This window comes from Sorex fumeus, unplaced genomic scaffold (genome assembly GCF_029834395.1).
Source record: "Sorex fumeus unplaced genomic scaffold, SorFum_2.1 ptg000047l, whole genome shotgun sequence".
NCBI classification, from domain to species: Eukaryota; Metazoa; Chordata; class Mammalia; order Eulipotyphla; family Soricidae; genus Sorex; species Sorex fumeus.
The window spans coordinates 712,455-784,543 of NW_026606104.1; the positions used below are offsets into that span (position 1 = coordinate 712,455).

At 40.2% G+C, this 72,089-nt stretch overlaps 1 protein-coding gene across 3 annotated transcripts; it reads right to left on the bottom strand.

The window, feature by feature from the left end:
- Positions 1-20,380: 20,380 nt before the first annotated feature.
- KCNA3 (potassium voltage-gated channel subfamily A member 3) lies at positions 20,381-56,612 on the bottom strand. Of its 3 annotated transcripts, none has more exons than XM_056123010.1 (3): positions 53,214-56,612; positions 26,375-26,652; positions 20,381-20,470 (listed from the first exon to the last, which is right to left on the bottom strand). In XM_056123010.1, the coding sequence occupies exon 1, from the start codon at positions 56,507-56,509 to the stop codon at positions 54,830-54,832; it is 1,680 nt and encodes a 559-aa protein (XP_055978985.1). In that variant the 5' UTR covers positions 56,510-56,612; the 3' UTR covers positions 20,381-20,470; positions 26,375-26,652; positions 53,214-54,829. The 3 variants fall into 3 exon arrangements, with proteins under 3 accessions (XP_055978985.1, XP_055978984.1, XP_055978986.1); XM_056123011.1 differs by lacking the exon at positions 20,381-20,470 and adding an exon at positions 49,525-49,637 and having other exon boundaries at positions 26,638-26,652; XM_056123009.1 differs by lacking the exon at positions 20,381-20,470 and having other exon boundaries at positions 25,430-26,652.
- Positions 56,613-72,089: the final 15,477 nt, after the last annotated feature.

Consider the following 72,089-nt stretch of genomic DNA (forward strand, 5'->3'; position numbering starts at 1 on the left):
TCAAAGGTTTAGGGCTATCTTTAAAACTATTAAAATTCATGAATTCATGAATGATTAAAACAAAGGACTTGATGGTTTAATTTAGGGTTAGTCTGGAAGGAAACTTGAGCAATATGAAAGAACATGCCAGTCATACCCACCGGCTTGGGAGGCTGCTCCGTGCTCCACATCAATTCAGTGTTCCTGGCTTCAGCAGCCTGCGGGGTGGAGGCATGTTCTTGCCACTTCTTTTTCTACAGGGTGACCTTATATTCACTAGTAGGATTTCTTTTCTTTTCTTTTTAAAAATTTTTTATTAGTGAAACACCATGAGATGCAGTTGTGGACATTACAAGTTTTTGTGCTTGGGTTTCAGTTATACAATGATCGAGTACCCATCCTTCCACCAGTGCCCATTCGCCACCACCAATGATCCCAGTATTCCTCCTAACCCCCACATCCCCCCAATCCCATCCCACCTCTGTGGCAGGGCATTCCCTTTTGTTCTCTCTCTCCTATTGGTTGCTGAGGTTTGCAAAAGAGGCATTGAATGGCAGTCATGTTCCGTCTATAGTCTACTTTCAGCATGCATCTCCCATCCTGGAAGGATCCTCACAATACCCTTTACTTGGTGTTTGTTCCCTTTTCTATCTGAGCTGCCCTTTCCCCTAGCATGTGTGGTTGGCCTTCAAGCCATGGAGTGAACCTCCTGGTACTTATCTAGACTATTCTTGGATGCTAGTCTCCTATATTATTACTTTATCTTCCCCAGATGAATGCAATCTTTCTATGTCTGTCCCTCTCTTTCTGACTCATTTCACTTAGCATAATATTTTCCATTTAGTACCACTTGTATGTAAATTTCATGACTTCATCTTTTCTAACAACTGCATAGTACTCCATTGTATAGATGTACCAAAGTTTCTTTAACCAATCATCTGTTCTTGGGCACTCGGGTTTTTTCCTCACTAGCAGGATTTCCTCCCTTCACAGATATATTGCATTCATCACTCAGCTTTGCAGATGAGGCGGCCCCTATGGTAGCTGAACCCATGCCCATGCAGGACTGGGTACTAATATGTTGGAGCATAGACCCTGCACCGCCTCCCTCCGCCCCTGAGTAGATCTTGGATGGGATGGGTGCCCTTCAGGTGGTCTGGATCCAGCATGCTGAGTGAGGCTTTGGGGGCTGGTTCCCACTGGGTCTTGGGAAAGTTCCCTGCTGGGGCAACACCTTGTGACAGAGAGATTAGGTCTGTATTCATGACCCTAGGCATTTCCTGCCTCTGCAAATTGAGTCTGATGTATGCTCTTGGGGTGCTGAGCAGAGAGCAGATACGTTCTTTGCAAGCTGGCTCTTGGAGGAGAGAATATGGAATCTATGGCTTTGAGCACAGAACATAAGGAAAGAGGTCCAGGGGGTATAAGACATGCTTGGTGAGAAGCTTGAAAGAGAAATCACCAGGTGTGCAGGCTGCATGAGTCAGAGTATTGGCTACAAGGACAAGGATCCAAGGGCAGGGAGTGAAATAGGGTGACTTGAGCTGACTCCATTTCTGAATGAGCTAAGGAATTTTTTCTGGGAAGTTCCATCCATCCCTCCTTGTTTCTGTACTCCTTTCTTCTCCTCCTCTCTTTGGCATTCATGGTGGCTCTAAATATTGCTACCAAAAGCACATGCCAGCACCCTGCCCACTTGCCTCAGCTCCTGGTGGTATTCTCTCCTGCCATCAGCCCTCGAGTTGGTTTGAAGAGAGAGGCAGAGCAGGAGGCAAAGCTGTTCCAGAGACTGGGTTTCTGCAGAATTGTTAGGCGAAGCCTGACCTGCAACCTAACTTACTCAGATGTCAGGCTATGCTTGGGTTTCTGTCCTTAAGATAATTTGTCTCTTTGGAAAACTTCTCAGTCTCTGGCCTCTGGACAACCATCCCTGGTGAATAGTCTTTCATCAGCCCTGCTCCTTTGCTTTGGGTCCCTATGGCTCTTGAGTTTGTCTTCCCAAGCTATGTGTGGTGACCTCTGGCCGCGGATCTGAGAAGCTGGAAAGTGAGACAGTAGAGTCTAAGTTCAATATTATACCTGAGAGCATTTTCGATACTTCTCAGCCCAATCTCACTGGGATAGCTGCTGTTCTCTTGGTTCTCCCAAATTAATAATTGCGTAAAATCCTGTTTTGACATGCAGAGCTGATTTGCTTCCATTCCACTGAATTGCGCCTGCTTTGGAGAGAGTGGGTGTGTGTCAGGAGGCTGAGAGACGTGAAGGAAGACAAGGGAAGCTTTCAAGGAGAGGCAGAGCTTGGGCGCTGACTATACGTGAAAATGTAATTCAGCCATCAAATTGTGGGCCTGGCTTAGATTCAGGTGACAGAGTAAAGTCATAAGTGTACTGTCTTCTTTTAGGCAGTTTAGGACACTTCATATTGGGGAAAGAGTAGGAAATACACTGACACTGGCTAAGGGACAGAATGCAAAGGCACAATCACTCATTCATTTCACTCCAGGCAGATATGCCTCCCATTGAGAGATGTTTCTGCATCTGTATACATGTCTCACATGCGAAGACCTCCCAACCCCCGCATTTTGTGAGTGTTGAGATTTTTTTTCTGTCAGAGCCTACAAGTAAAATTTCCCCAATTTCTTGATGACATTGTGGCTGGAGAAGTTATTCTGGGGGTGGAGGGTATGGCTGCGAATCTGGTTTTCTCCATATAAGCTGTCTGAACTTAGGCAATTTATCCTACTGGGGCTTTGGTTTCCTCATCTGAAATGATGGCATGGCAGTGCCTACTTCACTGAGTTGCTGATTGAGATTTTTAAAAATTTCTAAATATTTTTTATTGAGTCACCATGAGATAGACAATTACAAAGTTGTTCACGATTGGGTTTCAGTCAGTCATATAATGTTCCATCACCCATCCTGTCATCAGTATACATTTCCTTACAATTCCTACCATCAGTGTCCACAGTTTTTGTTCTGCATGGCCCCGGCCTGCCCCTGGCTCTATGGCAGATACTTTCTCTCTCTCTCTCTCTCTCTCTCTCTCTCTCTCTCTCTCTCTCTCTCTCTCTCTCTGCTGATTGAGATCTTTAAATAAGTTTAGACATGTCTGGCTTTGGGCTGTGCCTGTCATGTGGGCAGTGCTCAGTAGCTATGGCATCATTTCAAAGAACTGCTGCTGACAGGGGCAAATGGTGAATTCTCAGGTATTTTTGTAAAGTGGGGGCAAATAAGATCGTTTTTGTTTAGTTTGAGGAGAAGAGAGGATCAGGTCACTAGATTCTTTCCATACAGCTGCTGAACCCCAACTCAGTTCTATCCATCAAGCACAAATTGAGGATCTTCCATGTCCAGGTTATGACTGTGTTGCAAGAGAGTAGAGATGTTTGGGGCATTGAGTTCATAGTGTACACAAATAGGTGGATGGGAACAAAGAGGAGGGGGTTCAGATGTGATTCGACTAATAATAAGGCCAGGGCAGAAGTGGCAAGTCATGGTTCCCAGTTTCTTCAATATTGTAAAGAATGAAGGTACTGGGGCTGGAGTGATAGTTTAGCAGACGAGCATTTGTTGTGCATGAAACCAGCCCATATACTATCTCTGACATCCCATATGGTTCCCTGAGCACTGCCAGGAGTAATTCTTGAGCATCACAAACAGACAAACAAAAAGAATGAAGATATTGAGTAATAAAGATACTCAGATAAAGTGAGACAATAGAAAAGTTTATAAGAAAGTAGAAGAGAAAGGGAAAGAAATTCCCCATGAGGGGAAAAACGTATTATAGGGCTAAGTTAATTATGGCTCATTTTGTGGGCTTTTTATTGGAAAACTTGGTCTTTGTGTTACTCGTTACTTTACATTCTCTGTAACCTTTACATTCTCTGTAACCTTTTTGTTAAGTAGGTTAACAAAAAGGTTACAGAGAATGTAAAGTTCATACAGAGTGGCATGGCTGGTTTAGGCCATTTGGGTTATCTGCTTGACCATTTGCCTTAGGTGTTGTCCATTATCTCTTAGTCTCTGGTGAACCTAAGTGGGACAGATTGTGTAGTCTTGGGACGTTAACAACTTCCCTTCTGTATAAAGAGCCCAGAATTGTCAGGAATGTTTAAATGTTTAAAGTGTGGGATGGAGATAGGTACAAATGGAGCTGCTTCCAACGGGAAACAGGCTTCCTCTCTCCGTAGGAGCACATGTCTAGCATGTGTGAATCCCTGGATTCCCTCCCAAGCATTACATTCCTCCCTCTCTCCAGCAATATGAAGTGTGGCCTTGGTGGCTCACACAATTATATAAAAGCAAAACCAAAGATAATAAAATAAATATCACCCAAACTCAGTAAGACTCTTCAATGTGGGGTAGGGAATTCCAGAAAGATCTCATGTGTTTTGGTTAGAAGTTTTTGAGGAATCAGGAATAGTATAAATAATGGCAGGGTGGAGGCAGGTAAATCTTGGAATATATTTAGGTAAAGGACAGAGACTATTTTGGTTGCAGCAAACTCTGGGAAGAAGTGGTGGTTTGAGTTCCCAACAAAGAGATGAAATACAAAGACAGGATGAGAGCTGGAGCTCCATCCATAGTCATCGGGGATGACCGGACATTTTTGAAGAGGGTAACAGCAAGAGGTTTCAGAGCTAGACTATTTTTATATTTCAAGACTACAGTGGGTGTAGAAGATAGAGGAATGAATTATAATTTCCTGTCTGGGTGACTGAAATCATGATGGTATTTTCCAGAAGTCATAAGAGAAGGTTGGCTTAGTGAAAGAAACTCTTGCCCCGGTAAGATAAATGCAGATGAAATAGAAGCAAAAGAGTCTGTATGGCTAAATAGAAAAGGAAAGAGAAAGGAGAGGTTTGAAAAATTAGCAGAAGTACATGTATGAGTTTGTGTGTGTATCTCTGTATGGGAAGAGACTATGATAAGACTAGATAGAAGGAAGCATTCTCAGGCTGGTAGAAAAGGATTCTACTGCACCATCGCATGCTTGACTTAACTACAGGAAAACCACCAACCTGTGGCTTATAGTTTGAAGTTGTGAATAAGTGGTGTCCTTCATTAACTACTTTAACTGAACCTGCAGATGTTTTCAAGAGTCACAGTCACGGTCACGGTCCTCCTGTTGTTCATCAATTTGCTTGAGCAGGCCCAGTAACGTCTCCATCGTGAGACTTGTTACTGTGTTTGGCATATCGAATACATCACGGGTAGCTTGCCAGGCTTTGCCGTGCAGGCAAGGTACTCTTGGTAGCTTGCCAGGCTCTCCGAGAGGGGCGAAGGAATCGAACCCAGCTTGGCTGGGCTGGCTGTGCACAAGGCAAACGCCCTACCGCTGTGCTATAGCTCCAGCACAGTATCAATATTTTTTAAAATTTTATTTTCATAAAGTTGTTCACAATGATGGATTATATTCAATGGTCCCACCACCATTACACCTTCCCACCACCATTATTTTTAATTTTTCTGCCACCACTCAAACCTGCGGAACAGGCAGATGCTAGATAATTTATTTTGCATTGCTTGTTATGAATAGCATAAGATGTCATGTGACTGCAAGAGCAGTCACGCATTCCTAGAATTCTAAAATTTTAGATAATTAGGGTCTGGAGAAATCTCTGTTATGAGCTGCTCAGTTCCAAGATTCTTTTGTGTGTCTCTGGGTCATGGTCTTTAATGAGCTTACATAGCAGCTGGGGGCAGTTTGTGGGCGTGACATCCAGGGTCCCATGGGGTGGAGAGATGGGAAGGGGCTGGCCCATCTCCTACACCTTGAGGACTGATGTTTGCAAAATCACTGATTCCATGTACCTGCACTTCTCTTTGGGTTCTGGAAGTTGGCAGCTGGTGCGATTCCTAGGGGACAAGTGGAGGGACAACACTTGCTCCCATCTGAGGCATCCTGGTGAAATTGGTCTGGGGCAAATTCTGGAGGCGTCTCTGCAGCGAGCTGCTCAGTTCTTTTGTGAGATTCTTTTGTGTGTCTCAAGAGTATCAATATTCTAAGACTCTGATACTCGACTAGGAGAGTTGGTGCCTGTTTAAATCCACCTTTCTGAGTCTGTTGCTCCTTTGTGAGGATGGCCTTCTCTGTACCATTTTTAATTTCCATGGCCTTACTCAACATACATCCCCATGTGTTGTTGAGGTGAGTATTCTTTAGAGAGAACAATATGGGCTATAGTGATCACATGGGTTCTGGTGCAATGACCTCATCCAGAATATTTTTTTCTGTTTTGTATCCTGTTTTTCCAATTGGCGAGACTGCTTTGAGCTACATGGCGAGGTAACTTCTCTGACAATGCTCCTCTCAGGGCCAGAGAGATAGTAGAGCATGTAAGGTGCTTCCCTTGCACCTGACCAACCCAAATTTGATCCCTGGTACCACATATGGTCTCCCAAGCCCTGGCAGGTGTGACCATTAAGCGCAGAGATAAGAGTAAGCCCTGACTACAGCTAGGTATGGCTCAAAGAGAAAAAGAAAAACAAAACTCAAATGAACAAAATTGCTCCTCTCTCAGCCACAAGGTCAGCTTGTTTGTGCCTCTCTGTGGGCAAGAGTACTGAGAAGTGGAGAGGCACCCCTAATTTATGTGTCATGGCTCCCACTCTGGTAAGGTAATCTGCAGATTATCAGTATTTAGTTCAAGCCTGTGTGTCCCTTGTGATCTCTTTCAGAGTGAGTGGGAGCCAAGGTAATTTCATTTAAAAACCACCTCAAACATCTGCTACTAGAAGCCTCCTCTACCACTATGTTTCATTCATCACAAAGTCATAGAAATGACTTTGGGGGATAAGGAGATAGCTCTGGAGCTATTGTATATACGCAGCATATGCGAGGCTCTGAGTTCAATCTCCAGCTGTTGGGGTGTGATCCTGGTCACTGTGCAGCACCATAAGCACCACTGGTGCTCACTGGGCCAAGATGTGATGTGACCCAGGGCTTCAAACGTTGCTGGTGTGACCCTATTAAAATGGCGTTTGGAGTGCATTTTGTTACTCTCTAGCATTGCTCCTTGCCATTAGCAGTAATGATTTGGAGCTAGTTGCTTTTGTGTATATCTACATAAACTTTTTGTTTCTCTCTCACCTCCCTGTACACACACACACACACACACACACACACACACACACACACATACACACACACACCCCTCACACATAAAACTGGAGTGTTAATTAATGTGGATAAGTACACTGTTCAAGCTGCCACAGTTTGTGGTGGAGACAGACGAAAATTGCATAAAGCATCAGGATCAATTCCGTTCTCCCAGAGAGATGGGAAATTCTTGCTGGGATTTTAATTAATTTTAGTCTAAGTTGCACACCAACCTTCATGGGCTACTGTGGATCTGAGTAATTCCAGACTGCTGAGGTCATGGCTATGCATCAAAGGAGACAAAATGTAGATAGTCTGGAAAGGTCTGGACTCTCCTTTCATCCTGGCTTCCCTTAATAATATATTTTGGATTTCTTATGTGTCCAGAGCTCATGTTTTATGATGGTGTGGAGTTCTGTATGACTCTGATCTTTCTTATTGTACCCAGATCAATCAACCATTGCTAAAAAAGAGATCAGCTGCAGAACAAAAATTCCAGAACACAAACTTAGAAATAGACTCAGAGGTCATGGAAGACAGATCCCAGGGAGGTGTCAGGACAATTTCTGCTTCTTGTGAGAGACAGTCATTTGTCCACAAATCACTTGTCCAGGACCCCTTTGTCGGGGAATATCTGTGTCTGAGCCATGAATATGGCTGAGAGCAAAGATGGCCGGGCTCCCTGGTCTCTGAGGAAGGTCTTCCCTCGGTAGACCCTCCCTCTGCTGAGCTCATCCCTCCTTTTGGAATTAGTTTGTCCTAGTTGTCTCATTCCGTGTGTGATCACGTGTCATCCTGAACTGCCTTTATTCCGTTTTCTTTATTTACTATTCTTTAGTCTTCCCTGCTCTTTGAAAACAGAAGGAAAGATTTAGTTGCCATGGCAACTCCACCCCCATCTCCTTTACGTTCCTCAACAATTTTTCTACATTTTAATAAAATTACTATTTATAGTGCACAAGGCTCTACTGCAGCTCTGTCAGGGCGGTTTCCTGTCTGACCAGAATACTAATGACTCAAACATGGCTTTCTAGGCAGGCAGCAAGGAAGACCTCCAGAGCCAGCACTTTGTCAAATATGTGTTCAGGACGAGGGTTCCATCTGAATTTCTGAAGCATCACAGTTTATGGGGCTGAAAAACTCAGCCTTGTAAAACAAACTATAAATAAAATATGAATGTGGCTGGATTTGGCTGAAGAGAAGAAGGTGGAAGTAAGTTCTTATCCTTGTCCCACTGACAAGGATACTCAGTCTCACCAACTGAGATGTTGTAGACAGCCTGCAAGAAACACCTAAGATTCGCAACAGCAAAGGAGTCAGGAATTGTGGGGAAAATAGGTGTAATCGTTTATCAGCTGTTAGATCTCAGTTTTTTCACCTGTACACCATTGAAATTGTAGAATGATCTGTAGACTTATTACAGATCAGTCATTTGGTGGTCATGGGGCTTTCGGGCTAAGTGTCTGGATTCTGGCATTGGTTTATGAGCCCATCTCTGCCACAGTTAAGTTTTATGACTTAAAACTCATTACCGAGGTGTTCATCATGTATATATTTATATATATCACTTAATATCACTGTATCCTGTCATCCCATTGTTCATCGACTTACCCGAGTGGGCATCAATAATGTCTCCATTAGTTCCAGTCCTGAGATTTTAGCAGCTTCTCCTTACTCGTCTTTCCCAACAACTGTATTGGAGGCTCTTTCAGGATCAGGGAAATGAAGCCCATTATTGTTACTGTTTTTGGCATATCAAAACAAGCTCTGCCGTAAGGGCAGCATACTCTCAGTAGCTTGCCACGCTCTCTGAGAGGTATATCACTGACACTGTCCTCCCGTTGTTCATCGATTTTCTCGAGTGGGCCCAGTAATGCATCCATGGTGACCATTGTTACTGTGTTTGACATATCGAATACATCACGGGTAGCTTGCCAAGCTTTGCCGTGCGGGCGAGATACTCTTGGTATCTTGCCAGGCTCTCTGAGAAGGGACGAGGAATCGAACTCAAGTTGGCCATGTTGGCTGCTAGCAAGGCAAACGCCCTACCCGCTGTACTATCGCTCCAGCCCCTGAGAGGTATATATTTTTTCCCTGTATGATTTGCCTACTGTCTGAACCCCATCAAATATGGAAATATGGTGTGGTAATATTATCACTTAATCACTTAATCACTTAACTTCCCGTTAGTCGTCGATTTGCTCGAGCGGGCGCCAGTAACGTCTCCATTTGTCCCTGTCGCGTGCTAGTGTAGCCCAATGGCATCTGTTCGCTCCAGGAACATGAAGGGCCTCAAACCGATCGTTCATGATCTTGACGAAGAAGTCTGACCATCTGGTAGGTGGGCGGCCACGCGGTCTTTTGACATCCCATGGAATCCAATCAGTAACAGCTCTAGTCCAACGGTCGTCTTTAAATCTCATTACGTGACCAGCCCATCTGATTTTCGACACCTTGGCAAATGAGACAGCGTCCCTGATCCTTGATCGTCGACGGATGTCAGAACTCCGGATTCGTTCTCTCATTTGAGTGAAACGTGATATTCCAAGCATAGCTCTTTCTATTCTTCTTTGGGAGACCTGAATGAGACCAGTTGTAGTTACTGGTTTTGGCATATCGAATACACAGCGGATAGCTTGCCAGGCTCTTCCGTAATATTATATTATATCATATATTACGTATATCAACTTCCCCATCTCTAAAATGGAGGTGATAATATAAAACTTATAGGGTTATTTTGAGGATCCAATAAGCTAAAATGGTAAAGATTTAGAGCAGTCCTTATTAAAATGCATTGTCATTGGTAACCAGCATTTGATAAATAAGAATAATTATGTTGCCAGTTCATCAACATCTATGAAGACTGGTTCAAAGCTGAGTTCATGCCTATTGAAGGGGAGACTTGGTAGAAGAATTTGGTTTGGATCATTTGGTTAGAGGAATGGGAATGAAGTACTGAGGCTATATTTAAAAGTAGAATATAATTTTATTTTAACTTAAATTTATTTTAAAGCACTATTTACAATAGCCAGAAACTGTAAAATACCCAAGTGCCCGAGAATAGATGACTGGCTAAAGAAACTTTGGTACATCTACACAATGGAATACTATGCAGCTGTTAGAAAAGATGGACGTCATGAAATTTGCATATTAGTGGATTACCATGGAGAGTATCATGGTGAATGAAATGAGTCAGAAAGAAAGGGACAGACATAGGAAGACTGCATTCATTTGTGGATTATAAAGTAACAAAATGGGAGACTAACAACCAAGATTAGAAGAGATAAGGACCAGGAGGATTGCTCCACGGTTTGGAAGACAGCACCAAGTAAAGGGTGTTTAGAGGGCCCACTCAGGATGGGAGATATGTGCTGAAAGTAGAATATAGATTGAACATGATTGCCACTTAATATCTGCATTTCAGATCACAACACCCTAAAGGAGAGAGAGAGTAAAAGGGAATCCACTCACCACAGAGGAGGGGGTTGGGGGAGACGGCATGAGGGTGGTGGGAGGGATACTGGGAACATTGGTGGTGGAGAACGGGCACTGGTGGAGGGATGGGTACTCGATCATTGTATGACTGAAACATAAGCACAAAAGTTCGTAAGTCTGTAACCGTATCTCATGATGATTCATTAAAAAAAATTTTAAAAAAAGAAAAAAATTGACCCGGAAAAATTATTTTTAATTGAATCACAGTAAGATACATAGTTACAAAGTTATTTATGACTGGGTTTCAGTCATATAATGTTCCAACACCTGTGTACACCCTTGACCAGTGTATACATTTCTCACCACCAATGTCCTCAATTTCCACTCCCCACCCCCATCCCCAGTAGCAGGCACTTTTCTTCTCTCTCTCTCTCTCTCTCTCTCTCTCTCTCTCTCTCTCTCTCTCTCTCTCTCTCTCCCCCCCCCCCCCCTTTTGGGAAAATGGTTTACAATACAGATACTGGAAGGCTATCAGGCATATCCCTTTACTTACTTTCAACACTCAGTTCCTGTCCAAAGCGATCATTTCCAACTATTTTTGTCATACTGGTTCCTTCTCTATCTTAACTGCCTTTTAGCCCACACACACCTGTGGCAAGCTTTCAACCACTTAAAATTTAAATTTAAAAAGTAATGGATTTTTAATTTTTAGTGTCAGTAATGAAAATATTCATTCTTATGTTGTTTTTGGGCCTTATAATAATTTATGAATTTTTCTATGAATTAAGAAGCACTCTGGATTATTTGAATTTAAGATATTGTTTATTCATTTTGATGGCTCACAGGTGGAGGGCCTCTGAATGAGGTTATGTAGTAGCACTCCAGTAATTGTGCTCTGTGAGCCTTTGTGTATATATGAGTCATTTGGGGGTTCTGTTAAAATTCAGATTCTAATTGAGCCAGCTTGGGTTAGACTGTGAGATTTCTGATTATTCTTAAAGAGGTGCTGCTGGTGCTACTGGACCCTAGGCACCATCAGGCCTTCGCGGAGGCTTATGAGGCTGTTTTTTCTCAAAGATGCCTTTAGACAGAGGCAATGGTTTAGAGAAAGGGGCTTCTTCTTTGTATCTCTTCAGATACAAAGATGGAATTACCTAATCAGAACATGACTGGACTCCTAAGGAAGACTGAGACTGAGTCCAACCAGCAGGGACTACAAGTTTTTTTCTTTCCCCAAGTTTTTTGAGATAAAGAAAGTCAAGTAAAGCTATATACAATTCTTCGACTTTTTATCAGGAAGCTCGAGGTGCCTGACTTCCTTAAACAAGGGTTTTTCAAGTGTGATATACTTTCTTTGTTTTTTCACGGTCAAGGTCTTCCTGTTATTCATCAATTTGCTTGAGCGGGCTTAGTAACATCTCCATCGTGAGACTTGTTGTTACTGTGTTTGGCATATCAAATACGTCATGGGGAGCTTGCCAGGCTTTGCCGTGCGGGCGAGATACTCTCAGTAGCTTACCCGGCTCTCCGAGAGGGCTGGAGGAATCGAACTTGGGTCGGCCATGTTGGCTGCGTGCAAGGCAAACGCCCTACACGCTGTGCTATCGCTCCAGCCCTCTTTGTTTTTTACTCGAAGTATTTTCAGGGCCCAATAAAGCTCATCATGTTTAACATTTTTTCTGTGTGTTGATTTATTTGAAATATTTGGAAGTTATTATTGGATCAAAACACAAGTGAAATTGAGCCAAATAACGACATAATTATTAAAACATTAACTTGAAATTTTTACTCCTGTGTAACAGCACTGCTTTCCTACTATAAATCTCTGGCAATCTCTTCAGTCTAAGCCAAAAAGAAAAATGCCTCAAAACAAAATTCTGACATGTTTTTTAACAACTAACAGTAATAGTGATGTATACCAGCTGCAAGCTCACTTCCGAATTACCAGTGGAAGAATTAAAGGTCCAAGTCATAAGATGAGAGGTTTAACTACATTGTAAGATGAATCAGCCAGTGACTCACAATTACAAGTCCTGTGATTAAAAAAAATCTTAGTCGCTGTGAGTTTTTCTTTGGAAAATGGGTAACCTTTGAAGGAATAAGAGATCTTAGAGTAGGAAACGTGAAGCACACATCCTTGGATTCTAGATAGAGCATAATTTCAGAATGCAGAATAGGACACTTATATATGTGCATTCTATTAGAAAGGTCATCCAACTGAATCAAGCCTTGTGATCTACCGCCTTTATTTTTATATCAGTATTGCATCTATATTAGTGAAAAAAAAAGAAATAATTTCTTATAGGTCATTAAGGTTGGCATTGTTTTTCAAAAGGCCCACAGGTCAAACCATGTCATGCTAATTATGAGGGTTTGTCCTTTTGGTGGCCTCTTTAACTCTGGCAGATTTCTATTCAGTCAACTGGTAACATCAATGGGAAAAGATGATGGATACTGACCTGAATATACCTCCCAAAATTCAAAGTTTTTATGCAGCACTAGAGATTTGAGATTTAGAGATGTTATAATTCTTTTCAAATAGAAAGCACACAATAGGATTCTGGATTAAAATCATCTCAGTCGGGAGATAACAGTTGGAAGAAAATGAAATGAGATCTATCTGAAAATGGCTATCATGACCTATCTTTTAAACAGAAGAGCTTTGTTCCTTCTAAGCTAGTGAGAACCCATTACAGTAACAGCCTTGTAATTTGTCACTGAATTAATCACCAACACCAAGTTACTTTAATTATATCTTAGTCTTTGGATCTCTAAATTCTTCTTTATTAGATCTGAAGGAGTTACAATGAATTGCATGGATTCAGTTCCATTTACAATTTTTAGAGTTAGCATTTTACTTTATAGCAAATCTGTACTCTTTCTCAATATTTCAGGTAAGAAAATTCACATTTTCACATTTTCAGTTGTCTTATAGTGTATTTAGGATTATCAGTGTCTCAAGTCATAGACTATAGTTCTTGATGGTTATAATGATATAAAATCTGATACATCCTGAAGGTTAATTTCTGGTAGGTTTCATAAGAATAAGTAATTATACATGTGAACTGGGATTTATATGAATGATTCGTATAGATATCAACAGACAAATCCTATGTAGTTTGTACCCATTTGAAGCTGAATGCGTCAAAAGATTGGAGGTTGAAGTAGCCCTCTGAAGAAGCCCAGAAACTACTAAATAAGTTTAAACTTTGAGGTTAAAATTACACTGGAGACAAAAAAATCTTATTTCCTGTTTCTAAGTCTTACAAAAAGATCCTGAAAGGTTATAATAATAATAAACAGATCTTCTAAAATAGTAACTGGATGAAATAAGTGTGGCTAACTTGAAAGTACAGATTAATTTCCTCAACGTTAGTTATGTGTCTCAAACTTAAGAGGAAAAAATTTCCAAGAGAGAAGCATATTTGAATTTTTATTGAATTCAAATTAGTTTTTTCTTTTTGGGTCACACCTAACGATTCTCAGGGGTCACTCCTGGCTTTACACTTAGGAATTACTCCTGGCGGTGCTTGGGGGACCATATGGGATTCTGGGGATCAAACCCAGGTCCACCTTATGCAAGGCAAAAGCCCTACCCACTGTACTATCACTCCGCCCCCTTAAATTAATTTTAAGTACCATGATAGTTTGAATTTTTAAAGCATTTGCACTGTTAAGATACTATCTAGTTTCCTTGGAGTGCGTTTATTTTATAAATCCAAAGTGGAAAGTCTTTTTAAAGAGGTAGATAAATACATGGCAGCTTTTAGAACTTGGGAAGGATAAGAAATGGGCACCGACTTTAAGGATCTGATATTCTCCCCCTTTCTTATTCATCTCTCTCCGTCTTTTCTATTTCTTTGTCAAACCTGACTTGTGTTATATCTTGAATAACCTTGAGCTGTTTATCTTTCCCTTCTTTCTATACCCTGAACCTATCTGATATAACACTTGCCATCACCTTAGTTTTGCTCTGCGTTCACTACTTCTCTGAGGTCAAAAATTCTATTATTCATTGTTTCTTTTGAGGTGCAGAAGCTTCTTAGTTTAATGTAGTTCTGTTTGTTTCAGAAAGTCAGAGACAGACATAGAATGACTGCACTTATTTGTGAAATATTAAATAACATAATATGAGACTGACACCCAAAAACAGTAGACACAAGGGCCAGGATTATTGCTCCATAGTTGGAAGCCTACATCATGAGCTGGGGGAAGCAGCTGAAATAGAGAAGGATCAGTAAGTCAGTGATGGTTGGAGGAATCATTCTGGATGGGAGATGTGTGCTGAAAGTAGATCAAGGACCAAATGTGATAGACTCTCAGTATCTATATTGCAAACCATAATGCCCAACATTAGAGAGTATGAGGGAAATTGTCTGCCATAGAGGCAGGGGGGAGGTTTGGATGGGGGAGGATAGTGGGGGCATTGGTGGCGGAAAATGTGCACTGGTGGAGGGATGGGTGTTTGATCATTGTCTGACTGAAACTAAAACATGAAAGCTTTGTAACTGTATCTCACTGTGATTCAATAAAAAAGACCTAAAAATTCAATTATTCAGTTGAATATTAATTCTACAGTTGAGTATTGAGCATCCTTTATATGCAATGTCCTGTGAATACAAAAATGAGTAGGACATAGAGTGAGTCCTTAAGTTGCTTGTAATTTTGAAAAGGAGACAAAGGAGTAGAGAGTATTGTTTTGTATTAAGTTCTTTAACAGAGATGGCATCAGTGGAATTGCAAACCAAAGCCTTCCTGAATATTTCATCTTAAGCAAGTCTTGAAAATAATTGGCAGATGACAACAATGTGGATGTGTAGATCAGGGAAAGTGTGAACAGAGGGAACAGGAAATATGAAACTATATGGGAGAGCCTACTACCTATACTACATTTATCAGGGTGATAGCATTCTAGAGTATCTAAAATTCACCAGACAACTGCATAAAATAGGTAGGCAAGTAACATGAAGACACAGAAATACTTCAGAGGTAGAAGGAATGGAGGAAGCAGCTTCAAGAATATATTGACTGTGAATAATGTGAGGAGAAGCCTGAGAAAAACTTTCTGAAGAGTAAAGGAAGTGGTTTTTCTCCTTAGGAAAAGAAGTACTGTTAGGGTGGGACATGATTTTGAACACAGGAAATGAGTCACTCTGGATTGGATAGGATGAGTGGAAGTATCTTGGGCAATCTAGGAACCAATCCATATTTTTAACAAAGAGTTTGCTATACAAAGATTGAGTTTTCTGTGTGGGTCAGGAAATCCCATGCATCTGGGTAATACAATTCTGGCTTATACACAGTTAAAGAGCCTCAGGCTCCAATGGCAGGTTGTAGAGTTGGACCTTCTACATACTAAGACTTTGTCTAATTAGTATGGTGTTCGCTTCAGATATGTTTCATTACCTGTGCTATCCTACCATATTAAACTGCTGATTTATCAGTACACAGCTTACCTGGGTTTGGGCCTATCAAGAGGTTGAGCATGGCTCATTGCCATATGACGTAGATCTCTACTTGTTTCTACCTCTAAGTTTCCAGGACTCCAGTCCAAATTCCAGCGATAGAGCCTCTAACTGATTCAGTTTGGTTTAGACAAGTGTTCTTCAACCACTTGTCCAAGGTACACAGGTATAGAAGGATTGAAAACTACTGTCTACTGTGTTGGTTTTAACTGCTAACTAGGTATGAAGGAACAGGTGCTAGTATGTAGGTGTTAAAAGGTTAAAGGATGATAGTTTAGGTGGCCACCTGTGGACAGATGATGGGCTTACATGGGTTTAAGCGGTTCCTTCTAGGCTTTGGGTTGGCAGGTTCTCCAAGAATGAAATATAAGTAGGGAGGAAATGATTGGCTGAGAAGACAATTTATACCTGGTGTATAGTTAGAGGTGTACTTAGAATCTAGGTGGGTTTTCAGGATTTGGGATGTAACTAGAATTAAGACTTGATTGGGATTGCTCAGGCAGAATTTAACTGCAGGAAAAGGTCAGGACTGAGATTAGAACGGTGAGAGAGCATCAATTCTTAATAAATAACAAAAGGAAAACAGGTCTATGCATGCGGCTGATAAGAAGTGGAAAAGAAATAAGGAAAAGAATCCTATCACAGAAACCAAGGAGGGGAAGGTCATTGATGTGAAGGTCCAGAGCGATTGGGTCAGATGAGAACTGAAGGATGACAAAGACACTAGTAGTGAGAAAACATTCAGTATTTTTTTTCCCTCAAATGTTGGAGACATTTTGGATAGTGGAGATGGAAGTTGGTTTATAGTAATAATAGTGCCATCTAATGTCAAACAAATGAGGGGAGAGTAGCTTTTAAAAATCATTAATTTGTCTTTGAATGGAGAAACAGGAAAAAAGAGAGTTAAAGTTGGATATATGGTTCAGGAAATAGAAACTAATTAAGATTATGAAGTGGGGAGGCATTGAATCTAAGCGACACAGTATTTGATAAAATTAAGGAGACAGGTGAATGGGAGGGGACAGCAATTTCTTTTACTAAAGTGAGAGGAAGAAATGACATATAAGAGGTACTTAGTACATATTCTTGAATGTATTGAGGACATTTAAATATGTATCCATGGATTTGTGCTTGTGCGAGTTTGCAGAACATAGGTTTTCATTTCTTTTTTGGATCTCACACTAAGGCGAAGGGACATGTCTTGGGGGCATGCTCAAGCAGTCCTAGACGTGTCAGCTTGAATGTGGTACAGAACAATACCAGGAAAAAGCTTTGCTTCAGACCCTGACAACTCCCTCAGTTGCCTTAGGGGGCCATAATTTGAGAAAGGGCAGATATAGGCAGTAAGAAATGGGGCTTAAGCAAAGAATCTTGGAGAACGCCTTAGGACACCTGGGATTCTACTTTTTTACTAAAATCTGTTACCTGCATGATCTTGGATTATTATAGTGGTATTATAAATTATACCACTATGCATCTATTTCACTTGTTTAGAAAAAGTGTGTGCTGGGCCTGGAGAGATAATTCAGCAGTTGTAGGATGCTTATCTTTTTGATCTCCCCCTAAGCATTGCTGCATGTGGCCCAAATGCTCCCCACATTAAATATGTGTGTGCTATTTTCTGCCATTTACAGATTGTTTGAAAGCAATATGTAAAGATATGCATATATGTGCTTATTAAAATATAAGTATCATCAAAGCAAATACTCCATTAACATGTATGTATTTCAGAGTGTCCTGTGGAGCTATCTAAGCATACATGTATGGCATGGCCCTGGAGCACTGTTGACCAGATTCCTTTTTGGCTGCTTACACATGTTGAAGTTTGGCTTGATTTATCATGAAGTGCATACCCTTTGGTATAGAAAGTGACTGAAGAAAGAAGCATATTAAAATGACAAAAATCATTACTTCCTCGAGACTAGGACATGTAAAGTCCAAAACACTTTATAATCTGCCTCCAGAAATTATGAGATATAAATGAACTCTACTTAAAAAGTGTGTCCACGTTGCAATAACTTCTCTCTAATTAGTTCCACCTTCATCACCACAAATCAAAGGACAGCACGAGCATTTTCCTTCACAGTTCCGCATCTTCTCTATAAAAGAAATAAAAATTAAAGACATATTTATCATTTTTTAGCTCAGTTTACAGATTCCTGTTGGGTCCTCTGAGTAACTTTCATCATGCAGAAACTAATTATTCTAGATTTGGGTCATGTGGAAATAAGTCTGTTTTTGTTTTTGCTGACATAATGAACATAAATGAACATAAATTAAACTACTAATATCTGGCATCTACTTACCTACATTGTAAAGGTTAATGAGATAGTGTTTATGAGTCAATTTGTGGTTTTCATTTCTAAAATTATACCATATTGAACAAGACATTGATGGACTATGTCCAATATAGTAATTTTCTTGGCAACTGTATGTTTTGAAACAAGATTTCTGGGTTATTTACTTTCTCTTTTGTGGCTTCATTTCTTTCTTTTTTTGCTTTTTTTTGGGTCACACCCATTGATGCTCAGGGGTTACTCCTGGCTCTGCACTCAGGAATTACTCCTGGCGGTGCTCAGGGGACCATATGGAATGCTGGGATTCAAACTCGGGTTGACCACATGCAAGGCAAACGCCTTACCCGCTGTGCTAATGCTCCAGCACCTTGTGGCTTCGTTTCTAAACAAATGATCTCACTGAACTTAAATTTTACAACGATATTGTCACCAGAAATTTCTGGTTGTTTGTCTTTTTTCTCCTCTGCCACAATTTAAGTTATCAGGTATCATTTTTTCATTGTGAACAAAGAAAATTTTTTAGAAAAAAATTTAGTTTTGTAATAAAGTAATCTCTTTAACTTAATCAATCATAAGTTAATGATATATAGGCCTAGTGGAGAAAAGCAAAATATTGAGAAAGGTTATAACACAAAATAATGTAAAAAATTATTTTTTGTACAAAAAAGAAGAATTGAGAATTGAGACGGCTCTGGACCACAGTGAATGTGCAGGAAGAATTATGAAATTTATTTCTGTCTAAGTCCAACAGGAATTCTATTAGATGGGGTATGGTTTAAAGGTAACTGTAAGCCCTTATAAACAATGTCTTAATTCACTCTAAATGTCTTAATTCACTCTAAATGTTCACAACAAAATTAAAGATTTGGTTCCTTAAAATGAAATATTTATGATGCCTTAGAGAGAAAACTGCATGCAGAACACTTAAAAATAATATTTCCTATTATTATTCAGACAGGTTTATAAAATATATTTTATTTCTTAATAATTACTTTAAGTATAAAGCAGCCTAAATCTCCCCCCCCCCGTCCCTTTCTTTTTTTGGGGGGGTGGGTGTCACACCTGGTGTTGCACAGGGGTTACTCCTGGCTCTGCACTCAGGAATTACCCCTGGCAGTGCTCAGGGGACCATATGGGAAGCCGGGAATCAAACCGGGGTCGGACCCGTGCAAGGCAAATGCCCTACCCGCTGTGCTATCACTCCAGCCCCAACCGCCCCTTTCTTTTTATCAAAGTAAAATTCCAGATAGAAACAAGAGGCCTTTGTTTTGGAGATGCAGCACTTGTGGACATTCCAAAAGCACAAACACAGAGAAGTAACTAGCTTCTTTTAGAAAAAAAAAAAATTAAGCTCAACATTGCCGAGTACAGAATAAGAACAATGGGCATGTAAATACAAATAGAAATTACAATTTTCTGTGGTAAAAAATGTTAATCATACTTTGAGAATATACATGGAAGAGAAGATGTTATTTAACATTTGACTGTTCTGAATCTAAATACGGAAACTCCTAACCTGTAAGTTTAGAACTATGTATTGTATATCACTGCACTGTCTGGAATGATAGCACATCAGTAGGGCTTTTGCCTTGCACGTGGCTGACCCAGCTGACCCAGGTTGGATTCCTCTGCCCCTCTCGGAGAACCCAGCAAGCTACCGAGAGTATCTTGCCCGCACGACAAAGCCTGGCAAGCTCCCCATGACGTATACAATATGCCAAACACAGTAACAACAAGTCTCACAGTGGAGACATTACTGGGCCCACTTGAGCAACTCGATGAACAATGGAAGAACAGTGATTGTATATCACACATGCTTTCTGAAGCAGGGCCTCCTTCATAACCCCTCACAGTGCTTTCAATAGGCAGGGCACACAGCAAATGCTCAATACATATTTTTGATAATGAGCATTACTTTTTCGTAAGTGTATGTTGGTTCTGGCTCAATTTCCTCATATAACTGACACAAAGAAAGAAAACAGACATTACTTATAAATTTTCTTTCTTGAACCCTGGCTGGGGTCTCAATAGTGCGCAGAAACAGTGGAATAATCAAGGCAATGATGGAATCCAAAAAATCTTGCTAAGTGTAAAGCCTAAGGCTTTCCTTTAGTAATGTGGGAAGATACACAATATCTAAAGAGGTAGCTGATGCACACAAGCTGTTGACAAGGTCCAGCTTTTGATGTTTCCTCTTGCAAAATAAAAAAGGAGAGAGGAAAGAGAAAGAGGAAAGGAATAGAAAGGACGTAGGGAAACATGCAGGGAAGAAAACTTGGAACTATTAATATGAGTAACAATACTTTGAGAATATTTTATTGAATTTTGCATATAACATTTGCAAGAAAACACATCAAACAAATCCAACGACACATTTAAAAAATAGGTCAAGTGAAAATATCACAACCAACTCACAGGTATTTACTGATATTTACTTAACAAGAAGTCCAAAATTACTATGACAAGAATACTAGATAACATGATAGAAGGTTTTTATAAGTTTACCTTAATATATCACAGATTAACATCATTCAATGTTGAGACTATGGATATAGAAAAATATAAAATGTTTTACTTTATATTTTATTCAGGATTCCATTATTTGTTATGACCATGGTTTAAGAATGATTTCTATTTGATTCCATACAAAATAATATTTGACTTATCGGTTTGATGAGAACTAACTTTAAGGTTAGAAAAATTTAAATTCTGGTATAATATAGCATATGATTCATTTAAATATTCACACTAACATTGCATTGCTAGTCAGTAAAAGTACAGAATGTCTGACAGACTGTTGATGTACAAGGGGAAGCAGTAACAGTGTATCTGTTGTTTGAGAAAAGAATTAAATTGTGGTGATTATGTCATGGATTAACACATGGATGTTCATATTCAGACTAAGTAGTCATCAGATTTTAACTTTATCTGGAAAAAATACCTAAGTGGATTTAAAAATATGAAGGTAGATTTTTGAGTATACTTTAAATAAAGCTAAATGTTATTGTCATGTAATGCCTGACAGTCAGTTCTGGTATAGTTACAGGAAATAATGAGTTTTCTTCAAGTCAGACTTTCTAGTCACTCCCGCTTCCCTGTCATCCTGATTACAGAATACATGTGATGAAAAACAAGACGCTAAAAGTGTTTACTATGGTGCTCATTGGGCTGAAGTGATAGCACAGCGGGTAGGGCATTTGCCTTGCATGCAGTCAACCTGGGTTCGATTCCTCTGTCCCTCTTGGAGAGCCTGGCAAACTACTGAGAGTATCCTGCCTGCAAGGCAGAGCCTGGCAAAGTTCCCCGTGGCATACTCAATATGCCAAAAACAGTAACAACAAGTCTCACAATGGAGATTTTACTGGTGCCCACTCGAGCAAATCAATGAACAATGGGAGGACAGTGGATAGTGGATGGTACTCATGACAGTCATTTTTCTTTGAATCAGAATGGCCACAGTTTCTTGGGATAATTATTGCTTCAACTGTTCAGAGATCAAAAATAGGATACATTTTTAAAAAGATTAAGAAGATCAATGAACATCATTTTTCATTCTATTATTTTGATGTAAAGATTTAGTGTTGGGGTTAGAGTACATGGACCTAGTATGTCCTTGATGAGAAATGAAAAATATTTGGCTGTCACCTCATGAAGAGACTTTATTTTGAAAGTATCTAAAGTTTGTCAATCACATAAACCACACCTTATAGTAAAAATCTAAAACTACCCCATATATCATTTAAAATCAAATTTAAATAAAACTTTAAAATATAATGACAATGATAGGGGAAAAAATAATATGACAGAGGATGATCAGAGAAAAGAACATAAAAGTTAGCGGCATTTACTGATAGAAGATGTTGAACAAGTCATTTGATACTTCTTTGTTGTTAAATCTTTAAACATCCGATGACATAAATTACTTCATATAGATATTTTAATTGAATAAGACACAGGGATTCTTTTTGATGTAATAATAAGCAGATGTGAATTATCTCTATGAAACAAATGAGTGTTTTGTTATTATAACATCTACATTCTACTTGTATAAGATTTTATAAATTGTTATGAAACATTTAATGTAATACATAGAAATACTACATACACTGTTTGCTTTGCCTTGAGTATATACATGTAGGAACTTATGAGAAATCATACCATTTTATACGGTAATTAAAAATGGTTTATACAGTGCCCTTAGAACTGGGAAAAAAGAGGATATTCCTTTGGTTGATGATCATGCAATTTTATGGCATGAAGGAAAAGCACAGTTGTACGTAAACAAAACACTTAACTTCCCCTCCCCCGAGCCCAGCATTAAGAGATCACACTTTGGAAACAATTTACCAGAAGAAATACTACTATGGGTATTTTTATTATGATCAGATCACAAATTGTTGTAAGATATATTATTATACTATTAGCACATAATGCCAGAACCACAATTTAGCAAATTTCACTAACTTAAAGAAAAAAAACAATGAAATTACTTCTTACAAAGAACACTGACACTAATACATAGGGACTCAATTACACTTAGTGAAAATTCAGATTCACAAAAGTAATCAGATGAAATGCCTTGATAAATTGATCCACTAACCAAAAACTACATTTCCTATTATTATAGAAGACTTTAAAAATGCCTCCCACCCCCATCTGTATTGAAGGATATAAGACTACAACTCTGGACAAATAATCTCAGTATGACAAAATAGTTCTGTTTGAATACTTCAAATGGACTGCTATCATTTTAATGTTCCCCTAATGTCCACATTTGAGCATTCCTCTAATCTTTCTACCATTAAAACAGCAACCAGAATATATTCTTATTTTCAATGATTATAGGTACTTCTTACCTACCTATATTGTGCAAAACCTACATAACCCTTCTTTTCCCAAGTGTCCATGAAAGTCAAACAGAATCATCTGGGTTATCCCTGAATTTTAATTCTCACTCCTGAGAAAAATTAAATATAATATAGCTCTCTCAAGTCTCTTTTGTATTTGGAAAAATTCACAAAATTTTGTGAATATTATTTTAAATTGTAGTCATTTGCTTCAGGGACCAACTGGGCATAAGCTTTTTAATATAGAAAAAATTTGTGTCTTATAGTTAAAAACAGTTCATTGGTATATTTGATTCTGATTGGCCAACTGTTTATTATACTAGAAAAATTAAAATAAAAGATTTGCTTGAACATTTTGTTTAGATAACTAGTTCAACATTCAAACATGAAATGATAAATGATAATGACTAAGTCATGGTGAAAATTCAAAATAAATTTGAAATATTTTACATCTTGCTGAGGTCAACTGGCAATGTTAGAAAAACAAACACTTTAGTTTCCAGTCTTGCTGCCCCATGAGTAGAGACTATGGCATCTTAGTGATAGGAGGGGAGCATGGGCATATTTTGTACACATATCACAACAATATGAAAGGTTAAAGACTTTCCAAAGATGTAAAGAAACACACAGATTACTAAATTCAACATCTTCATTGTATTCACCATGAAACTGTGGTGTAGAGAGGTTAATGGGACTCTCCCAGGGGGACACATAGGTTAATGACAGCCGGCACTAAAGCACAGATGGCTACTTAAGTTCTACCTAACTGCTTCTGGTGAAAAAACACCAAGAGATCATAAGGCAAACCTTGTCCATCCAACCATTTCTACCTTCTTCACCTCCCAGAATAAAAATATGCTGTAAGACTCTGGTATTGTTTTAGTGGTTCATGTACAATTTCAAATTATCTTAACATTGAACTTTATTGATTTAATAACATTTCCTCCTTTCTAGATATTTCACAAATCATTTTCAAATCCCCAAATATTTTTCTTTTCTTTTTCTTGGGAGGGGGGAGAGTTTTTAGACCTTACCCTGCAATGCTTAGGGCTTACTCCTGGCTCCATGCTCTGGAACTACTCCTGTCCATGCTTGGGGGACCATATGGGATACCAGGGATTGAACTGGGGCTGGCTATGTGCAGGGCAAGTGTCCTATCCACTATAGTCTCTCTCCTTCCAGCCCTTCCAAAGATTTTTCTGTATTTTCATGTTCCCAATATATAACAGAAACAATTTTTAGAAAAGAAAAAAATCTAATTTCCTTCTCTGATGATCAATTTGAAGAAGGATGTATTTATGACATTCTCAAGGCTTAAGTCTTACTCCAATTTATTCTTTTCTTCAGAGGTCCAAGAAAATCTGAGTACTTTAAGTATTGTTCTAAGTCTTTTCAAATGCATGTGAGGATTTGGGAGCTAGAAATGCCTTTGGAGATCAGTTGGCCCAGCACATTCTTTTGCAATTCAAAGGAAGCTGAAACCTAGCAAAGATAAGTGACTTATCCAGGCCCCACATTGCAAAGTGGGTAAGAATCCTGGTCTCCTGAGATATAGACCAATACTATTTTTACTCTACATTTGGTGAACCATTCTTGTTATGACAATCTAGTACCATTCTGGTGTGTAAGTTCAGTTTTAATTTTGACCTAAAACTTTAGTTTTAATAATCAAGCAGATATGATGTCAAACTATGATGCTCAAAGCTATGTAATTGATATTTTATGAAGGTAGTTGCTGTGCATAATTTTTGTAACATCCACTTATTAAAATATATGAATTCTAAGACCTCTTAATTGACAGTTCATTGATTTGTTTTCATCATCCCAATAGTTAATGGAAATTGCTTAATTGCTAACTAGAGTCTGGTTATTAGTTATGAGTACTAAGTTGTCTGGAATGGGCTGACTTTTATCTAGGTCAGTGTTTCTGCTTCAAGGTCTATACCAGAAGAAAAACATAGTGATGGTTATATTTTCACTCTAGTTATAAGCATCCAGATCGAAGGTTCATATAGTTCACATCCTTCACTATATTACTCCGCTTTTCCCTGCATGATCTTGTTTAAAACTCTGACCACACCGTGGGGAAATTACCATCATATATGCAAAATTAATTTTAGATTTTGCATTAAAGAAAGTCATGTGGATTGCATCTCCTATTTATTTGTTCTGTTGTTAGTAGGAATAAGACAGCTTTAGCTGCCAATTCTTATATGTGAAGAATGTAATTAACCAACCATGTTTCCTCCTACAGGGCATGAAAAAGGAATATATCCTGTTTTGTTAGTAAAATATTCTATAGAAATTGAAATTATGCAAGGGTACTTAATAGCACTGTTATGAAATAGAGTTAGAGGCTAATATTTATTTATGTTCAAGAATATTTTAGGAATTAAATGTGGAAATTAAAATGTCTTTATGCTAAATGTTCATAGTTAAGGCTTAGTAAATAATATACAAATAGCTACCATTCTGCTGAAATGTCACAGTAAATACATTAATAATGGCACAGAAGTGAAATGTCACCTAAATGGGAAATCATCTTCATGACCTCCTAAAAACTTTGCCAATGAAAACTTTGCTTTTTAATTGAAAAAATTTTCATTTCTAAAAGAATATAAAAATAGAAAATAAGTCAAATACAACTTTGAAAGAAATTCTATAAACACAGATGGAATATTGTATATATACTTAAGAATGTGCTTTGTTTCATCACATCAAACATCTCAGGAAAACTAAACTGAATGAGCATATACAACTATTAAAACTATAACTGTGTCAAAAATTTGGTTAAGATAGACAACTCAAGCAATGTAATTAGTACTAATGTATTTTTAAAGTTACCTACAAGACTGATTTTCCAATCTATCAGTTTGAATCAAAAAATAAAAGACTGTTTCATCAAGCAAGGCACATTTCCTTTAGGCAAGTCTGTCTTTAATTTCATTTATCTGGGCACAGTGTAGACTTCACTTATTTACATTTACATGTAAATACAAATACATGTAAATAGGCTAATCTATGTGTTAGAGCCTTTGGTACAGGACACACTTTCACAAGTAAAGTTGTGCATAATCCCAAACATGGAATATAATATGAACGTATCTCATGATTAAATTAACTGAAAGAAGAAAACAGCAATAGGCAGTCTGTTGGAAATACACATTTAGGTTTTCTTCATCATTGGTACTGATTCCTTTTGGGATAATTAGATTTCATCAAAATGTCAAAAGGATGAAATGATAATACCTTAATATTTTAATGGTCTTCATTATCTCTTGAAGAACGTCTCTTATATTGCACATGATTAGAAGAGAATCCTCCAGTGTCACAGCTGTTCCTTTACATCAACTCTTTGTTAAAGACATGTTATTTAATGTCAATTGAAACAGAAAGCACGGCCAGCAGCTCGGTCATAATCATCAGCAACATAACCAATACTGCATTCTTGAGCTAGGCAATTCAAAAGCCAGCCTCCTACTGGCCAGTGAAGCTCTAGAATTCATTATGTGGGGTTCTTCAGGTATCTGTTGGACAGAGGAAACACAATGATTTACTAAGTATAGATATATATTTTAAATTAATGATGTTATGTCAATATAAAGTGTTTTAGTTTTTATATTTTTCAAAATTTCAGTACATTTTTTTCTTCTTTTTGTGGGGGGTGTGTGTGTGCCTGGCAGTGCTCAGGCCTTATTCCTGGCCCTTTCCTCAGGAATCTCTCCAGGAAAGCCTCAAGGGACCAGATAAGCTACAAGGGATTGAACCCAGGTCATCTGTGGGCAAGGCAAGCACTATCCCTGCTGTTCTATCTCTCCGGTTTCCATGGTGCATTTCCCCCCTACCGTTAACACGAAATGTTCAATTTAATTTTTTGTTTGTTTGTTTTGGGTCACACCCGCAGCGCTCAGGGTTTACTCCTGGCTCTGCACTCAGGGATCACTACTGACAGGCTCAGGGGACCATATGGGGTGCTGAGGATCAAACCCAGGTTTGCCACATGCAAGGCAAAGCCCTACTTGCTGAACATAATACACTAATTTCATCAATGCATTTCCAAGAACTTTCCTTTTCTGGCTGAACATCTTGCTGAGGTGATCATAATTCAGATTAGTATTATAGCGGAGTGCAGGGGAGCAGAAACAGTCTCAAAAAGGGTACCGTCAATATGGAAAGTATCATGCTAAGCGAAATGAGTCAGAAAGAGAGGGATAGACATAGAAATATTGCATTCATCTGGGGGATATAAAGTAACAAAGTATGAGATTAATACCCAAGAATAGCTGAGATCAGCACCAGGCGGATTACTCCATAACTTAGAGGCCAGCCGGGTATCCTAGAGGAAAGGGCAGTTCAGATAGAGAAGGGAGCACGAAATAAAGGGTGTTTGGAGGATCCTCCCAGGAGGGGAGATGCATGTCGAAAGTAGACTATGGACTGAACATGTTTGCCACTCAATGCCTCTTTTGCAGACCACAACACCCAAAAGGAGAGAGAGAACACAGGGGATTGCCCTGCCACAGAGGCAGGGGGGGATAGGGGGATGGGGGTGGGGGGATATTATCCATGGTGGTGGAAAATGGGCACTGGTGGAGGGATGGGTATCTGATCATTGTATAATCGAAACCCAAGCACAAAAAATTGTAAATCTACAACTGTAATAAAAAAAAAGGGTACCGTGGAAATCATGTGTTATAGATGTTATAGCTATAATTCATCTTGTGACTAAAATAACTTTCAAACCTGTCAATCCTTTAAAATTTGAATTCTGCACAGTTTAATTCATCACTTTAAGAAAACACAATTTAAGATGAACATAACCATTTATTCAGTATCTGTGGGAAACCAATATATAAAAATTCAAGGTCTGTTTCTCTCTTTCCTCAACTAGAAAAAAGTGTTGACAATAGTGTTTCTCAAAATAGCATAGACCATGGCCAGAGAGATAGCACAGCATGAAGGGCACTTGCCTTGCACGCAGCTGACACAGGTTTGATCTCTGGCACCTCATATGGTCTCCCAAGTCCCCCTAGAAGTGATCCTAATAGTCAGGAGTAAGCCCCAACCACCACTAGGTGTGGCCCCCCAAATCAAAATATAGCATAAGCATTGGATTGGAGATAGCTCAATGGCTGGAGTGAGCTTTACATGTAGGAGGACGTATTTTATCCCTGGCACCACATGGTTCCTTAAGCACCATCAAGAGTGACCCCTAACACAGTCACCCCTGAAAAATTCTGGGTGTGACCCTCATGAAAGCAAATACCAGTATAATTTTTTTGTTCACTGCTACATAAAGAACACAGGATTGTATCTGTGACATAGTAGACACTATGTGCTGAATAAGTTAATAAATACCTATTCTTTTTTTTTTTACAGAGTTTGATACAGAGCAGACTCTCACAAAACATGCTGAATGAAAAAAATGGATACATAAAGTTAGAGTTAAATACTCTAGAGATTTATTGTGTAATATATAGGATAGATAAAACCATACCAAGTATTGAAACCAGCTCCAGATGTTACATATATCCTAGATTTTAGCAGATATATTTTAAAAAATTGTTTTTGGATCACACTTGGCTTTACTCAGGACTTACTTCTGGCCCAGTGTTCACTCCTGGCTGTGCTCAGGGGAGGAACAATATGTGGTACTAGAAACCCAACCCAGGTCTCCCACATTCAAAGAAAGCGCCTTACTCACTGTACTCTCTGGCTTCCCCAGCAGATGTCTTAAAACTACTGGTAAATGCTGAATGATGATGAGCTGATTTTTTTTTAATTTTTAAAAAAAAATTTTTATTAGTGAAACACCATGAGGTACAGTTGTAGATTTACAATTTTTTGTGCTTGGGTTTCGATTATACAATGATCAGATACCCATCCCTCCACCAGTGCCCATTTTCTACCACCATGGATAATATCCCTCCCACCCCCATCCCCCCATCCCCCCTGCCTCTGTGGCAGGGCAATCCCCTGTGTTCTCTCTCTCGTTTTGGGTGTTGTGGTCTGCAAAAGAGGCATTGAGTGGCAAACATGTTCAGTCCATAGTCTACTTTCGACATGCATCTCCCCTCCTGGGAGGATCCTCCAAACACCCTTTATTTCGTGCTCCCTTCTCTATCTGAACTGCCCTTTCCCCTAGAATACCCGGCTGGCCTCTAAGTTATGGAGCAATCCTGCTGGTGCGATGAGCTGATTTTTTTAAATGAAAGAATCATTCATTCACTAAAATGCTATGTAATATAAGGTGCTGGGAAGTAATCAAATATATTTTTATTGTATTGTGTTACATTTGTTTTATTATTTCTTATCACTACTCTTTAATCAAGAGTATATGAATAAAGTCCTAGATCCAATTCCGATCACTTACTAAAATAAATCACAATACACTGAACTTTCACTATGAGAATTTAAAAATCACATGTCTGAGAGTTTTTGATGACTAATAATTATAATACATAACATCCATTTTCTTTTTGCCTAGGGCCTGCTCAATGCAGTTTTGGCTATTTTATCTATACATGTACATATATACACATATGTTGTTGATCCTTGTGAGTGCTTATATATCTTGAATATTATGCATGTGAATATTTTCTACCATTTAGTTGAGCATCTTTTAGTTTTAACCTGTGTTTTATTAGCCATGCAGAAACATTTTAATTTGGTGAAGTCCTATTTGTTTATTTTTGCTTCTGTTTGTTGCCTTGTCCAATGGATCCAGATCATTGAAAAATTGAAAATCAAAGCAAGAAATCTTGGGATATTCTGTCAATACTACCTTGATGTATTTTATGTGTTATTGTCTGATCTCAAGGTCTTTGATACACTTTGAATTAATTTTTGTGCAAGGTATGAGATATGAATCCAGATTTCTTTAAACATTTTTTAATCAGTTTTCTCAACACCATTTGTTAAAGAAACTATCCTGACTCCATTCATGTACCTAGCTTTCTTGTCAAACATTAATTTACTATAGATATAGGGATCTGTCTTTGAGTATCTGATCTAACCCACTCATCAAAAGTCTATCCTTATTCTCACGCTGTTTTGATCACTATAGCTGCATAGTTTTAGGTTAGGTAGTGAGATACCTCCCATTTTCTTATTTCTCAGTGTAGTTTTGACGATTCAGAGTTTTATGATCCATAAAAAATCATTGACCATTATAAATTCTTGAGGAAGGAATGGCTGAGATTAGTACCAGGAATTTTGCTCCATGACTTGAAGGCCAGCCACATGTGCTAGGTGAAAAGGAAGCTCAGATAGAGAAGAGAGCACCAAATAAAGGGTGTTGTGAGGACCCTCCCAAGGTGGGAGAAGCATGCTAAAAGTAGTCTATAGACCAAACATGATTGCCACTCAATGCCTCTCTTGCAAAACACAGTACCCAAAAGAAGAGAGAGAACAAGGGGGAATGCCCTGCCACAGAGGCAGGGTGGGACAGGGGGGATGGGGGGTGGGAGGGATGCTGGGACCCGTGGTGGTGGAGGATGGGCACTGGTGGAGGGATGGGTACTTGATCATTGTATAACTGAAACCCAAGCACAGAAATTTATAAGTCTATAACTGTACCTCATGGTGTTTCACTAATAAAAATGAAAAAAAATCCTTGAGGAATGTCATTGTGATTGTGCTGAATTCTATATTGCAATTTAAGCATGATGATAATTTTGACAACACTGATTCTTCTAATCTAAGCACATGATATATTTTTCCATTTCCTAAGGTCTTCGTCATTCTTACATAATTTATAGTTTTCATTATATAGACTTTTTTGTTGATGAATAGGTACTTAATGTTTGTGGACATTATTTTGAATGGAGTAGATTTGTTTATTCCACATATATATATATATGTATATAATCATGTCATCTACAACTAGTGATAATTTAACCTTTTTTTCCCAATTAGAAGCCCTCCAATTTATTTCTTGCCTGGTTGCTGTTAGGACTTGTAATACTATATTAAATAACAGTGGAGACAGTGGACATATTTGCCTTGTGCACAATCTCAGAGGGAAAGTTTTCAGTTTTTCATCATTAAGAATGATACTACCTGTGGGTTTGTTATAGATGGTCATTACTATTTTGAGGAAAGTTCCTCTCACCCTTTTATTGAGACTGACTTTTAAAAAAATTTTATCATGAATGGGGCTGGAGCGATGGCACAGTGGTAGGGCGTTTGCCTTGCACACAGCCTACCAGGTTGATTCCTCTGCCTTCGATTCCTCCGCCCCCTTGGAGAGCCCAGTAAGCTACCGAGAGTATCTCGCCCGCATGGCAAAACCTGGCAAGCTACTCGTCACATATTCGATATGGCAAACACAGTAACAAGTCTCACAATTTTACTGGGCCCACTCAAGCAAATCGATGAACAATGGGAGGACAGTGACAGTGATCATGAATGGATGTTAGGTCTTGTCAAAAGCTTTTTCTGCATCAATTGATATGTTCATAGATTTTTCTTTCCTTTTATTGATATAGTGTATTAAATTAATTGATTTGTGTATGTTAAACCATCCTTTCATCCCTGGGATTAATTCCACTTGATTGTAGTGTGTAATACTTTTGATATGATGTTAGATTTTGTTCATTAAGATTTTGTTGAGGTTTTCTGCATCAATTTCCATCATGAAAACTGGTTTGAAATTTTCATTTTCTAGTAGTATTTCTGCCTGCTCTGGGTGTTAGCATAATATTGGTTTTATAGAAACTCTGAGCAAGGAATCCAGCCTCTTCATCATTTTGAAAGAGCTTGAGGAGTAATTTAATAGGACTGATAAAACTCCCCAATGAACCCATCTGAACCAGGACTTTTGGGGAGGTTCCTAATTACTGGTTTAGCATTTTTTGTGTGTGTGTGGGCGGAGGGAGGCCACACTCAGTGATACTCAGGACTCTGTGCACAGGGATCATTCCTGGCAGTGCTCAGGGGACATTACGCAGTGCTGGGGATCAAACCTGGGTCAGAAGTGTGTAAGTCAAATGCCCTACCCACAGCATTATCACACCTTCCTCAAGCTTGCTCATCTTTCTATTTAGTCTTCAGTTTTTGGAAATTACATGGTTCTAAGTATCCATTTCTTCTGGATTCTGCAGCTTAACAGCACAGAGTTGTTCATAATAACCTTTCATGTATTTTGAATTTATGGGTCTGTTGTAATCTTCCCCTTCTCTCTCTGATCCTTTTTGGGCATTTTCTCTTTTTTTTTAGCTTGTGAGTCTAGTCAAAGGTTTGTATATCTGGTTCTTTCAAAGAACCAGGTTCTTGCAAAGAACCAGATCTTGGTTTCACTTCTCTTTGTAGTCTTTTTTGATTTATACATCATATTTCTGTTCTAATTTTTATTATTTACTTCCTTGTACGACTTCTGTGATTCATTGTAGTTCGTTTTTCAGGTGTATAAGATGTATGTTTAGGTTGTTGATAATGAGGTTTTTCTTCTTTCCTAATGTAGATCTGTATTGGTATGAGTTTCTCCTCTTTCTATAGAAAGCTATGTATCAAAGATTCTTATAGTTTGTTTCTTCATTTTTATTAGGTCCCAAGCATAGTTTTCTTTCCTCTTTAGTTTTCTCTTTTACTAGTAGTTATTTAGCAGTTTTCTGTTCAGGTACACTTGTAATTTTTTCCCCATTTTTAAAATTTTATGGCTGATTTTGACCTTCATGGTATTGTGGATATGAGAGGATGTTTTGAATGCTTTCAATGCTTTCTATGTTTGTAAATTCATGTATGTAGAAGTTATCCCGTGTATGTGATCTATCCTAGAGAATGTTCCATGTACTCAAGAGAAAAATGTGTATTAGGCTTTTTGAGAATGGAAGATCCTGTATCTACCAATTAACCCTAGTTAAGTCCTCGTTTAGGATATTCTGTCTGTTTGATCTAATGGTGAAAGTGGAGTGTTGAATTTCCCACTAGTGTAGCTGTTTCTGTCAAAGTGTTTCTCTAGGTCTGTGAGCAGTTTTATGTTGCTGACCTGTCATTTCATGCATATATGGTGATGAGTTAATGTTTCTTGATCTATTGTTCCCTAAACCAACAAGTAGTGTCTATTCCTAGATCTAGTTACTTTCTTTAGATTGAATGCTATTTCAACATTTTTTTTTGGTCTACCAATGGCTTTTATGATTGTTTTCCATTCTTTCACTCTGAGTCTATAATTATCCTGTAAATTTAGATGTGTTTCTAGTAAGCAGAAAATAGACGGATTTTTTTTCCTGATCCGTCCAGTCTATGCATTTTGATGGGAGAGTCTAATCCACTGATTTAGGAAATTATTGATATAAAGAGCTGTGTTTTTCTCTGTGCGGATTTAGCGGTTTTTGCAATTGGCAATTTGCTTTTTATAGGCAACCTTTTGCAGAATTGGTTTAGTTGTGAAAATGTTACCAGCTCTTGTTTTTCTGAAAATGGTATTTATTCCTCTGTTAAATCTAAATAGCAGTCTTTCAGGGTAGTAGATTCTGGGTTGAAAGCTTTTTTCCTACAAGTACTTTGAATATGTTATTTCACTCTTTTCTTGCTTGTACAGTTTCATATAGTGTAAAATCTTAGCATGCTGAAGATTGTGTGTTCGCAGGCTCTCTGGAGGGCTCTGTCTCACCTACCGTATTCGGTGCTCTTGAGCTGCTGTGTGTGGTCTGGATTGGGACGGCTGTTGGCCAAGGGCAGACGAAGGAAGAAACGAGGGCCAGGCTGGTCGATATCAACTGTAGTTTATTCCAATCCTCTTCACTCCTGTCTCTCCTTTGCCTCCTTCTCTCCTGAGCCCCAATCTGGAACCCTTTCTCCTTCTGGCTCTGACTCTGGATCTCTGGAGCCTGAGCCCTCTCACTTCTGACTCTGCTCTCCAAGCTTCCAGTCTTAGTTTATATAGCAGTCACGTAAGGTGGTGACACAAAGGTGGGTTGAACATTAACAAATCAACAAAGAGAGGTAAGACCACTCCTCCAGGAGATTAACTCAAGGATAAAATCTCATCTAAAGAGATTACTCCAGATTACTAGGAGATCTGCTCAAGGGTGGGATCCCAATGAGGGTGTGTTCTTTCCTCAGCTCGTAATCTACTTAAATCACTTAATCACTTAATCACTTAACTTCCTGTTAGTCGTAGATTTGCTCGAGCGGGCGCCAATAATGTCTCCATTTGTCCCTGTCATGTGCTAGTGTAGCCCAATGGCATCTGTTCGCTCTGGGAACATGAAGAGCCTCAAACCGATCGTTCAAGATCTTCACGAAGAAGTCTAACCATCTGGTAGGTGGGTGGCCACGTGGTCTTTTGACATCCCGTGGAATCCAGCCGGTAACAGCTCTAGTCCAGGGGTCGTCTTTAAATCTCATTACATGACCAGCCCATCTGATTTTCGACACCTTGGCAAATGAGACAGCATCCCTGATTCTTGATCGTCGATGGATGTCAGAACTCCGAATTCTTTCTCTCATTTGAATGAAACGTGATATTCCAAGCATAGCTCTTTCTATTCTTCTTTGGGAGACCTGAATAGCGTTCTCATCTTGTTTGCGTAGGGCCCAGGTCTCTGAGGCATATGTTAATGCAGGAAGAACAGTGGAATCGAAGAGATGTGCCCGGAGCCGGAGGTTCTTCGTCCTCTTAGTTATTTCTTCGATGTTCCTGAAGGCGTTCCAAGCCGCTCTCTTCCTCCTGCACAGCTCGGGTGCCAGGTCATTTGTCATGTTGACCTCTTGACCTAGGTACACATAGCTGTTGCATTCGGAGATGGTCGTTCCGTTGAGAGCAAATGGGGCGTCAGGAACGAGGCTGTTTCTCATAAACATTGTCTTAGTAAGATTCAGCTGTAGTCCTACCTTTCCACACTCACAGTCAAAGTCGGCCAGCATTTGTGCCACTTGGCTGATGTTTGGTGTTATTAAAACAATGTCATCAGCAAAGCGGAGGTGGTGTAGTTGCCGACCATCTATCTTCACTCCCATTCCTTCCCATTCCAGTCGTCGCATGATGTTCTCGAGGGTGGCACTGAAGAGTTTCGGTGAAATGGTATCACCCTGCCGCACCCCTCTCTTGACATCAACGATCACTTCTTTGTAGAATGGTGAGATCCTGGTAGTGAATCCCCAATACAGTTCATGGAGGATCCTGATGTATTGGGCTTCAATGCCCTGATTGGCTAGGGCTTCAATGACCGCTTCCGTCTCAACAGAATCAAAGGCCTTCTTTAAATCAATGAACGTTAAACAGAGCAGCATCTTGAACTCCCGAGAAACCTCAATGAGCTTGGTTATCGTTTGGATATGGTCGATGGTGCTGAATCCTTTGCGGAACCCGGCTTGCTCGCATGGTTGTCCTTCATCTAGTGTTCTGCCAATCCTATTTAGGATGACTCGAGTGAACAACTTGTAGATGACAGACAACAGGTAGATCGGGCGATAGTTGCCAATGTCATGGATGTCTCCCTTCTTGAACAGTAGTACGGTCCTGCTGGTTTTCCATTGGGATGGAACCTTGCATTCAGACAGGTAGCGAGTGAAGAACCAAGCCAGTGTATTGATGAGTACTGACGGCAGGTTCTTCAGGTGTTCAGGTCTGACCTTGTCTGGGCCGGGTGCTGTTTGTTTCTTTACCGACGAAATGGCGTGTCGGATTTCAGAAGGGAGAACGTTGGGAATGACATATCCATCCTGTGGAATTTGGTATGACGGCAAGTGGACATGGCTATTGAAGAGATTTGAGAAGAAGTCATGGATAATCTTCTCCATTGCCGTTCTGGAGGATGTGATGGATCCATCAGGACATCGGAGGGCAGTCATCTTGGTCTTGTAGTTGGCAAAGGACAGGCGGGCGTTACAAATACTTTTCCCGGCTTCTGCCGCATCTACCAGTACTTCTGCTCTTCTCTCTTTGAGGTCATCCTTGATCGCATCTCTGCACTGCTTTGCGAGCTCGGACATTAGCTTGCGGTTGCCTGAGGCATGCGCCAAACCACGCTGGCGAATTAGCTCAAGAGTTTTCGAAGATAGGCGATTTTTTGTGGCTATCTCTCTCTTGGCATTCCTCGCACATTCATGGAGGTGCTGAACCAGTCAATCGTATTCCTTGTCAATGTTGTCAACAATGGCATCTTCCCATGTTGCCGCAATAGTACCAAAGAGTTCCCAGTTGGTGGTCATTCTGGGAGTTCTCTTTTTGAACTTTGCAGCCCTTTCTCCCCGCTCTGTGAAGTAGAATTTTGCACGAAGGAGACGGTGGTCCGATCCCGTTTGAAATTTTGGGACAACAGCGACATCAGTCCACTACCACTGCCAGCCATCACCACACTCCACTACCCAGCCATCACCACACTCCAGGATGCTTTCCGGACTCACGTGGTCGCATCACGGCCGCGCGACACATCATAAGACACTAAATACCCATCTTCCAGAATTGTCGTACCGTATTTGATAGGGTTCAAATATGGTAACACCTACAAGGGTGATTAGAGGTCACCCCAAGAGCCTCTATCCCTCTCGGAAAGACTGGCAAGCTACCGAGAGTATTCCGCCCGCACGGAAGAGCCTGGCAAGCTATCCGTTGTGTATTCGATATGCCAAAACCAGTAACTACAACTGGTCTCATTCACCTGACCCTGAAGGCTTCACCGACATGGCAGCACTGAGAAGAATGAGAAAGGAGAGGCCGACAAAATCTCAAGGCCGAACTAGGCTGCCACAACGAAGGAAGACAAAAATGATCGTCTGTACTTTCAATGCACGTATGCTAGCATCAGATGCATCCATCGAGGACCTGATGGTACAAGCGCGAATTATCAAGTACGACATCATTGGTCTGACCAAGACAAGAAGGCACGAATCTCACCATGCCGTTTTCGACACTGGAGAAGAGTTGTTCCTCGGAACATGCGATAAAAGAGGTGTTGGAGGCATCGGTGTCCTTGTCAACACAAACTTGGCCAAGAGCATTGATTCATTCGAATGCCTAACAACCCGAATCGGACGTTTACATTTGAATAGATGTGGCTCACTGCCTGCACTTTCTATCTTCGTTGTCTACGCACCAACATCTCATTATGATGAAAGAGAAATCGAGAAGTTCTACATGGAGCTGGAGAAGTTCTATAAAGAAGACCACACCTTCTACAAGATCATTGTGGGTGATTTTAATGCCAAGATAGAACCGAGAAGATCAGCTGAAGAACTTCACATCGGGACCCATGGCCTAGAATGGAACGAACAGGGTGAGAGACTGTCTGAGTTCATCATGCCGACCAAGACCATTCATGGTAACTCACAGTTCCAGAAGGCAGAATCTAAACGATGGACATGGGAGTCTCCCGGTGGACGATTCCACAACGAAATAGACCACATCATATTCAATCGGCGGTTTTGCCTGACTGATCTACTTAAATAGTTGTAGTAAATCTACTTCTAATATTTCTAGCAATGTCATTCTGTATGAGCACAGTAAGAGATAAATTTACAGTTTGGTTCTTCCTGAGAACATCTCACTATACATTCCACAGTCCTCAGGCCAGGTTAATCTTCCTAGCCCTAGCTGGGTCCTAGTCTCGTCGTTACTCACTTTTGGATCATGACAGAATTTGTCCATGATCATGCCGTCAACTTATAGTTGAGTATCATGGCACTTTGGCCTGGCCCGTTTTGATGTCAGGGTAGCTGACAGCTTGCCCTGGGTCCATTCAATCCCTCTTTGGGACCCTGCTTTTGGGGTGCTAGGAACTATGGGCAACTGAGTCAAGAAAGCAGATGCCCAGGAGTGAATATTATTTGGAGTCAATCAACTTCCAAGTTACAAAGCATGATATTAACGGTCTTCCTGTGTCCATACAGAAAGGACATTGCTTACAATACAAATTCAGCGTCCTTAGAAGGATCTGATCTTACAAGGTAACAGAATCTGAAAGGGAGAAAAGGTGATTAACTGGCTGGGGAGGAGAGTACAGAGAAGAGTTTACAGATAAACAGAGGAATGCGAGTGACTCGGGAGCACTGGGATGGGTGTGACCTAAGTTACCTGAGGAAGGAAAAAAAAGTGTTATCCTACAATATAGGAGATCTGTTTTGATTCTTATGTTATTTGCTTTATATCTGAGGGTTTTCTGCTCTCTTGATGCTTTAAGTAGACTGTCTCTTCGGTCCTTACCATTTTTAATTCAATATGTCTTAGTATTATATTGTTTGAACCTATTTTGTTTGGTACTCTTGGGCTTCTTAAATCTGTGCAGAAGCTTCCCTCCAAACTGGGGGAGTTCTGATCTATTATATCTTCCACAAGTTGCTCTCCTTTTTTTCCCTTTCCTCCTAGTATTCAGATATTATTCTCCTTTCTGTTATTTATTAAATATATTACATTTTCTTATTTTTATTTCTCTTTTATTTTGCCATTGCTTGTTGTTGAAGAGTTGAATTTTGTCTTCAAGACCACTGATATGACTCTGTGTTCAGAGTTCTGGTGCTCTGGCTTGCTATTGTATTCTTTAGCTCCTCAATTCCAGTTGATTATTTCATACTTTTTACATCAATTTCTTTTTGACTGAATTTCTCTTTCAGTGATTACTTAATTTCTATTGCCAGTAACTACATAATTTTCACTGCCATTGCATGAGTATTGATTTGAGGTCCTCTTCATCCAGAGTTGAAAGTATTGAGGAACTCAAGAACTTTCTTAGACTTTTGTCCTAGTAAAACAATACAGCTGAATTCCTTGGTTTTATCATTCTTCTTGGAGTTTTGTGGGTTCTAACAGTGGAGCTTCAAACTCTTTATTATTGGAGTACCGGCCTGATACACTATTTTACACTAACAAACTACTATTTATGTCTCTGTTATCTGATTTCCATTTCCCCATAAAGGTAATGGGATATGCAAGTGTAGATAGAGTTCTTCCCTTTTATTTGCCAGGACTTTAATGGGAGTATTCTGGCACTGACCTAAGACTCTGTGGTTTCCCATCTGCCCTTAGAGTGTGTGATGTGGGTGAAGTACAACAGACACATGTATACTAGTGTATCCATGCAGTAATGAGTAAAGAAGTATTACCCATGCAGTAACGAGTAAAAAAAAAAGTAAAGATTGCACAATCCCCAGCATTAGGGCTAACTTTTCCCTGGACAGGTGGGATGGGGTGAGGGTGGGGTGAAGGAACAGTAGAATGCCTCCCAATCAGTGCATTTCAATTGGAGGAATTTAAATTGAAAGTGGCTGGTGGTGCTGTCTGTCAAGTAGGGGTGAGTGCAAGGGGTCAGGCATCTGTGTGGTTCCCGGGTACTGGGGCTGACTTTTCTGTGGTGGCACAGGGTGGAGGGTGATAATTTTATTCTTGTCTTGCTATAGCTACATTCTTTTTATATAAGGGATTGTATTTTTTTCCTCTTCATGTGTCAGTACAGGCCTCCAGGATTTCAGGATTATTAAATAAAAAATTTAAATTGTGTAGCTTGCCATTCTAAGACTATAGGAGTGGAGGGGATTGCAGAAACAAAAGTAAAATTTAGAGAGCAATCACGTTACATTATAACTATCAAGTTGGCTGAAGGGTGTAGAATGGCTATTGACTCAAATATCAAAGTCAACTCTAGTAGAAGATAAAAGGGAGTAAGTGTAATATAATGATGGTGACCAGTGAGTAAAGTTATTTGATCAAATACATCCTCTAACACATAAAACAAGAGAAAAGAGAGTAAGAACATTCATTTTTTTAAAGATACCAAGTCTGTAAAGAAGTCTGTAATACCTCTACAAAGACCTAAATTAGAGACCTACAAAAGCACAGATTATGTAACTTTTAGCCTCACTAACTTGCATTTGATGAGGAAAGGGTTGAAACCATTCTATAACTTTTCATTTCAATGGAACTTTGTTTTAATATGTCTATACTTTCACATCTACTAATGTTTGGCATGTGGAAGATGCAGATTTGATCTCTGGGACCACGTGATCCCTTGAACAATATTGGGAATTACCTCAAATCAGCGTCAGCAGTATCCCTGACCACTGTTTCTTGGGACACTCCAAATATAAACAAATAGTACTGTAGCACTGTCCTCCCATTGCTCATTGATTTGCTTGAGCATACCAGTAACGTCTCCATTGTGAGACTTGTTGTTACTATTTTCGGCATATCAAATATGTCACGGGGAGCTTGCCAGGCTCTGCTGTCAGGCGGGATACTCTCAGTAGCTTGCCGGGCTATCAGAGAGGGACAGAGGACTCGAACATGGGTTGGCCGCGTGCAAGTCTAACGTCCTACCCTCTGTGCTGTCGCTCCTATAACTTAAAATTGCTGCATACATACATTCTACCAGCCAACTGGCAATTAATTCATCCAAGCACTAGAAAGAGTTCTTGCTCACTTATGTATAATTCTATGATTTCACTCCCAGAAATTGTGAAGCTTAAGCAAGCAAAAATCTTAAATCTCGGTAATTAAAATTGGCAATATGCTAAGATTGTGAGCTTCATAATGAAATCTGGAGCCACAGTAAAATAAGCTGTGAGGTTAACCAGTATTAACCTTTTGAGCAATATTTAGGTCTATTAATAAATTGATATATTGAAGTTAATTAAAATATTTGCAGATTAAAAAAAGACAGAATAGAAATAAATTCAAACACAGTTGTGACTTGGAGAAGCTCTTCATGTTAGTTTAGTTATCGACTACATTTTCAATCTAGTATATACTCACTCTTATTTAACATGATTTTTATTAAAAGATATTACAGAAATAATGCATTGATAATTTTTTTTTGTTCCTTAATTAAAACGAGGTAAATATAAAACAGAATGAATGTGAGTCTGGGTATTCATTATGTGCTATCTTGGTTATACCAGGTTACAAGAGAAAATCCAATAAAACCTATATTGAGATAATGTTTTTAAAAAACAAGCTATGCCTCACCCAGAATCATAGAAAGTCATAATTATAGGGAAAAAAGTTTGGTGGGGAACACACCTGGATGTTCTCAGGGCTACATCTGGTTCAGAGCTCAAGGAATCATATGTAGTGCTGGTGAACTGGGATTATCCACAAGCAAACCAAGTGCCTTACCCACTATACCATCTCTCTGGCCCTGTATCATTACTTTAAAAAATTTCCAAAACTGTATCCTTGGGTAAGAGACATGATCTCTGCCTGACATGAGCTTACCTGTAGAGTGACAGAAGACTAAACATTAATTGCAAGCACGTGTTAGTTTTCATTTATCGATATATTTGGTAAGGAGATTATACTACCTGAGTATGCTAATGCAGTGTTCACATAAATATCTGACTTGGTTTGTATAAGAAATTCAGAGAAAGCAGAATATTCAGAAGGGTTATGAAGAAATTTCTTCTCTAGTTGTATTAGAAGACTCCTGCCATCGATCTCCCAACATATTTCCCATTACAGAGGAAAATGCATGTATTAAAATCTTTCTTAAAATCATGGCAACTACTACAGGATTCATTTATATCAAAGCTTTAATTTTCAGTAATTCTATACTCCATTTTTTAATTTTCAAAGTTAAGAAGATTCTCCTAATACAAGCAAGTACTACTAGGCTGTTTCTCACCATTTATATTAAGTGATTTAGATGTGGAAAAAATTTTACCATTATAAAATTACTCTACACATAGAGAATAAATAGATAAACTAAGTATAACAAGACCACAAGATAAATTAGCATTTACAGATGGGAAGAGGGGAGGGGTGAGTAAATATGGTAAAGGGGATCTATTGTAATGGTGAAGAATTGAATTCAGTTATTAGTAATGAATTTAATATATTTTATCAGATGTAAAATTAAAGTGATGCCAACTGATGCTATAATTTAATCTATAAATGCTACAAATTAAAACTGATGCTATAATTTAATTCACTTCAATATCCTTTTTAAATGTAAAGAATATCAAAAGTGAAGAAATCTCTTAATTTTCATGGACTCAATGTCTTATCTTCTTTTGTATATAAATAGTCACTTTTAAAAACAGATAAGGTACCAGAGAGATAGCTCAATAGGATGTGCACATGATTCTCATGGAGACCCAGCTTCAATATCCAGTATCACATGGTCTCTGAACATACTTGGGAATGACCCTTGAGCACAAAGCCAGGAGTTGCCAATTTGGCACTTCCAGGTATGCCCCAGCCTCTCAAAGAAAAGATTAATGGAGCCAAAGATATAGTGCAAGTTCTAACCCCAGTACTGTGTATGTCCCCTGAATACCACAAGGAGTGATCTCTGAGCACAAAGCTAGGAACAAGCCCCGAACAACAGTGGGTGTGGTCCAACACTCCCCTACCCAAAAAAGGTTTATGGGCTAGAGATTTTGCTCAAGTGACAGAGCACATGCCTTGTATGTGTGAGGCCCTGGGTCTGATTCCCCTGCACTCACTGATACCACTGGTTGTAGTTCTGGAACATAGGGTGTGGACCCATGGGGCCCACACAACAAAAAAATTTACAAATAAATTAAAATTGGATTGGGCTGGAGCTATAGCACAGTGGGTAGGACGTTCGCCTTGCATGCAGCCAACATGGCCAACCCGAGTTCGATTCCTCCGCCCCTCTCGGAGAGCCCGGCAAACTACCAAGAGTATCTCGTCCGCACGGCAAAGCCTGGCAAGCTCCCCGTGATGTATTCGATATGCCAAACACAGTAACAACAAAGTCTCATGATGGATACGTAACTGGGCCCGCTCGAGCAAATCGATGAACAATGGGAGGACAGTGCTACAGTGCTATCATGCACCAACATTACTTCAAGACTTAGCATGTACCAACTTTATTCCAAGTCTTGAGGAATACAATCCGACAGACAGAATATTTTGTCTCATGAAAGGTAAGGCAGAAAAAAAATAAGAGAAATATATGCTATGTTGGAAGAGGAAATATAGCAGAGGAAGGATACAGGGAGTGCTCTGGGATTTTTAATTTAAAGTAGTGGTCAGGAAAGGCTTTGCTTGGAGGGGAGGCATAATGGTGGTGAGATTGGTGTTGGAATATTGAATGCCTGTAACAAATCATTATGAGCAACTCTATAAACCACAAAGTTTCTGTGAAGTGTAAGGGGGAAATGAGCAAATATAAATAAATTGCACTGTAGCACTGTCCTCCTGTTGTTCATTGATTTGCTCGAGCCAGCACCAGTAACGTCTCCATTGTAAGACTTGTTACTGCTTTTGGCATATTGAATACGCCATGGGGAACTTGCCAGGCTCTGCCATGAAGGTGGGATACTCTTGGTAGCTTGCCGGGCTCTCTGAGAGGGATAGAGGAATTGAACCTGGGTGGGCCATGTGCAAGGAAAACACCCTACTCTCTGTGCTATCGCTCCAGCCTATAAATAAATTAAAAGGTAAAAAAAAAGTTTAAAATAAATGAATATCAAATGTAAAAAAAAGTAAAGGCTTTTCTGAGATGGTGAAAATGTGAGCCTTCAGGCATCAGCTTTGAGAGCATGCTCAGCAAGGTGCGCAGCAAGCAGAGCTCCTGAGGTAGAACATACCGAATGAGTCAAGGAAGAGCAAACCATTAGGGAGCTGCAGTATGGGATAAAAAGGGCAAGGAGTTGGAAAGGTCGGAGAGCAAGTGGAGCAGATTAGGTAGGGTTTCATAGGCCACACGAAGACCTTAAGTGACATGATATAATGAAGTGTTTAAAAAGGATCCCTCAGAGCTTGCCACAAGTGATGGTGGGGAAAGGGCAGCTAGGAGAGAGAAGAAATCACTGTGACAGAGATAGTTGGAAATGATCACTCCGGACCAAGTGCTGAAAGTAAAGGGACAAACATGATAACCGTTCAGTCCCTGTACTCCAAACCACAATGCCCAAAAGGGAGAGAGAGGGGAGAGAAGGAGGCTGAGGGAGGGAGAGTGAGTGAGGGGGTGGGAATTAAGTGAGTTAGTGAGGGAGGGAGAGGGGGAGAGAGAAGTAGAGGGGGAGGGAGGGAGAGAGAGAGAGAGAGAGAGAGAGAGAGAGAGAGAGAGAGAGAGAGAGAGAGAGAGAGAGAAGAAAAGTGCTCCCATAGAGGCAGGCTTGTTGGAGGGAAACTGGGGACATTGCTGGTGGGAAATGTGCACCAGTGAACGGACAGGTGGTGGAATTTTGTATGGCTTAAACCCAATTATGAACAACTTTGTAACTGTGTATCTCACAGTGATTAAATAAAAAAAATAATAAAAGAAAAACTAAAAAGAATCACTTGGGGTCAGAGCAACAGTACAGTAGGCAGTGCATTTTCCTTGAACGTGGCCAGCTTGGGTTGGATCTGCGGTAATCCATATGTCCCCCTGAGCCCTTCCAGGATTGATCCTTGAGGGCTGAGCAGAAGTAAGCCCTAAGCACCATCAGTGTGGCCCAAAGACCAAATAATAAATAAAAAGGGTCACTCTTCCATGTAGTCTACCTAGGTTTAATCCCTGATACCCCATTATAGTTCCCTGAACCCTGCTAGGAGTGATCCCTGAAAACAGTCAGGAGTAAGCTCTGAGCACAGCCAGATGTGCCCTGCCACCCCTGTCTCCGCCCCCCGTCCTCCTTCTACCCTCCAAAGGATCACTGGCTATTTTGCTGTGACTAGACTCAAGCAGGAGAAGAATGGAAGCTGGAGAACGGGTGTAGAGGGTTCTTTCAAAACCCAGGTGGTTGAAAATGATGGGATCAGGAAGTTTCAGAAGAAGTAAAACTCTGGGAACATTTACCAGTAGACTAGATAAGGGCAATGAGAGAGAAGCATCAAAGATACATCCAAGGATTTTTAACTCGCACAACTGGAAAACTGAAGTTGACAGCAACAGAGATGAAGAGGCAAGAAGGCAAAGGCTTGATGGAAGGGGGTGGAAGGGAGGAACAGGTGGGATTGGCAGAGAGGGAAGTTCAGCTTGTGACATATCAAGTCTGAAATTTCCATTCAATCTCCAAATGGAGATGTCAGGCAGACAACAGTGGGAAATTCAACCTGAAGTGTAGGAGAGTGGTCCAGGTGGGAGAGAAATTTACATATAGTCTAGAGATACCATAAAATAAGAATAAAACTGAATGCAGATAAGAAAGAGGTTTAAGAATGGAGCTGTGACCTCAGAGACTCTTTGACATTAAGAGGAGAGGTGATGTGAAAAGAGAAAACAAAACAACAATAAAGGAGACTGAGGAGGAGAAGCCAGAAAGGAGGGAAGAAAATCTGAGTATAGTATCCTGGATATTAAAGGAAGGAAATATTCCATGAGGGAAAAGTATTTCACAGCAACAAATGCTTCTGATGGACCAAATGAACATTGAGAAATGACCTCTGGGGTTTAGAAATATTGTCTGTTTCACTAATAAAAATTTAAGAAAAAAAAGAAATATTGTCACTAGTGACTTTAAATTATCCATTTTTTTTTAGTGAAATGACGGGTAAAAGCCTGCATGAAACTGATTCAGGAGAAACTGAGAAGGGATTCAATGGTGAAAGAGATACAATGATTGTTTTTAGGAAAAAAAATACAAGAATCATATAACACAAATGTAAAACTATTTCAGGCCACTTACTCAACTCAATTTATTCTAAAACACATTTTTCTTAGATTTGAGTACCCTTGAAACTGGAATGTACTTTAAAACCACTAGCACCTTTGCCTTTAGTTAGAATTTCTTTGCTTTGCTTTTTGGTTTCTCTTTTCTTAACGACAAAAATTAATGGTGGGTCTTATAATAAAAATACCTTAAATATTTAAGGGCTGGAGTGATAGCACAGTGGGTAGGGCATTTGCCTTGCACACGGCTGACCTGACCAACCCAGGTTGGATTCTTCCGCCCCTCTCGGAGAGCCCGGCAAGCTACTGAGAGTATCTCTACCGCAAGGCAGAGCCTGGCAAGCTCCCTGTGACGTATTCGATATGCCAAACACAGCAACAACAAGTCTCACAATGGAGATGTTACTAGGCCCGCTTGAGCAAATCAATGAACAACAGGAGGACAGTGCTACAGTGCTACCTTAAATATGAGGAAAAAAATCATATAGGGGAAATTTATAAAAACCAACGATGAAAGGAAGTAAAAATAGAGGTAAATGGGCATTGAGCAGACAGGGGCTGGCAACGGGAACATTTCCCCATACCACAGGCAGAAAGGAGCTTATCCCATAGCAGGAAGAAGATAAGGGTGGCTGGAGCACAAGGAATGAAAGGAGGGTCCTGGGAATAAGATAAAGCAGAATCGGAAGGTTGAGCCAGATCACAGGGAGCCAAGAAAGTATGTTAAGCCGCTGGGTCTCTCCTATGAGCAAGAAGATCCTGAAAGAATTTTAACCAGGGTGGTTAAAATAATCAGCTTTACGACTCACAAAGGTCACCAGATGGCGAATGGGTCAGACCAGCACAGGAAATGTGGGAAGTCCAGTTAAGATGCCAGAATACTTCTTCATACTGGAGATAATAGTTCTGGGGATATAGCTGTAGGGTGGCAGCCGTGTAGAAAGTGGTTTCTTTTTAGAGATATTTAGGAAATAAAATGATAAGACTCAGAGATAGATTAAGTGTATTCGAGGCTTTCATGACACTATTTGTTATGTTAATACATACGCTGAGGAGATAGGGCATTATCTATCTTCTAAGCAAAGGTATCAGCATTTTTAAAAATTGTGAATGTTTATGCTGCATATTTGAATGAAAACTGGAACTGGCATTTTAGAAATTTACTAATTTACACTAAATAAATGGACTATTTATATATACAGATAGAAAGTCAATGCATCTTAGGATAGGGAATAACTTGGAAGGTGTCAAATGTATGTGTGTATAATAAATCACCCGGCTGCTTTTCCTTAAAATTTAAGCACAAATTTTAATTGAAGGAGCATGATTAGAAATGAGAAACTTAGAATTCAGAGAGAATTTTAATAAAGAACAGAAGCTGAAAAAAAAAAACAAATTTAATGGCAGTGCTGACTGATATACAGCACAGACTGTAATGTAGTTTTTATTCTCAAAAGTTTGGGTTCTCACAGAAAAATCCCTAGGGGCTTTTTACTCTGACTGTAGGACTGATGGTGGAGTTTGGGTATACTAGTAAAGAATAAACCACTTCCTGCCACTATGCTGTGGGGTATAAGCCCTGCATCTACAAAGTCACAGCCCTGAAAGCAAAAATTCATTCATAAGGATTTTCAGATGTGGCAAAATGTCATTTTTTGTTCATTAGAGTTCTACATCACCAACACATAAGCTTAACATTTTAAAAACTTTTTGGGCCACACCCAGCTGTCCCAGGGATTACTCCTAGATCTGTGCTCAGGTATTACTCTTGGTGGGGCTCAGGGACCCATACAGGATGCTGGGAATTGAACCCAGGTTGGCTGCATGTAAGGCAATGCTCAATCTGCTGTACTATTATTGCTCCAGCACCTCAAGCTTTACTTTCAAGGCAAGAATTTTAGGGAGGGCAACCACCCCACACATCCTCATACATCTGGAAGCCCCAGAAGCCACAGCTATGTCCTACTTCCCCTGCCATGTAAGCTCATCTACTGGCCCTGTTCCAGAGATTCAGAATTAATCTCAAAATAGATCAAACAGCCACAAAATTTCTTGGATACACTGGTCCTGGCTGAAACATCCGGGGTGATTTCGGGAGTAGGGAGGAAGAAACTCTTGCCTTACCAAAGCCATGGCAGCTACTCTCACAATAGCTGCTGCCATTCTTCTGGCTGGACTCCACCGTCTAACTGCTGATCTCCACAGAGATGCTAACCTGCTGAGAAATTCTGGTACGCTGTTTTTTTTTTTTTCTGAAAACAACAGGCCTTCTTAGATTTGGGGTAGGCAACCTCCTACCTTCCCATACTTCTAGAACCCCGGCAGCCACAACAATGTTCCATTACCACTGCTATGTAAGCTCACTCCCATTCTGGATTTTCTCCAAATTCTACAATACTAACAGCACACCAAATTGAATGGGAAGGTAACATAAACTAAGCTTGAATAACAAAAACATTACCACAGAAATCTTAACTAGCAACAACAGGTTAGTAAACCGTCAGACAAGTACTTAATCTCCCCGTGGTCCTGTCCTGTCCTCCCGTTGTTCATTGATTTGCTTGAGCGGGTCTAGTAACATCTCCACTGTTAAGATTTGTTGTTACTGTATTTGGCATATCAAATACATCACTGGGAGCTTGCCAGGCTTTGTCGTGCGGGTGAGAGGTGACATACAACAATTTTCACAAATTTTCTTTTACTGAAGTTTTTTTTTTTTTGATCCTTCTATTAGACTTTAAGTGGTTACAAGTAACATAAAATAAATTATTGTGGGCCTGTTATGGAGGCAGGCTTGAAGGGTGGTTGGGAAAATGGAGACAATGGTGGAGGGAAGGTGACAGTGGTGGTGGGATTGTGAATAGTGAATGCCTATAACAAGTCATCATAAAAAAACTTACTTTGCAAACCATAGTGTTTAAATAAAGTTTAAAAAAATATGCTCAAGGGGGGAAAAAGAGTTTCTAGTCTCTGTTTAGGTTACATAAAAAATAAAAGATGATAGAGCTTCTTTTTTTTTAAATTTTAATTTGAGGGGAAATTTGGGCCACACCTGCAGAGCTGAGGGCTTACTCCTGAGCACACAGGAATTACTTGCGGACCATATGGGATGCTCGAGATCAAATTTGGTCATTCACTTGTAAGGCAAGTGCCTTACCCACTGTACTATCTCTCCAGTCCCCAGATCTCTTCTTGAATGCACTCAGTGGTCGAGATAAACAATTGGAAGGATAAGGAAAAGGAAGAAAGAGAGAAAGAGAGGAAGGATGGAAGGAAGAAAAATGAAAGAGAAAATGATTCTATTTAAATTTTTTTCTTCCTATCAAAAAAGTAAATTAGTAAAATTAAGGAACCAGAGTGACAATACAATAGGTTTGTATTTGCCTTGTACACAACCAAATCAGGTTTGATTCCCAGCACTCCTGAGCACCACCAGAAGTGATCCCTGAGCACAAAGTCAGGAATAAGCCCTGAGTATAGCTGATGTGGCCCCAAAACAATAAAAACAAAAATATTAATAAAAAACAAATACTTGCAAACATACTAACGCATCACTCACTTATCACTTAAGGTGAATCTAAGCATATGAATATTTATTTTAGAGTACAGACGATTCCCTGAAATCATAACAATAAAGCGGGGGTTTTGCATAGCTCTCCTTCCCATTTTCCTGCCTCCAACTTGTCTTCTCTCCAAGGTTATAACTACCTCATGTAAGTTGTAAAAAGCAAATTATTTTATTAATATATACAAAAAATTGTAAAATCAAAGAGGAAGTTAGTAGTACAAAAGCAGTAGTTATACCCTTCTTAGTTCAAAAGGCCAAATACAAAGGAGAAAAGATCCACCATAAAGTGCAATTCTAAATATCCTCTTGCCTATTCTTATGCTCCTCACCTCTGTCTCACAGTGTTTTCATAAGCCTTCAGACTGAGTGGCTCCTGTGCTTCTGGGTGGGGAGAGGTTATCACTTCTATTCATAGATGAGAGGTGGGAAGGACTTGGAACTGCTGTAGGAATGTTGAAATTTTAAATGTATAGAAGTCAGAAAATTAGAGTTATAGTTCTCAAAGGAATAGACTATTGGTTTATTATATATATGACACATGTATAGAATTTATATACTAGCATCAAAGCAACTAATTATGGTATATATCAATTGTTTACATGCAAACAGGTTTTTAAATAAACCATAACTTTAATTTTTTCATACTTTGCATTTAAAAATTCAATCCCAGAATTTTATTTCAATTTAAGAATGTTGGGGCTGGGGAGCTGGAGAAATAGAATGGTGGGCAGGGCATTTGCCTTGCATGCAGCCAATACAGGTTTGATCCTCATCATCCCATATGGTCCCCGAGCAGTGCCAGGAAAAATCTCTAGGTGTAGAGGCAGGAGCAAGCCCCAAGCATTGCCTGGTGGGCCAAAAGATGAGAGGAACATTGGGGCGAGGGCCGCAGACATAATATGCAGGAGTGGTGGGTTCGATTCCTGCCACTGTATATGGTCCCTGAACCCCACCAGAAGTGATACCTGCGGTGCCTTGAACACTGCCAGAAGTGATTTCTGAGCACAGAGCTAGAAGTAAGCCCTGAGAACTGTCAGGTGTGGCCTCAAAACCAAAACCAAAACCCGAAAACCAAAACCCAAAACTCTCAAGGTTTATAAATGTGTGGTAGAACATTTTATTTAGAGTTGTTTATGAATAAGTCACCATAGTCATAGGTATTTGAATTTTGTATACTAGCATTTAATATCTAATAAATAAACATTAACAGTGTTATATCATCTCTGGATTGCCAGCTGAAGGGTATATGCATTTCCCCAAGGCATGGGCAGACATACACAGATCCAGTTAAAGCTCCTCCCATGCATTTCTCCATACAGACATACCTCTCACCATCCAAAATATTCAACTGAGCTTTGAACAGGGAAGCCTGGGGGTTAGGAGAACCAACAGGCATGCATAAACAAGAATCATTAGTGCTTTGCTCTAGACTCAAATCACTATTCATCCTTATTTTCTAAATGATTTAGAATCTCAGAGAAGCTATTAAGGAGGGAGGGATGATATTCTAATGTTTTTATGAGCAGATCATTCTTAAAGACTCACGGAGTGGTTAGGTAAGGCAATAATCACAAATTTCAAGAACCAGCTATCTCCTATCTTCAATCATTTTGTTCTAAGAAATTTCTCCTTTCTCAATAAGGAAAGGTCAAGATTTTTTACAGTCTCTCTGGCATCATTTTCAGTAACCTAAGCAAAGTATGAAGAGACAGAAAAATAACAACTTGCATAATACTCTTATCTATTGCAGTAAGACTCATGAAAATGGGAAAATAACATGAAAGGGGGAAAAATTCGTTATCCTAGCAGATAGATATCATCACCACGACTGATTATACTTTCTGTGCATAGTACTAAATCCTGATAAATCATCTAAGAAAATTAATTTTTATTGATAGGAAAGGCAGTTTCTTCATCTGATTGAAATAACTGATATTTCATCCCTCTGGTTAAAAATATCTGATGATTAATTAGAAAAGGGGTATTTTTCAGTATGTTGCACTGAATAAGATTTTGGTGCATAGTTGAATCTTCCCAATAATCAATTATTAACATGGAATGAATTCAAATATAAAAGCATTATCTCTTTCAAGTCATCTGATGAAAGAAACACGAATTTTGGGGTCAGAATGACGTGGTTTTAAATCAAAGTTAGGTCTTTTGCTAGCTATTGAAGCCCGAGGGAAACAATCATAAGCATTTATTTTTCTAACCTTCTTAGAAAGGGTTAATATCACTTACCTTGCAGAACTAAGAACTGCCCAGGAAATGGCTGACCATTAGTAAATGATAATATTATTGTTATTATGAAAAGTAAATAGGAAGACACTGGTTACTTGTGTATTTCATATCATTCATACATCTTGATATCAACCATTCAAAGATTGTGAGTAAATAATCACAATAATAATTCAAATCCTTAGCAAGTAACATGTTATCTTTTATAAAAAAATTATATAACATTTAATATCCATGACAACCTGATGAGGTACTATTTATTCTCATTTTTACAAATGAGGAAACTGAGGCACAGAGTGATTTGCTCAAGGCCATACAGTAAAGCCAGAATTCAAATCCTGGCAAGACTGCATAGCTATATTTTAAACCACTGTATATAAAGCCTGAAAATAGCATTAGTGTAAGATAGTAGTCATTCCTTTATTTGATATAAGTCAAATATGTCCCAACTACATTCTGTGCTAAGCACTAGAATCCAAAATTTTTCTAGACACAGAGCCTATAACCTTTAAGAAGTTTATAATATAGCCATTGGAAAAAATTATACTACCTCAAAGTTATTACTCAAAAGCCAGAATCCTCTGATTTTAAAAAAAAGTCTCCATATCACTGTTACTTAACAACCATACAATTCCAAGAATCATGGCACAACATAAATTACTCATAAAACTAATCAGAGTTTCTACCTCTTCCTCTTCTGAAAACATTTGAATAAGATTGTCACTGCATTTTATTCATCTTTGTGTTAAAAGCTTTTAAGAACCGATACATAATCCATTCTTATGTAATCACTATAGTATGCCTGACACATCACCACCAAAAATGGATCATGAAGATAACTTCTCCTGGTCATTAAGGACATCAAACGTTTGGTGAAAAAGGTAGACCAGTGTTAACAGGAACTAAACAAGCATCAAAGAGAACTAGATCATGTAATAAGTACGTGTGTTGAATTACAAATTCACCAAAACTTGTAAGCAACAAATTAAGGAAACGTAAATTAGAAAGGAAACTAAATTAAGAAATCAACTTTTGATGCACTTAGAGTTTTTAAAAATGACCTGATCACTGGGATTATTGATTCACAGCCTTTTCTGGGATCCTTTTGTTTCTATCCTCCATCATGTGGTCTTAATAATTATTTTTCACTTGTCAAAAAGCACAACAAATGTAGAATTGTAAATAAATAATATATTTGATGACCCTTAAAAAAGAGAGCAACTTATTTGGATAAAAACAGTTATATCTTCCCTAAAACAACCACCACAAAAAAAAATCTCTCGATGATGTATGATTGAGAATAGTATCTATAAAGCAGAATAATGGTCAATGTTACCCTTATTACAATTTTAACCATTTCTATTCAAAGCAATGTACCACTGAATATTGTTAATTATGCAAATTAAGATTGAGCTAGTACTCAAACTGCAGCAGGCTCTGTCTTTTATTCTTTTAAAATGAGAAACAGGTTGTTCACAAGACAAGCGGAATAGTTAAAGAAATGGGATCTTTTTCAGCTCAGTCTGAGTGAAGGTTATTTTGAAGAGCAATGAATTCTTTTATCCCACCCCTTTGCAGTAAAAAAAAAAAACTAGAAAGAAAACCAATGGATGGGTTGCAGCATGGAAATCAAATGAAAGAGGTGTTATAAATGATCTTTAAAAGAATCAGACATTTAATTAAAAAACAATTACTTTTACAGATATCATCAATTTACACACACATTTCCTTGATTCCCTTAACAAAAGGGAGTGCTCTTGGCAGCCCACACAGTGCTCACCTGATTCTGTCTTCTGGCACCCCTGGCATATGGATGAAACTTGCAGAAATTTCCCCAGGACATGATTACTTCCTGCCCCTCCTTTTTTTATTGATTGTCTGCAATTTCTTCAGCTAAAAAGTGCATCCTTTATACTTTTTTAGTTAATTTAGCTTTTACAAGTGCTGTGATGGTGACAGTGCTGTTGTGGGCTTTTTAATTTTAAAAGAGGGAGTCTGAAGAAATCTTTTTAAGGTCTCAGGTGTACTGATTGACACTCACTCACTTATATACAGAATAACTTTGTTTTTAGATTCCATTTGTTGGCTTGGAACCATTTTTTCTTGGAATATGAGAACAGTAGAGAAGCATCTTTTAAAATTATTGCCTAATTACTGGCATTTACTTTAAATCATGCCTGATTGTGCTGTATGTCAAACATTCCAAAGATGTTATTTTCCTTCTCAATCCAGTCACTCTGGGATGACATTATTGATCGATTGCAGTTTAAAAATAGAAAGAAAAAGGCATTTTGTCATTATATTTACCAACTCAGATTCTCGGACAACTTTATTTGTGCGGTTTATTCAAACTGGTTTTCTTTATGAAATCATGTAAGCAGAACTATCTGGAAGGTTACTGTGGAAACGACAGAGGCTAGAGGGTGGGGCTAGAGAGCAAGAGATACCATGACAACCTTTTTCGGGTTTCCCAGGAAACACGGGTTGCTATGGGAACTACATCAGTCAGGTCCGAATTAGTAACTTCCGCTGGAAGGAGTGTCTGCCACTTTAATCTTCTTGTGATTCTGCAGAAGCTTATCTCTCAGATGCATTAAGGGTTTCATTTATTTATTTATTTTCTGTTTGTTTCTCTCAGCAGCACTAAGAACATCTGTTTCTGGAACTTGATAGATGTTGACTGGAACACACACACAAAGAACTTCACAGGAATTTGTTAGTCTATTATGTTTGAAATGCTTAATAGAGCCCCAAAGAGTTTAAACTCGTCATAATCAGGACACCTTGGGTATTTGTCATGTTCAAAGTTGTAGAGATCCTTACAATTCTGAGAACGGTTCAGAACATAAATTCCAGACCAAAAAAAAAAAAAAACCAACTAAACCGTTTGGTGGGTTCACAAGTAATTGTTCTTAGACTTCTCATCCACATAGCCACAGTGTAGGTAACAAAACTAAACATTCAATAACACTGAAGGGTCCATCAAGCTCAACCATTAAGTATGTGCCTGCTTTACTTAGTAAAGAAACAAATGCCTTTTGAAGTTAAAACAGTTACTCTGTCTTCAGTTTCATTTCCTCTCAGGATGTAGGGTTTTTTTTTTTTTTAAATATAGGTCATATTGTAGCAATCAAATTTAAGTTCAATTTGTTGTTTATCAGATTAAGGGCGTGGGGAAGAGGAAAAGAAAAGAGCTGAGAGAATGCAGCCCACCTGCAAAAGAGACTCCTGTTTCAGTATGAAGCAGCAGGGTGAGGGTGAAGGAAGTGTGCTTTCACTCTTCTGAGTCCTTTCCTGGATGAACGGTCTGGAAATGTATAAAACAAGGGCATAGCACAGACCAAGGGGGGCACGTTCCACAGAATACTGAGCACAGCATGTTACTTAGACCATACATTAAACATCGGTAAATATCTTTTTGATGTTGACACAGGAGTTGGGATTATTGTTTGTTGTGCAGGGGGCAGTGGAATTGCCCGTTTTGAAGGGGGTCTGGGGGAAGGTGCTATGGTTCATACCCCCCTCTTCGATCACCATATACTCCGACTTACTCAGAGTGGAGTTACTCCTTGCTTTTCTGAGCTCCTCTTCTGAAGGAGAGAGGTGCTGGCAACTTCCCACGTGCAAGTACTGGGCTTGCTCTTCCCCTTCGGTCTCCCGGTGGTAGAAGTAATTGAAGTTGGAAACAATCACGGGGACTGGCAAAGCAATGGTCAAGACACCGGCGATGGCACAGAGAGACCCCACAATCTTGCCCCCGATGGTCACGGGATGCATGTCACCGTAACCCACTGTCGTCATGGTTACCACTGCCCACCAGAAGGCATCTGGGATACTGCTGAAACCCGAAGTGGGGTCGTCCGCCTCGGCAAAGTAGACGGCGCTGGAGAAGAGGATGACGCCGATGAAGAGGAAGAAGATGAGCAGCCCCAGCTCCCGCATGGAAGCCTTCAGGGTCTGGCCCAGGATCTGCAGCCCCTTGGAGTGGCGGGAGAGCTTGAAGATGCGGAAGACCCGCACCAGGCGGATGACCCTCAGGATGGCCAGGGACATGGCTTGCTGCCCGTTGCCCTGTCGCTCGGCCAGCTCGGTGCCCAGGGTGATGAAGTAGGGGATGATGGCCACGACGTCGATCAGGTTCATGATGTTCCTCGAGAAGGTGGCTTTGCTGGGGCACGCGAAGAAGCGCACCAGCAGCTCGAAGGAGAACCAGATGATGCACAGCGTCTCCACCACGAAGAAGGGGTCCGAGAAGCTGGAGGCGCCCGCGGGGGCCCCCGACGTGCCGTTGCGGCCGGCCGCCTCGGGCTGCTCGGGCGAAGGCGCCGGGGCCGGGTAGTCCTTGTCGTCGCGGAACTCGGGCAGCGTCTCCAGGCAGAAGATGACGATGGAGACGAGGATGACGAGCACCGACACGATGGCGATGCCCCGCGCCGGCCCCGAGCTCTCGGGGTACTCGAAGAGCAGCCACACCTGGCGCTGGAGGTCGCGGCGGGGCAGCGGCCGCTCCTCCTCGCGCAGGAAGCCCTCGTCCTCGCGGAACTTCTCCATGGCCTCCTCGCCCAGCTGGTAGAAGCGGATCTCCTCGGAGAAGACGTCGATGGGCACGTTGACGGGCCGGCGGATGCGGCCCCCGGACTGGTAGTAGTAGAGGATGGCGTCGAAGCTGGGCCGGTTGCGGTCGAAGAAGTACTCGTTGCGGAGCGGGTCGAAGTACCGCACGCGCCGCGCGGGGTCGCCCAGCAGCGTCTCGGGGAACTGGCGGAGGGTCTTGAGCTGCGTCTCGAAGCGCAGCCCCGAGATGTTGATGACCACGCGCTCGCCGCAGCAGTCCTGCTCGCCGCCGGCCGCCAGCGCGGGCGGCGGCGGCTCGTAGCGCTCCCCGCCGCCGCCGCCGGCCGCCTCGGGCTCCGGCAGGTGGTCCCCGGGCACCACCGTCATGTCGCGCGGCCGCGCGGGGCCGGGGTCCGGCGAGGAGTGGCCGCCGCCGCCGCCCGCGGGGTCCTGCGGGGAGTGGGCGCGGGGGCGGGCGGAGGGCGGCGGCGGCGAGCGCAGCAGGCCGAGCTGCTCGTCCATGCGGCGGCGAAGAGGCGGCGGCGCGGGGTCGCGGCGCGCCTCCCCGCGCCTCCCCGGGCGCCTCCGCGCCGAGCCCGGCCGCCGCCTGTTGCTGCCGCCGCCGCCGCCGCCAGGCTCCGTCCGGGTCTGGCGCGCGCGGCCCGGCTCGGCTCCGAGCCGCCTCCGCCCCCTCCTCCGCGCGCCCCCGCCCCCCGCCCGCGCGCGCGCGCCGCCCGCCCGCCCCTGCGCGCCCACTCCCGCCTCCCGGCCCCCGCGCGCCCGCGCGCCCCGCTGCCCCGGCCCGGCTCGCCGCCCTCCTCGCCGCGCAGCCTCGCGCTCTGGCACCTCGGCGCCCTGCGGCGGCCAGTCGTGGGGCGCCCGCTCGCCCGCGCCCCGCTCTCCCCGGCCCGCCAGGCTGCACGTCCCGGCCGCGGGGCTGCTCCGCGAGTCCCTGGAGCTGGCACGGCGCGGACCCCGCCCTCGGCAGGACGCCCTCTCCCCGCCAACCCTCCCCGTCTCCCCCCAGCCCTGTCGGCCCGGGACTGCCCCCAGGCAGAGGCCCAAAGCCCGGGCCAGCGAGGTGGGGTCCAGGCGGTGTCCAGGGAGGGAGGGGCGGGCCAGGTGGGCGCAGGGCAGAAGAGGCGAGCCTGCAGCCAGCACCTTGAGCCCACTGCAGGGCGGAAAAACGCCAGGCCCCCAGGGCTCTAAGCCACTAGGGTCCCGCTAGGATGAGAAACCCCCGGGGGGAATGAATGGGAGACCCCCCCCCCTCCAGTTCCCCCCTGCGGAGTTTAACATCCCGAGTCTGGAGAAACCGCCTCTTTAAAAGCTTTTGGGACCAAGACTGCCGTGAATGGTATTCACTGCCGTTTCTAGCGAGTATTTCTGTCATTGGAAAGAGTCAAGGACCAAGAGTCTGGCTGAGATTGCTGAAGACAGGCTGATGCTTTCAGCACACAGATTTCCTGTCCGTGAGGAAGTAGGAGGAAATGGAAAATTCCCCGCTTTCCCATTAGAGACAGGAATGGCGTTGCAGACCCTCCACTTAAGATCTTAAGATTCCACTGGTGGTTCGGAATTTGCTTGCCATGCTCTCGCTGTTGAACTGGAAGAGCGTCCCACTCCTTTATATCACCTTTGCTTGTCTTTGGATTGGAGATGATAGTTTAGGTTACCCACTATAGATTTAAATTTATTCTCCAAATTGCTGTGGTCACTGGAAACACAAAAATTTCTGTTTCCAGACATTTTAGCAAGCCCAAAATAAAGCCGACCCTAGGTTTAAAAATGTCTTCTGTCCGATCATTCAAATCACCTGCATTAGAGAAACTGTTGTCCACTGGCAAACCCACCATACATACTCAACTGGCAATTCCACTTGAAGTGAGTGATTTATGGTCCTTCCTTTCCATCACCACTCCCAGTGAGGTAGTTCAATGAGACCAGAGACCAGGCCTTACCCAATTTACATTCCTAGCAGCTACCCAGATGCCTGATAACTATAGGCACACAGCATGCATTTATAATATTGAATCCTCCAAACAAATTATGCTTTGCTTTGCTCTCTGTGTTGTAGTGTCAACATGTCTTCTTCCCAAGTCCAGGATTGCACTAGGACTCCTAGTTTCAGAAAACCACAAACTGAACCTCTGATACAGCCCATATCTGTTATTTCACATGTTTTTCTCCTCTGTCTCTTCTGGGCAAAAAAAGTTCTTTTATCTTCCATTTTACTGCTAGGTCATTGCTCAGTACTGAAGGCAGGAACGTATGTTATAAGATGTTAAAAAGATGACAACCATATAAAACACTGTTTCATCAAACTCTGGGACACTGTCTCTGCACTGGTAATTAGGGTGGCAGTATAATCGATCACTCATATATTTAAATACCAGACTAAGATAGACGCTGCCAGGATGACTTGTAGAAAGGCAGATACCCTATTTTTAAAGACCGAATGTTTCATGCATTTCTGTTCCTGACTGGGAAAGTGATTTATTGCTCCATTTGCAGGAATTAGTACTGAAATTAATATTAATCAATGGAAGACCAGAGCAGATGATGGTCCTGTGATGGAGATCACCCTACTGTGAAGTGTCTCTTTCAGAAATGACTATTCTCATTCCTTTCATGTATCTGCCTGGTCTTGATGACTGATGAAGAGCTTCTCAGGATAGCCCTCTCTCTATATTTGAGGCCAGAGAAGCTTATCAATTTGTTCACGAGCACACAGCTAGTTAGTGGCAAAGCTGGGCCTAGAATCTTGGACCCCTTCCAAATCAAATGCTTTCTCTACTGTATCACACTGTGAAACTCTTATGTTGATCACTGTGAGTGCTTAATAAATACTAGATCTCACACAGTTTCTGATTGCCAACTAGTTCACTTCATATTTATTTTAACTGAAAACCACTGCCTTCTCCCGGCTAGCTTATTGTTTATAGGAAATGAGTTGGTGGGCGAATCCCAGCTCTGTTGGGCATCAGAACCCATCACAACAAATCAGTGTCAAAAATGGCTCTTCAGGGGGGAAAACACACCATTTATTTACTACCCCCAATGGAGAAACTCAAAATGATTTGAAAATGTCTCATTAATCCTAGTGACACCCCTGTGGGATAATAATACTACTATTATAATGTTTGAGCATATAGTTGTGGCAAAGCCAATGGCTTCTGGGAGCATGTACAGAATGTCCTCATATTTCAGTCTTCAAAAGTAGAGTCGATGTAAAGCCATCAAGTTTGAAAACAGTGAGGGTAATTCTTGACGTTTGGGCTCTCTATATTGCTCTGGAAGCAGCTTGACTTTCTGACTGATAACAATAATAATATTAGAAATAATGGAGAAGTGGTTGGCCAGCTATTTAGAATTCCCTAGAACTAGCCTGAATGTATTTATAAAGTGGGAAAAGTCAGGTTTAAGAGATTACTACTAGTTAACAATTAGAGGTGAATGAATGGAGAAAGAGCACTTACTATGAATCAAGCATTATTCTCTGGGGCTGGGATTATGAAGTTTGAACATAGACTTTGCCATCAATAGCCTACGTGAAGTTGGAAAAGTGCGGTGTAAGTCCAGGAAAATCTTTACAGCCACGTTAGTTAACAACAGAGAGCTAATAATACCAGAAATAACATAAGCTGTCGTGTGACAATGTGGTCTATTCTAGATAACCTGTTTGCCTTTCTGTTTTACCAAGCTGGTTCCTGAATCAGGATCTTGCCTGACTCTTTCCTTATGACTCTCTTACATTGTTTCCACATCTCTATCTTTGTTTAAAATGTTTATTCTCAACATTGACTTCCATGAAGGCCATAGATATAGCTTTACATGCCCAAGATGCCAGGCTGTAACCCACTGCCCCCTGAACAGTACACGAAAACAGTTAAATCTATACAAGTACTAGGTTGCCTTCCCTGATAGTAACCATCAATTTCAAATAGTTTTTCTTCCCTTCTCAAGTGGAATTGTTCTAATTTCTTACCAGTTCTATTTTCCCTTTCTGTGTTCATTTACTTGAAATTGCACATGTTTTTAATTTGCATATTATCTATATCCTGTATTAAAACATAAATTCTCTGATGATAGGGTATTCACTTTTTCTCTTTTGTATTCCTCCCAATTTTGAATAGTACTTGAATTATAACACATGTTTATCATGTTGGATGGGAGAAAGAATAGGTACAGAGTGAATCACTAAGTATAATAAGGCACAAATGAATTCATTTTGCTGTTGTGATGAGCTGTTTTGGAAAGGTATCTATAATAGATTGGGTCCTATTTCTTAGAACCAGCTCAACTGGGCAAATATTCAAGGCTTACTTTTTTAAAATACTACTTTCTTCTCCTTTTCCCTCTCCTCACTATCCTGGATAGGTCCATTACTCTATATACTCACTCAAGAATTATATGGTAAGAGGCCTACTTGCCTAGTCTTCCTGCAGAAACTCCCCAAATAGTATTTATAACATCAAACTCATTATCTTTCGCTCCAGACTTGCTTCTCTTCCTGTTTTATTTAAGGCTAGATTACCAAGTCATCCCCAAATCATTCCTGTGCACCCCACCTCTAATCAGTCATTAAGTGACCCTCTCCATATCCTTTTCACTTCTTCATTCTCACTTCCACTGCCCCAATTCAGGCGGCCACGAGCATTTCATAACCTGCTCCCTGCTTTGAGTTCCTCTTTTATACTCCATCCTCCAGGAAGTAGCCAAGTTATTTTTTTATAAAGTGTAGATTTAATCACAGTGCTTTCTTGTGGTGCCAGGAGAGTTGAACTGCCTTGACCTGTGCTTCTGACAGCATCTCCTGTGTTTGTTTATTCCATGCCTCTGCAGGTCCCTGGACATACCACCCAGTTATACACTGCCAAGCTGTTGCTCAAGCTAGTTACTGAAGCACTGACTCACTAAACACACTCTCTCTTGATGCACTCGTAAATTCACCTTCAAGGTACAGCAAAAGATGAACTTGAGACCCCAACCCCTTGTCACTCATACATAGTTAGCACACTGAAGTAAACTTAATAAAATATTAATAAAATATTATAAATGATTTCACACTCACTTGCTCATCAAGTGGCATTTTATTCATCACTTTATTAAAGGGATTTACTGTACTATGTTTAGTTTGAATTATATCTCCTCTCTCCCCACATGAATGTGAACTTCATCATACTAATAGCTACCATATTGTGTTGTGAATACACTGTGCGAAACCAGGGTCTTGACAAGCACATTATTTGCAGGCATCTCCAACTGTCCTGGAAGGTAGGTCATATTATTACAGTATAGTATTACTTGTTTCTCATATGCAGAAATGGAGTTGAGGGTGATAAGGTCATTTCTGAAAGATCATACAACTAGGAATTGGTAGAATTAGAAGTCAAACCGAGAAGTACATGTTCTCAAGCTCTAACTTAGAACACCTCTATGGGGGTGTCTCATTAGTCTTTGTATTTTCAATTTTCAATGTTTATCACTTCACTTAATCACTTAACTTCCCGTTAGTCGTCAATTTGCTCGAGCGGGCGCCAGTAACGTCTCCATTTGTCCCTGTCGCGTGCTAATGTAGCCCAATGGCATCTGTTAGCTCCGGGAACATGAAGGGCCTCAAACCGATCGTTCATGATCTTGATGAAGAAGTCTGACCATCTGGTAGGTGGGCGGCCATGCGGTCTTTTGACATCCCGTGGAATCCAGTTGGTAACAGCTCTAGTCCAGTGGTCGTCTTTAAATCTCATTACGTGACCAGCCCATCTGATTTTCGACACCTTGGCAAAAGAGACAGCGTCCCTGATTCTTGATCGTCGATGGATGTCAGAACTCCGGATTCTTTCTCTCATTTGAGTGAAACGTGATATTCCAAGCATAGCTTTCTATTCTATGAATAGTAAAACAAAAGAAAAACAAAAGCAGCACATTCCTTGAACAAAGCATACTTACTCACTAAAAAATCCCTGATCTTAAACAAAACAAACAAAACAAAACAAAACAAAACAACCCTGATCACGAATAATTTAGTCCTCTCAATGCAAAGGTTGTAAATGAGTTTTCATGAATTAATACCATTTCTTAAGACTTAAGAAAGATGCAAGATACATAAAGAAAGTAATTCCAGGATAGAGCAGGTGCAGTGCCTGACTGTGGTTAAGATGAATTTCTCCATGGTGTTGCTGTATCCTTTGGAATGAACCAGCAATCTAATTGTGTTCTCCTATGATAGAGCGACTTTCAGAAAAAGAAAATTCAGGAAAGATGGATTTCCTCAGCAAGTATGTAAGTATGTCATCTAAAGAATTAAGAGCATTTTGTTACGTCAAACATTTAAGTAAGCCCATTGTTTCTTTTTGAGCCACTCTGTATAAGAGAGCAATCAACCACAAACACCTGCAAGGCCTTTTCTGGTTCTGGTTATTGAAAAAGCAGGCAGGGTCACACCTCTACTCAGAGGCAAGATGTGCAATTAATGATGAGATAAGCAGTGAAGACTCCTGGCATGTACCAATTATTTGTTTGCAGATGGGAATCTTGACATTTGGAGAAACAATTGAATGGCTTTAGAACACTGCTAAACCTAATAACTTCCCTTTTTGTAAGATGTACATTATTAAATAGTTTCACCATGTTTTGTTTCACAGTGGTTTTGACCAAGAATATTTTAAAATATCTAGAAAATTCCTTCCCTCCCCTTCATGTTCCTTTTGTGAGGTGCATTGTTATGAGGCCATGGGTGAGACACAGTAATTTTATTTTTTTAAAAATTTTTATTAGTGAAACACCATGAGGTACAGTTGTAGATTTACAAATTTTTGTGCTTGGGTTTCAATTATACAATGACCAAGTACCCATCCCTCCACTAGTGCCCATTTTCTACCACCACGGATCCCAGTATCCCTCCTACCCCCTATCCCCCCCCACCCCGTCCCACCCTGCCTCTGTGGCAGGGCATTCCCTTATGTTCTCTCTCTCCTTTTGGATGCTGTGGTTGGCAAAAGAGGCATTGAGGAGTCACAGTAATTTCAAGAGGTATCTTAATGTGAACTTATAAATTAACATAAAATAATTCTTCCCCAGATATTTATAGGTTGAATTATATACATAGAACTGTTAAACCAATTCAAATCAAAGTTTGTTACTCACAAGTAACTCAAATGCATGGTTGCATGAATTAATAGGAAAAATTAAAATACTGTAGGGTCAGGGTAAATTTGATTGAGGTTTTTTTTATATTACCATTATAGCGCTGTAGCACTGTCCTCCCGTTATTCATCGATTTGCTCTAGCGGGCACCAGTAGCATCTCACAACAAATTGTGAGACTTGTTACTCTTTTTTGGCATATTGAATATGTCACGGGGAGCTTGTCAGGCTTTGCCATGCGGGTGAGATACTCTCGGTAGTTTGCCGGGCTCTCCGAGAGGGGTGGAGGAATCGAACCCGGGTTGGCCATGTCCGCCGCATGCAAGGCAAACACCTTACCCGCTGTGCTATCGCTCCAGCACATTGCCATTATATTAAAAATTAAACATCAAATTAATCTACAGACATAGTGTCATAGTGTTATCTACCATTAGGCTTTGCACTGATGTTGACAAAAAATTAAAGAACATTGTATCTTTTATTGTTTTCATTAAATGATACTATTAATGAAATTATATAAAGGTCCATAATGACCAATAAATATTGAATATTAAAATGATGACTCTGAACACATTTGTTTGGGGCACTTCATTATAACAGATAAAATGTAATGGATATACTACTTGGTCATAAAATGGATAAACATAAAATGCCACCATACTGTAATACATCCTTTCCTGACCCACAAACAGCTGCAGATATTGAAAGTTGTCATTTATAGGTTAAAGGCAGCACATTCCTTGAACAAATTGTAAACAAACAAGTCAGAGCAGTTTCATTTTTGTTCTCACCACTGTAGATGAGTCTAGAATCTGTTGCCTGAAAGAACCTAATAATAATACAATGGGTAGGGCACCTGCCTTGCACTCGGCCAACCTGGGCTCAATCCCTAGCACCCCACATGGTCCCCTGAGCCCCTCCAACAGAAGAGCTGTAAGTAAGTCTGCAGTAAGCCCTGAGAACCACTGAACGTGACCCCAAACCAAAAATCAAACAAACAGTAGATAAAATCTGTTGCTCTAAACTCTATATTACTAGAGAGAGTCCCACTGCCTGTCAAGCTTCAGTCTTGTTCTGAAACTTGTATATGTTTGCATGACAAATAGGATCAAGTTCCTCCTTAACAGGACATGGTTCTTACCAGTTTCTCCACTGAGATTGAAGTTTTGTCCTGAAAACCACCTGGCTTGTTTGAGATTCTATTTCTCTCTCTCTCTCTCTCTCTCTCTCTCTCTCTCTCTCTCTCTCTCTCTCTCTCTTTTAGTGCATTTTTAGTGCATTTTTCCTTATTTTGTTTTAGAACTTGACAGGCTCTCCAAATACTGAACTCTGATACAAGCTGAACGGGAGACATGATTTATGCCAGGTGGGTCCTTTGGAGCTTCATAGCTCCTACCACCCACCTACCAACATCACTACTACTCTATTTTTGGCAGCTCACATTCTCCATGCATGCGGACCCCATGAATAATAAAGTTTTCCTACCTAGCACCCAAATTCTACTCCTCCCCCGCCCAGACTATCTACTTTGAGAAGTTAGTTGCTATCTTCAGTACTAGGTAATGTAGCTGAATTAATTTATTATTCTAGCATCAAACCTCACTATTTCCAATTTTCCTTCATATCCTTACTAGAACAACTCATAGATTAATTATATAGGTTGATATGAATGACTAGAATTGTTAAACTAATTCAAACCAAAGCCCATTACTCATAAAGTAACTCAAATGCATGGTTGCATGAATGGATTATAAGTATCTACATAATTTTATATAAAGTGGAAATATTTTATAGAAAATGATCTCTTGCATATGTGAGATTTAAAGATACACAACAAGGTAGAGGCCCAGAGGCAACATAATGGGAGAACTGATGCACACAATTGAGTTGGGGGGCTTGGGAGGGAGAGGTCTTGTGGTTCTTGGAAGAGGGAGGGGGTACATTAGTGATGGATATGGTATTGGAATTGTGTGCATAAGAAACCATAATTAATGCATTGGAAACCACAGAATCACAATTAAAAAATTAAAAATAAATAAGTGAGGTTCTATCTGTATCTATCGTGTGTATATCAGTTACACAAAAGATAATTGTTTGATTCCCTACCAGCATTTCACTCCCTCTGAATTTAGGAATCTATCTGTAGGACGCTAGCTCTAGTATACATGTGAGCAGAAATTTCTGCCAAATGCTGTTATGTCAAAGATGAGCTTTCAGAAAATGACTATTACTCGAAGATGTTTATCCATCATATTATTCAGAACAAGCTAATATTAAGATATGATGTAGGGTAGCAGAGAAGCTTACAGGCTTGAATTGTAGCCATGAATTCAAACAATCTTGAATTCAAGTCATACCAAGAAATCCATTTTACCTATCTGTCTAGTTTCTCACCTATAAAATGAAGAACATATTATCTATGCCCCACGCTAGAAGTTCATGAGGTTATGTGCATAAAAATACTCAATTTCCCACCTTGCTCAATTGTGGGTGCTCAATTGTGCATTCATACAGTTCATGCAACATAAATGCATAAGGAAGGAGTGGGTGAGATGGACAAGGAATTTTGTTTCTGATTGCAAAAGGCCATATGTAGGTGTAAGCCTTTATCTATTGTATCTGCAGGACAGGCCTTGCTCTGGCTTTAATTAACGTGTAGTCCAAGAGCACCCACACTTAGCTGGGCTTACAAAACAAATGAGTGAACAAAGGGCATCCTTCAGAATCAGAACTCTGATATTTCCTGGATGGCCACTTTAGTCTCTTGGCAATTGTTTTGCACTCAAAAATTTTGTTGATATGAACATTCATATTAAAAATAGAAAAACTGTGTCTTTACATATAAGTGACTTCTATTTAAAGTCCAGAATTTAGAGTAAGAATGAATCTAATGCCACATATTCATGAAAAAGTTATGATACCTTTTTACGGGCAGGTGGGGGACGTGGTTCTATGATGGGAACTACAAGCAGTGCTCAGGGAGCTTAGGGGCCTCCTCTGGCAGTGCTCAGTAGACCAAGCATGATGTTCAATGTTCTGACTGGGGTGCAGCATTGTTTACACCCCAGCGCTGACGAGGAGTCACAAGGTCCACAGCCAACAGTGCTAGGGAGAGGGGTTGCAGGGCTACATTTTACATGCAGTGCCAAGCTCAAACTTCAGTCCCTGCACATACAAATCATATGCTTCAACCATTCTGCTATCTCCCTAGTCCCTAATTCCATTAACTTTTAGTCACACTTTTATTTAGAAAAGAAATAATTTATCTAGTGACCTTTGTTCCTCCTCCCCACTCCCCCCCTCAAAAAAAGTTTATCCTTGGTTTAACTGAAAATCAAATAAAACACAAAAATCTGGAAGGAGAGATTAAATCCTCAAATGTCATCATCTAGCTGTTGTAGGAACTGAACATGTTTTGGTAATACATATTATTAATAGGTATAAGTGCATGATTGTTTCAGAGAACACTGGCAACAGCTTGGGGAGATAATGCAATGTTAAGTACTCCTACCACCCCAGTGTAAGGTTTATTTTTAAATAAAAGGTCTGAAATTCAATTATACTTGATTAAAAAGTAGAAGGACTGTGGACACACCTCAGTATGAAAAAGGGAACCAAAGGTGCCAGCTCAGGAGAATATTTCAGGTGCTCATATTAGAATTGATGTAATCTGAGAGTGTTTTCAGTACATCTGAGTACTTCAGTGCCTCACTAACAGTCCAACTACATTATTAACCTTAGATATTGAGGAACTAACATGAATCCAGATCTTATTTTTTATTTTACTTTGTGCCTGAATCAGTGAAAAGCTGAGAAATACCTGAGAAATACTGAAATATACCTTTTTTGCAGAGGAAAATATTTACTGAATTCAGGTGACAGTTGAGGTGAAAACAAAATAATAACTGTATCATAAAAAATATTGCAAATGGGGGTCTTCTGAGCATATTTTCAAGATTATAAACATGGCAGCAGAAACCAAGAAAAGTTATACATTCAGTCTGCCAATTTTTATTCATTCTTCAAGTGAAAAATCTCTTGGTTCAATAAAGCAAAATGTTTAGGAAACTAAAAAATTAAATTGTTTTTATAATCTATTCAGGTAGCTGATAGGAGATTATATTTAGATTGTGCTATACATTACATATTTGGAAAACTGTATTTAGATTATAGGAGATTATCAGGTCATGGCTTTGTCATCACTATCTTCCCTGGGCTTTCTATGGTGCATTCTACACAGTAGATCTCCATATATAATAATAGACTAATGAATTATTCATTTTCTGTATTTATCAAAGGATTACATTTACTGATAAAGATTAACATCAATTTTTGACTGCTGCTCAATACAATTTTGGTTATTGATTGCAACTATGTAATTTCTTTCCTTTAAAAAACTGGTTTATATTGATATTAAGTCCCAACACTATGAAATCACTGAGACAGTGTGAATTAAAGACTAGTACTTCTTTTTCACCCAAATATAACTCTCACAAGAATAATGTAAAAGATTTCAAGCTATACGCCTCAATGTGACAATAATATAAAGATAGAATGATGTATCTTTTTAATCTTTTTCCCTACAACTGTCCTCACCTACCCTTCCCCAAGGCTTCATAGAAGCTCCAGCAAGATATTTACTAATTTAGATGTACCTTACGCACAGTATAAAGCTTGAAGAAAGGCAGTGAAATCCATAACACTCCTGGATAATACAGGGTGGGAGAAAGCAGGGCCCTTTGGCTCCAGGTAGAATATTAGCTGTTTTAGCTGCTAAGGCTGATGATTATTTAGGATCAGAAAGCAGTCATCAACCCAAGTAAATCCAATTTCTGCCAAACAATCAGGAAGATAAATGCATCATTCTGTGAGGACAGAAGACGTGCTGGAAATCAGGTAACTTAAATATGAAATACATCTAATAGATTTGCAATACCTGCCCCTGGTGTACACTGCCCCATTGAAGATGCAGTATGTTAAGGTTTCTGTACCTCCAACACCAGGTAAAACAACAAATGAACTGCCATTCCTGCTTAGGGCACAAGGAGATGCAGAAAAAGCATGAAGGGCAATGATGCATAACCTATGAGCTCTGTGAGCTATTGAACTTGATCAATCAGAGATAATAGCACACAGCATATAATGGGGCCAATTTTGTTCCCAGCTACATTCTCCACAAGTGTGTGTAAAATCGCCTGGCTCTTAATCAGAATGCCTGTGTACGGTTAAGAACAAAATCTAGATTAGAATGAGCAGGCTAAGGAAACTGCTTCTACTGGGAGATAAACATGCCTCTTAGCCTATATTTATCTAGCCTATAAAATAATATTACCATGTAATGATCTTTTCCTTTGTGGTATCACTTAGGTGGTTCCCCTCTGCCACTCAGAACTTCTTTAAATGGAGAGAATGGAACAATTAACATTAGAATAAGCCTCATTGCTGACAGAGGTTTTTAAGGTCATCACCATCAGAATTCTGTTTGATCATTTAAAAGATGCTCAAGAGACTAGGAAATCCTGATTAAATATTTCCAGTTCTTATTAATATGAATCTGTAAGCTTAAAAGTATTAATATGATAACTGTGAAGAATAGCAGCAGTCACAATAAACATGTTGGGCTATTATAAATTGCTATATTTATCATAGTTATTTTTCCTGAGAGTTGCCTCCAGTTCTAAAAACAGACTATTGGGAGGGTTCTGCCTGTTATAAAGGATGTTAGAAATAATTTTGATGACATGGAGACCGATTGAAATGTCGATTATACATTTGCGAAGTATTTAGCATATCAAATCAATCTAGAAAAAATTAGTAAGGAAATAATTTGTTACAAATGTAAAAATCAAGACCATAAATTAAATGAATGTCTATTTAAAATGTAATATTGTTACATCTTCTGAAAATTGGACAACTGGAGAAAATGCTAATGTATTTTACAATCTAAAAATTTTACTAGCTATAAAAACTACATGGAAAGTATCATGTTAAGAGAAATGAGTCAGAAAGAGAGGGATAGACATAGAAAGATTGCATTTATCTGGGGAACATAAAGTAACAAAATAGGAGACTAACACCCAAGAGTGGCCGAGATAAGTACCAGGAATTTTGCTCCATGGCTTGGAGGCCAGCCAGACATGCTAGGGGGAAAGGGAGCTCAGATAGAGAAGGGAGCACCAAATAAAGGGTGTTGGGAGGATCCTCCCAGGATGGGAGAAGCATGCTGAAAGTAGACTATAGACCATACATAGACTATAGACCATGATTGCCACTCAATGCCTCTTTTGCAAACCACAACACCCAAAAGGAGAGAGAGAACAAAAGGGAATGCCCTGCCACAGAGGCAGGGTGGGATGGGGCCGGGGGGGGGGGGGGCCGGGGGTGGGGGAAGGATACTTGGGTTGGTGGGGGTAGAGAATGGGCACTGGTGGAGGAATGGGTACTTGATCATCGTATAACTGAAACCCAAGAACAAAAATTTGTGAGTCTACAACTGTATCTCATGGTGTTTTACTAATAAAAATAAAAAAATAAAAAAATAAAAATTTTACTAGCTTTAATAATGACATATGAGTACTTGATTTTGGAGTCAGATTGAGCTTCTAGCCTGTAAATGGAGAAATTGTCTTAAGACTTAGATCTTTTGATAGGGAGGCTGAAATACATATATCTATATCACTGTCACTGTCCTCCTGTTGTTCATCGATTTGCTTGAGCGGGCACAATAACGTCTCCATTGTGACAATTGTTACTGTGTTTGGCATATAGAATACGTCACAGGTAGCTTGCTAGGCTTTGATGTGCGGGTGAAATACTCTCGGTAGCTTGCCGAGCTCTCCAAGAGAGGTAGAGGAATCGAGTTCGGGTCGGCCATATTGGCCGCTTGCAAGGCAAACACCCTAACCGCTGGCTATCGCTCCAGCCCATATATCTATATCTATATCTATATCTATATCTATATCTATATCTATATCTATATCTATATCTATATCTATAATTCTTGGGATCTAAACCAGGTCTTCTGCATGTAAGGCATGTACTTTATTATTGAGTCAAATCCTTGATCATTACTAAAACTTTAACCTAGCTTTTTAAATGTAAGATATTAGAGGTAATATCTATCTCTGCTCTATGGATTTACAGAGTTTGAAGGAAAAAATAAGAACTATAAATTGAGAGTCAGTGTTTCCTGGGTTCCGAAACTCTTTCAGCTTCAATTTTATCATGTTACAAAGGGATGTTCACAACCAGTTTATAGGGATATTGTGAGAATTAAATGAAACAAGATATGTAGAGTACTCAATACAATACCTCATGTGTCATGTTCTTCAAGTGTTTGCATGTGTTTACAGGAAATCACATTTTTGTTTTCAGCATTACCTCTCCCTTAAGTGAATGAATGGCTGTAGAATGAGATCGCTGTGTGTCAACAGTTGGCCCTGGGTCAGTTAAATTCAATTTGAACTGATGAATAATAAGTGCCACACAGCATTTTGCCAATTACTCAGACCTTTGTACTTGCTTCGATTTAACTTCTATAAGCAGCAACCTCAACTGCTAAGTTTCTTGGATTAGCTGAGCTAGACATTAATGTCTAGCTGGATGGTAGAAGATAGTAGAATCAGGCAGAATCTAGCTGGGAAAACTTCGTCTTAACCAAGGTCACCTTCACTCAAAGGATGCTGACTGCTAAGAAGTATTCCAGCAGGAGAAGAACAAGAAAAATGATGTGATACTGCAGGCCTGTCTTGAGAGATGAGATTCACCAATTTGTCAACTATCAGATTGAAAAAAATCACTGAGAACCAAGATAAGATCCAAGCACACTGGAGCTCAATCAATCTACTCCTGCTAACCCAGGATTGGTGGCTCAATAAGGATGGTGTTCCACATTACCCACAGCTGGAAAATAAATGCAAAGTGAATCTTCTTTCCTTTTCTATTGAAACCAAGACTCTTAACCAACAAAAAAAATGCAATAAATGGGAAGAGGGAAGAAAGATGAAGTCCTTAGGACAGATTATGGGGGGTAGGATGGGGGGTGGGAAATGTACTTGTGTCAAACCAGGTTGAATAATTACTAAGGAACCCAAGTTGACAAGAGGATTCTATCGTTGAGGCTTTCAGTGGCAGTTGTCAGTTTAGCGAAAGAGCAGTGCTTTAGAAACCAGATTTGGAGAGCACATTTTGGAAAAAAAATCTAGGATGCTGTTGCTTCTCAGGATTTGGTTCTAATTTTGGTTCTGGGCTGTCCTCAGTGTTTCCACCTCTCACACATTTATTCTATTTGGGGGGTTATTGTGGAGGAAGCCAGCTAATGCCAGGTCCAGGAGAGAGAGAGAGACTGAGAGAGAGAGAGAGAGAGAGAGAGAGAGAGAGAGACGGGGGTTGGGTGGGGCGGGGAATAAGTCCATATATATTCTTTTTGAAACAGAAAAACAAATCCAAAATGATCTGGGTTTCATAAGTATGTTTACAGCTGTCCTGAGTCACTAACAAAACTCATCAATCTGCTCATCTCATACTGCTGGGAGCAGATTTATCTCCGACATTTTTTCCCCAGTGGTGAAAGCAAATCTCTGTGCACTGAGAACTGGTTTTTTACCTCCCTCCTTCTAACTCTGATCTACTCACTATGCGTATTCAGGCTTCCTGGGGCTAGAGAGAGAAGGAGTGAGTCAGAGAGTCTACAAGAGGCATTGTTTGATGTCCACTCATATGAATCAGTGGGAGGGACTGCCTTGTAGTGACTGACATTGAGGGACTGTACAGCTATGCACCCTGCAGGGCAGGCTTCCTTGGAGCTTAGTATCCACCCACCATGAACTTGTTCCGTACCTTTCAGTTCTCAACCTCTTATTCTCAGAAACTCCTCAGACCATCAGGACTGAGGACTCAGGTAAGGGTCAATCTGATCCATATAGTGGGTAAGGTTTTCAGGACCTCTTGTTCTT

Coding starts and splice junctions, on each gene's coding strand:
- KCNA3 (XM_056123010.1), bottom strand. CDS start 56,509: ATGGACGAGCAGCTCGGCCTGCTGCGCTCGCCGCCGCCGCCCTCCGCC.